At 53.3% G+C, this 70,661-nt stretch overlaps 1 protein-coding gene across 1 annotated transcript; it reads left to right on the forward strand.

The window, feature by feature from the left end:
* Positions 1–12,148: 12,148 nt before the first annotated feature.
* MAFB (MAF bZIP transcription factor B) lies at positions 12,149–15,463 on the forward strand. The gene has a single exon (XM_042930967.1). It carries the CDS (start codon positions 12,513–12,515, stop codon positions 13,482–13,484), a length of 972 nt encoding a protein of 323 aa, XP_042786901.1. The 5' UTR covers positions 12,149–12,512; the 3' UTR covers positions 13,485–15,463.
* Positions 15,464–70,661: the final 55,198 nt, after the last annotated feature.

Below are 70,661 nucleotides of genomic sequence, written 5' to 3' on the forward strand. Positions count from 1 at the left end.
TGGGGGAAGTGAGGCCCAGAGAGGGGTGGTCTCGCGGTGAACTCACACAGCCTTGCCTGCAGTTGGGCTGCAGCCTGGGCTGGCTGTTCTTCCTACAGCCCTGGAGGTGCACAGAGTGGTCCCTGTTGGCAGATATCCAGACCCGGAGGGTGTCCGGTGAACTCAGGGTACTGGGGCTGGTGGCTGGGGGGCTTTCTGAGCCCAGTGAGCCAGCCTACAGTCTGTAGGTGCAGTTTGTCTGCTTACGAAGGACAAGACAATAATTAAAGATGGCTTTGGGTTCCCTGGGCAGGATCTGGCACCAACGCCTGGTGGCTCCGTTGGCGTCCTGAGCCCTGGGCACTCGCTAATGGACTGTGGCTGATCCCGGGTCTGATTGGCCGCCAGCCTCAAGGTCCTCAGGGGAAACCTGGAAACTGTGGCCTCCAGCCTGGAGACACTTTCCTTTCTGGGAGACACAGGGGGGCTTCTGGTTGCCCCCAGGCAGGAGTGCCTCTGAGCTCACCGGGTGAGGGGAAATAAACAGTGTGCCCCCCAACAACAGGGCGGAAAACTAAATGAGCCTCCCAGACCATAAAATACAGAAAATTGTCAAAATCCTGGCTCCTCATTTCTCCTCCCTGCTGCTCCTCTGCCCTACAATCGTGGGCTGGCTAGCTGTTATTCTCCACCACTGCCCCCGTGATAGTGGACCCAGGAACAGTGCTCAAAGATGTCCTCAGATACCACATCGGGGCGCAGTGTGGTCCCAGGACAAGCCAGGTTTCCTTTACTCCTAAGACAGAGGGGAGAGAACTTAACCCTTTGGGCCACGCCCGAGACCAACCTGGCTTTCCAGGCCCAGGGCACAGCACAGACAGAGGCACCGAGGCACAAACACACAGGGAGCAACCCAGGGGAAAGGGAAGATGGGGCATTAGGGAGGTGAAGCTAGAGGAGCAATGCAAAAATCTCAGACTTTACCCGGTTGGCAATAGGGATCCATTGAAGGTTTCAAAGGGAGGGCAGAAGACAGGAAACTGGAGTCAGCCCAGAGTCATGGCTCTTCCGTAAGCACAGTAGGCAGGGGAATCAGCGATACAGAACGGAAGCATCTGACCTTTTTCTAGGACACCCAATACTTAGGCACTTCGCTCATCGCCCAAATGTTATTCATTTACCCAAAGAGTGCGGAAAAGGCGCTTTAGGAAACTGCTGTAAACCCAGCGCAAGTCACCATGGTAACCTGATTAGCGGCTAAATTAAGTTCACGATTAAGAAGAAATAAATAAAAATAACTCTCCTCCTCGGCTGGGGCTACCCACTGGGCCACTGGCGGCTGAGCAGATGCCCAGGTCTTGGACGGCCTGGGCCTGGGCCCCCCGCAGAGATGCTGGGGTGGGGTGGGAGGCATGGATTTATTGCCAAGAAGCAAGGACCAGTGTTAACACTGCCTGGGGGTTGACGAGGCCCCTGGGCGGCCGGGCTGGGGAATGCAGACTCCTCTTCTGAAGGCCAGGGTCTCGTTGTCACAAGGGGTCCATGCCCTCCAAGGCTGTCTTCTTGGTGGCCTGGACTAGTCTTCACTTGCCAGAGTTTCCCTTCCATGCATTGACACCTGTCTAGCCCTGGGGCCCTACGTGCTGAGTACTAGGTACGCCAACATGACTCGCACCTGATTTGGGTCCTGGAGGGGCCCGATTTGGTAGTGGAAACAGATTGAACAGCCATTCTGGGCACAGTGTGATAGATGCACTGATGGAGTTCAGCATAAGGTGCCGTGGAAACACGAGCCCGTCAGGGAAGGCTTTCTGGAGGAGGCGATGCGTGAGAAAAAGGCAGATAGCTATATGGCTGCTGGAGAGTGCCTACCTCAGGTGAGCATTCTGGGCCTTTTGTTTGGAGCTGGCTGGCAGATGGTTGGTATCCTAAGGCCAGCTTGGAATGGGTTGGCATTGACCCCAGATGAGACCTGAGGGGTCTTCTTGGAGGCTGTCTTGTTAACACATCACAGGAATCAGCAGCAGGTGAGACAGATACACAGAGAGGAATGAGCCTCCCATTTACCCTTTCTAAGCCTCCTCCTGGCCAAAACAGTCTAGAGCCTGCTTCCTCTCTGCCATTTGTGAGGTGTGGCCTCTAGGAAGTGATTTCGTTTAGTTGAGCCTCAGCCTTCTTGTCTGTAAAATGGGGGATGATAATGACAATAGCTCCTATCTTATAAGGTCATATTGGAGGCTGAAGTGAGATGATGCTAGCCCTCGATAGCACAGGCCCTCAGGTGTAGAAAATGCTCCCTAAGATGCTTGCTGCTATGATTTCACTACCTGGAAAGTCTGCAAAGACTGGGTGGACAAGAGAGCATATGATGGTCAGGGAAATACCCTGTGTAGGTCTCTTTCAAGGGAAACTGCTGTGGGGAGCACTGCTGATGGACACTCCCCCACTGTGCACTTCCTCCCAGGTGCTCCCAGCCAGTGACTGAGCACGTGGTGGGAGGGCGGTGCTCGTGCTGGCCCGTTCCCACAAGATGTGGGGTTCTCAGGAGGTGACTTTGGCCCAGGACTGTCCCATGAGCCTGGCTGACACTTTCTGAGACAAGCCTGAAGCCTGACGGGCTTCCCTCCCAAGCCGCCTTCTTCCCCCGCCCCTCCCACAGATGTCAGGCCTGGTCTTGGTCCGAAGGCTCTCCCTGCCTCCCCCTGCGCCCAGCACTTTATCCTTCACAGGTGTTTCCCCAGTAAACCTCTTGCATGTCAGATCTCATTTTGGCATTTGCTTCTCAGTAGACCCCAAATGACACAGAGGGTCAGAGGCAGAGTCTGAGAGGTGAGTGGCAGCGGAGGTAGAAACGAGAAGGGTGCTTGGGTAGCTCGGTTGGTTGAGTGCCTGACTCTTGATTTCAGCTCAGGTTATATGATCTCATGGTACATGAGTTCGAGCCCTGCATTGGGCTCTGCACTTATGGTGCAGAGCCTGCTTGGGATTCTCTCTCTCCTGCTCTCTCTGCCCCTCCCCTGCTCTTACACCCACACACACTCTCTCAAAACAAATAAATAGACATAAAAAAAAGAAGTGAGACCCAATACCAGGCCACACAGGTGCCTCTCTGTAGGTGGGGGCGGGTGGGTCAAGGCCTTCAAAGACTCCAGTCTCTCCCCAGGTCTTGTCCTGAAGTGTGTGTGTGCTCACACACGTGTGTGTGCATGCATGTGTGTGTGTGTGTGTGTGGACAGCCCCCGCTTCGCCCCGTGCACGCTTCCATCCCTGCATTGACTACGGTGCAGTGAAAAAATCTGTTTCCACCAGAAGAAGATGAGCTCCTCAGTCTGTTCCCAGACCATGGTCCTGCAGAAGGCCTCACGCATGGAAGATGTTCAGTCACAATACCTGAGTGCCTGGGACCTGTGTCTATCTTAAATTTTCCTTTGAACAAATTTCGTCTTCATTTTCTGGTATTTTGAATTGCATCGTTGGCTTATTTAAGCTTTTTAGTCCTTTGTGTGTGTGACAGAGACATACATATAAACGTATGTATACGTCTTCACGCCCACCCAGAGGAGAAACAGCAGCCTGGCTTCACGGAGGCTGCCCCGGCCAGCAGACCTTACAGTCTGCCTCTCTGTCTCTGCTGAGCCCTCTGCCATCCCCTCTCTAGAAAGGAGCTTAGCGTCTCTCTCAGCTCTGCTCTACTGGATGAATCTTTTCTGGGCCCTCTCCCCTCCCCTCTCCCCTCCGGCTCCCAGCTTCTCCCCCATCTCTCCCTCCCTGCTCAGCAAGATCAGGGAAGCTGCAAACCCAACCCTTACATCAAAAAGGAACTTGAAAAATACTTGGAGCAAAAAGTGCTAACTGTGCATCCTTGCTCTGTGCTGGCTCTGATATTAAATCAGGAAATGGCACTGAACAGCCGCTCCAAACACAGAAACAGGGCTTGTCAACACAGAAACCAAAAGCAATCTCTAACAGGCAGAGGTGAAAGGGACCTGGCACCAGGCCGGGATGGGGGGCTCAGGCCCAGGAATGGATTCCCGAGCCCAGCTTGTCTATGCCATACCTCTGGCATGCAGAACTCGGCCAGACTCACAGTCCCTGGCACTAAGCACAGCATGTCTCCGAGGGAAATGAAAGCCAGTTAACATGTTGCTTAAATGCCTTTGGGATGCTCCTTCTCATTTCTACAAATATTTATTGAGCACCTAGTATGTGACAGATAGTAAACCAGAAAGGATGCCTGCCCATGTGGAAAGGATCTTCCAGCCCTTCAGACGGGGGTCTGACTTGGGGCACCCAGGCGGCTCAGTCCGTTAAGTGTCCGACTTCGGCTCAGGTCATGATCTCGCGGTTTGAGAGTTCAAGCCCCACGTCAGGCTTGGAGCCTGGAGCCTGCTTCAGATTTTCTCTCTCTCTGTCTCTCTCTCTCTCTCTCTCTGTTCCTCCCCTACTTGCTCTCTGTCTCTGTCTCTCAAAAATAAATAAACATTAAAAATTAAAAAAAAAAAGATAGGGGTCTTACTCTTTCACATGACATTCAAGGTCCTTTAAACACTGGTTCCTGCGGAAGCATGAAGGTCTATCTGTAGCCTCTCAGAAATAGCTCCCTAAGTGCCTGAGACGTTGCCTCTGCTCTATGCCTTTGGGTTGAGCCTACCACCGGGCCTTCTTGCATTTCTCTGACAAATTTCTGCTTGGCCTTCAAAGCCTTAGTTAAGTGTTACCTCTGCTTTGCAACCCAGATCAGCCAACTCCTTTCCCCGCCCCCCACTGAACCAAGGGCTCATTTGCTGGGGATCCACCAGCATTATGGATGCCTCTCCATTACACCACCACTCCAGCTACAGCGGGAAGGTTTGCAATTCCCTGGAAGGGAAGAACGAAGCCATGCCCATTCCTGTGCTCTCATCTCCCAGTCTGGTCATTGAAGGGACGTAAACAGAATTGGCACAAAAGTGAAAAATCTTGACAAAATCCATTGTTGGTGTGGCTGTGGGGAAACAGTTTACTTTCACATATTTTGGATGGGAAATTAAGTAGATACAGCCTTCTGAGAGGATAATTTGACAGCATGAACATTACAAATTGTGTTCATCTTTCAATCTGGAAATTTTATTTCTTGCTATCTCTTCTAGAGAAATACTTGCCCACATGCAAAAAGGAGCATGTACAAAGCTATTCGTTGCAGGATTGTTTGCAGTAGTGAAATATCAGAAATAGCTTAAATGTCCATAAATACAAGACTGGCTAAAAAAAAAAAACAAACCAACAAATACAGAGCATCCACTGGACGAATTGCCATGCATTAGTTAAAAAGAAAGAAGATCTCTGTGTATTGACGCAGAAGTTGCTGAGTAAAAATAAAAAGCAAGCTGTAGCTCTAGACAGAGATGTTAAAACTACATTGTTGCATTTTTTACAATGAGAAAGGAGGCTTGTACGTCTTGTATAATTCATTTTCAAAAGACGAAAGGTAAGAAAGAGATTGAATGACCACAGCAGCTCTGGGCTGAAATGAGCCTGGGCTCAGGCACAGCCAAACAGCGTTATTCTTTCCATCAGCCCCAGGCGGCAGGTCCCAGTGGTGGGACAGTGTCACCCACGCCCCTGTTCCCAAAGGCTTGCTCCCCAAGCTGTGATGAGCATTCGGTGGGAAGCTAGACCCCTGAGGCCCCGAAAAACTTTCAGATAGAGGGGGAGAAAAGAGGGAAGGCCAGCAGGGCAGGACTCATCATACAGATGTCCTCTGAGTTGTTCCTCAGTCTGAGGAGGAAGGAGGCAGGACTGGTTCAGGAATGACTGTTAACTAGGGGAGAGGAGAGGACTGGAGGGCATGCAGAAAAGACCTGAGGGTTCTGAGACGGTCATACTGCAAGGAAGCATTGGTGTTTGCCTTCATTCATTCATTCATTCATTCATTCTTCCACAACTGTAACTGAGTTCCTCCTGGGATGGGCATTGCAATGGCCACTGGGGACACATAGACAACTCCATCACTGTGTCTCCCTCCAGGAGCTCATGGTCAAGTTCCATCTAGTTTCTCAAAGTGTATTTCTTGGACCCCAACCATCAGAGTTACCTCGGGAACTTATTAAAATGCAAGTTCCTGGGCTCTCCTTTGACCGATAGAGTCAGACTGTGGCTCAGGAATCTGTGTCTTAAACACATTTTCTCGAGTGGAAAGCATTAGGACTAACTGGCCGAAGCCTCTCCTTGACCCGTGTTATCTTCTAAGTCCTCTCCCAAAGCTAAGGTCTGCTTGATGTAGCTTGGAGAGGGAAGGGATAGAGGTAAGAGCTCTGCCTAAGACCTCAATATGTGAGATTTCCCTAGAGTGACTGGAACCTTGCTCTGGCTCCTGGACTCTTCTCCCCACCTCTGTTCCCAGCGAGGTCCCTCTGAGGTCTGGCAAGAGCCACAGACCACCTCTTCTAAGTCTTTCCGGACAAAGAGACTGCCTCATTCTAGGCAGGGAGGATGGCATGTGCAAAGGCCCTGTGGAAGAATATTGCTTGGGCTATGGAAGAACGTACAGAAAGCAGTGTGCTTGGCACACTGTGAGGGGAAATTCAGGGAGAGATGAGGTGGGATACGTGAGCAGGAGCAGGTCATTCAAGGCCTGAAGGCCATGCTAAAGCGTTTGGGTTTTTGTCTAAGTACTGAAGGAATTTGTAGGTAAGCCAGGGGGCAGGGGGTGAAGGTGATCAGATTGATATAACATGAAAACTGCCTCCATGACACTGTGGAGAAGAAGGAAGTCTGAGCCAAGGGCTCTGTAGTCATTGAAGCAAAAGCTGAGGGTAAAGGCAAGAGATGGAGAAACAGATCTTGAGGTAGAGGGATGGGCAGATAGGTGATGGTTGGGCTACGGGAGGTGAAAGCCTTGGCCCTGAAGAACAATGATGAGGTTTCAGGATCTCCAATGCTGGTCCTGGGGTCCTGGGCAGGTAGTGGTGGGAAGGCCATCCTCACCAGCTCTGAGTGGTAGCGAACTTCATCAGCATTGGGCCATCTCTCTCTCTCTCTTCTGACACTTAAGAGATGAATGAATGGAAGCTGAAGGTCAAACAGGCTGAAGGTCAAACTCAGACCAGAGAGAGGTAGGACCAAGGATCAAGGCCAAGATTGAAGGTCATGCTGAGGCCAAGGGTAAAGGACAGGGTAAGAGGACTCTGCAAGATTTCTCTCCTTTGGCTTGCATGCAGCCTTGGTTTCTCTCCCATCCTGACCCTCCAGCCCTGCACAGCCAGGGAAGAGGACATAGAAGGCGAAGAAGCCCAAGGATGCTTGACTGCCTTTGACAAGAAGGCAAGTTCATCCCTGCCCTTCTAGCTCAGCCCTCAGCAAAGACTTGGCACTGAGCAGAGGCTCTGCTGTGACCTGAATGGAACCACCGTGGAGTCTGGAGAGCTGGGAATCCTGACCCAGAGAGCAGCTGGGGAAATGTGCTGACACCTGGGTCCCCAGGATGCCACCGGGTCCAGACATGGACCACGTACTACATAGTATTCAGAATACTGGCCTTGGGGCCAGAAGCTCTGGCTAATATTGCTGCTGTGCAACTAAAGAAATCACTTAACCTCTCTGAGCTTCCTTTGTGTAGGTGGGGATAATCCTCCCCACCTGAAAGTGCGGTGGTGAGGACAGAATGAGTTGATACTCTTAGGACACTGCTATGTATCTGTATTTACCTACCTACCTGTCTACACATTTCTGTAAAATAAGGATAACAATAGTTGCTACCTTATAGAGTTGTGAGAATTAAAGGAAAAAGTGAATGATACAGGCTTTGCAAGTCCCCATAGAGATAGGAGTGAATATTATGATCAAACACTTCATCTCTATTGAGGCAATACTGCCCGGGGGTGTCTAACACATTGCTGTCCAATAGGAATAGAATGTAAGGCACAAATATAATTAAAAAAAAAAAAAACTTCTAGTATTTATGTTAAAACAAAGTAAAAAGAAGCAGGTGAAATAATTTTAATAAAAAATTTCCACTCCCAAGTGTGTGTGTGTGTGGGGGGGGGGGGGGTGTCTCTGGTTTCCAAGGGAGGGAGTGGGAAAAGGGCTCTGCAGAGGAGGGGGGCATCTCTGGCCCCCTACTGAGACTCACTGAGTCCTTTGGGTTCTCAAGGCTACCAGGATCCAGAAGCCCAAGAATACCTTTTTGGAAGCACTGGGTTGGAATCTGATGGGCATTGTGTGGGGCAGGGGGCAGTGGAAATGACAGGTGCCTTTGGGAAAAAGGAAGAGGAGGGAGAAAACGTTCCTTCCTTTTCTCGGAAGCCCTGGGCCTTGGGAATCCTGGAGTGAGGGCAACAGAATTCCCTTCCACCAGGCCTGGAAGAAGGGGGTAGAGGCCTCAGGGCTCCTTGGAGGAGACTAGTGTTCGGCCTCCTGGGTGATGCCCGAAGCAGGGAGCTAGCATCTTGAGGCGTTTGGGAACATGGGCCTCTTTGGAGACCCCGGATAGTACAATTAGTGCTTAGGTCAGGGGCTTCCGGGCTCTTCCGTTCGAAGCATGCCTTATTTCCCCACTCAACACACACACGCGCGCACACACACACACACACACACACCTCCTGCACACCTCCCACCTCACCCTTGCACGCACAGAGACGCCCACTCACGCACCAAAACCCTGCCGCTCTCAGGGAACGACGGGTGTACAGTGCATCTTGGGGCTGAACCGGGTTGCCGGCGGCCGGCCGGGAGCGCCGCGCTGGGCTGGATGCGCACAGCGGAACGCGCCGCGGGGCCACTCTCCGGTTAGCGGGATGGTTGAACAGGAAGGGTGGGAACAGCGCAGCGAACCTCGAACCCGGCGGCTGGCGGTGGACCCCGTGCTCCCTTGAGGAATAACTTCTTCGCACACCCCCACCCCGAGCACCCCAAGGTCGCGCAGTGGCACGGGCCGCGCAGAGCCTCCTCGCTCATTAACTGTAGCTGAAGAATTCCCAGGTGGTGCGCCCAGGACGCATCCCCTCTGGCCCAACTTGGGGTGGGTAGCGGGAGGAGATCGCGTCAGGGTGAAAACTTCAGGTTGGAGTTTTGGGGGCAAAAGACAACAAACTGTTCGGTAGAGGGCTCTGGGCGCCGCCGATAGTCCTCGGCTCCAATTCAAAAGAGGCTTGGGGCTCCGCGCGCTACTCCTGTGTCTTTGGCCTCCTTCCCTTTGCCGCTCCTCCTCCACTCTCCACTTCTCCCACCATCCCTTTTCTTTTCTTTCCATCCCCCCCCCACCCCCGCCCCTCTCCCAGCTAGTCTTTTAGGCAAGGAGTGCACCCTCCAGGAACTGCCCGTAGACCGATTGACCGGAAGCCCCGCACGCCCCAGGCGCAGGGAGGTGGCGGCGGGCAGCGGCTGCCGGGAGCGGGAGGCCATAGGGTTTGGGGCGCCGAGATTCCGCGGCAGAGCGTAGCAGGTGCCGGCCTGGGGTCTCACTGAGAAGTGGGGTCGGCTGTCCTGCAGCGGCCTTCACTCCGGAGCAATCTTCTTGCCTCATTTACTCCCTCAGTTCCAACATTTTTTGGAGATGGTTGGGGGTGGGGTGAGAGAGGAAGGACTGGTTTGGCTGGGACAGCAGCACAAAACCGCGTTTGGCGGGACGGTGGACCTAGGGCTGGACGGAGATATCGCAGTCCGAGCCCAGGGGAGGGGACTGACCGCAACGGAGACGGAGGCACAGGACAAAGAGGACAGCATCTGCCCAGACAAAGCCCGAGTTTTAGAGACCCTGAGACGGCGGCGGGACGCCCCAGGAGACGGGGAACTTTGGAACCGCGGAGCCTGGGCCGAAGGAACCCTTAGGGCCTAGTTGGCCACACTGCTGAGATTCCGGTTTCTGTCCTCGACAGCCAAGGTCAGGCAGACCGGGGGGTGACCCTGGTCGGCCGCCGCGGTGCGCACGCAGAAGTCCACAGCGTCAGGCGTTTCCTCTGCGCCACCGGGTTTCTTTAGTGCCCAGAAGGAGGTCGCCGACGGCTGGGGGTCAGTCGGCACCGAGAGAGCCTAGTGCGTTTGTCACGCCCTGTCCGCCTCAAGCCGGAGCCCTAGTCTGTGCAGACCCCAGACGGCCTGGAAACGTTCCCCCGCTGAGCCACGGTGCGAGTGTCCTCTCACCGCGTCCAAACACTACCGGGCCAGGGAGGGTGCGCGTCCCTGGAGCCCAGCTTCGGGCAGGGGCGCAGCAGCCGCAGGGCCCAAACTCTCCCCGGAGATCGCCGAATCGTTTCTGCGGAGAGCACGCTTCTCGCAAAGGGTTGAAGACGGGCTCTTCCAGAATAACAGTTGCTGATCCAAACCTTTCAGTCCAAGTTTTGGTTCAAATATATTCATTTTACTAAAAATTGGGCGGCTCAAGACCACACCCCACCCCAGCCTGACCGAGGGCGCAAAAGAAGAGAGTTTTCAGATTAGCTGGAGGCAAACTATTTTACCTTCTAACACTGAAAAAAAAAACCTGGCTGTCTCCGCACTGGTGTGGCTCACCTGGCCCCTACACGCGCCGTCAGTCGTGCTGGCTCTGCACAGGCAGCGGCTGGGACACACTCACCCATTGCACGCTTCTCCTGCCTTTCGCTGCGCGCGCCCAAAGCTGAAGAGCAGAAGGCGACGCGGGAGGCGGGTCGGGTCTCCGGGTACAGCGAATCTGCGATTTATCCGGTTTCTGCGCCCGGGCCGAGTCTCGGGGAAGAGGCTCTTATTTCGGGCCAGACTGAGTCCGAGTTGGGAGGGTGCACGGCGCCCGAGCCCTGCCTGGATCCCCAGTGCGGTGCGCTGTGGGCTCCCCGTCTGCGCTCTGAGGTTTCTCATGGACAGCCCTGGGCCCCCTCGCTGTGGCGTTTCCGCTTTCAGCCACAGACTTAACTCGGCCCAGGACCGTCCCGCGCAGGGGGCTGCCGAGGGGGATCCCAGCACCCCCAGCCCCTCTCCCCCGCGCCCTGAGCTGGGGCTTGGAGTTTCAAGCGCCGTGATCCGCGCCGAACTCGCGGCTGAGTCCCAGGACGGGACCCGGGGACCGTGAGTGGCTCTAGGGGAACCTGTCCTGGGCCCCGGTGCACATACAGCCTCCGTTCTGGGCTGGCCCGGGTTGGACTGGTTAGGAAGACCCAGCTGGGTCCGAAGCGTCGTCCAAGCCTTCCAGTCGCGGGCCGGGCTGTTCCGCGCGCCTTTGCGCACAGTGGCCACTTGGGGTCGCACTTTATGCCTGTTTGAGCCTCTCGCGGCCCGCTGACGCCGAGATCTGCTAAATCGTTACAAAACGTTCAAACAAAAACAGGGTCGGTTCCCCAGCAGCCGAGAGCCACCCGGAGCACCGTCCTGAGCTAGCCTCAGCCCCAACCCTCCGGAGCTCAGGGCTCCGTGCGTCGGGCTGGGGAAAGGAAACCAGAGCCTTACGGCCGATTCTTTCCCCGCTTCCTTCATCCTGTGCTTTTGTGCGTGGGGCGAGCGCGGGGAGCGGCTGGGCAAGGGAGTCCCATCTCGGGTCTCGGCCCCTGCAGCCGCCAGGAGGGGAACTGCCCCTGCTTAGCCCGAGGGTCCCCTGAGGCTAAGAGTTGGATTTGAACACAACTCTTGGAGCCGCAAACCCACCCCCAGCACACAAATTACGCGCAGACCTGCGGAAACACAGGCAGCCACGCACCGCACACACTCGTACGGCCCCGCAGCCGCGCGGCGCACGGAACGTCCCCCACTGGGCGGGGGACGCTGGGGAACAAAGGGCCCGAGAGGTGTCGTCCCGGCGTTCCTTTTGAGCCTCCTTGGGGGTGACAGGGGCTGGGGGTGGGGAGCGAGGGGTAAAGAGCGAGGGGAGCACGCGAAGGGGGTGGAAGCGGCGGCCAGGCCCACGGAGGGGGGGGCGCGCCCCAAAGGCAAGCGGGCGGGGACCGGGACCTGGAGGGTGTTGGGGGCTGGGCCGGGGCCCGCCGTCCCACTGGGCTCCAGCCCTCGGCCAGGCCTCCACGGCTCTCCGGCGGCTCGGGCCGCCAGTCAGCTGACGCGGGGGGCGGAGGAGCTGTCAGGCGCGCCCCGCCCTGCGCCGCCGGGCCGCGGGGGCCGTGCAGCCATTGGCCAGAGCTCTGGGCCGCCCTGGCCCCCGCGCCCCGGTGACATCAGGAAGGCGATAAAAGGCGGCGGCGGCGCCGGAGCCAGCACAGCTGCGCCGCCGGGCTGCGAGCGGCTGCGACCGAGAGAGCCCAAGAGCAGGAGAGCTAGAGAGCGAGCGGCGGGCGCTTGCCCGGCGCCTCCCCTCCGCCCAGCCGCGCGCCCCGCTTGCTTCTCCGCCCCTCCCGACTCGGCCCGGCCCCGGCGCGGCCACAGCCCCGAGCTCTGGGGCGGCGCAGGCAGCCTCGGGACTCTCCGGCGCGCCGCCGCGTCCCCAGACAAAGGCTTGGCCGGCGGCCCCGGCCCGCTGCGCCCTCGGCTCCCCGCCTCCCGGGCTCGCGGCTCTTCGCCCCCGCTCTCGGCTCGGCGCGCCCCGGCCGGCCGCAAAGTTTCCCGGGCGGCAGCGGCGGCTGCGCCTCGCGTCAGCGATGGCCGCGGAGCTGAGCATGGGGCCCGAGCTGCCCACCAGCCCGCTGGCCATGGAGTACGTCAACGACTTCGACCTGCTCAAGTTCGACGTAAAGAAGGAGCCGCTGGGGCGCGCGGAGCGCCCGGGCCGGCCCTGCACGCGCCTGCAGCCAGCCGGCTCGGTGTCATCCACACCACTCAGCACGCCGTGTAGCTCGGTGCCCTCGTCGCCCAGCTTCAGCCCGACCGAACAGAAGACTCACCTCGAGGACCTGTACTGGATGGCGAGCAACTACCAGCAGATGAACCCCGAGGCGCTCAACCTGACGCCTGAGGATGCGGTGGAGGCGCTCATCGGCTCGCACCCGGTGCCACAGCCGTTGCAGAGCTTCGACGGCTTCCGCGGCGCGCACCACCATCACCACCACCACCACCCACACCCGCACCACGCATACCCGGGCGCCGGCGTGCCCCACGACGAGCTGGGCCCGCACGCGCACCCGCACCATCACCACCATCACCAAGCGTCGCCGCCGCCGTCCAGCGCAGCCAGCCCAGCGCAGCAGCTGCCCACCAGCCACCCCGGGCCCGGGCCGCACGCGGCCGCCGCGGCGACGGCGGCTGGTGGTAGCGGCAGCGTGGAGGACCGCTTCTCCGACGACCAGCTTGTGTCCATGTCCGTGCGCGAGCTGAACCGCCACCTGCGGGGCTTCACCAAGGACGAGGTGATCCGCCTGAAGCAGAAGCGGCGGACCCTGAAGAACCGGGGCTACGCCCAGTCGTGCAGGTATAAACGCGTCCAGCAGAAACACCACCTGGAGAACGAGAAGACGCAGCTCATTCAGCAGGTGGAGCAGCTTAAGCAGGAGGTGTCCCGGCTGGCCCGCGAAAGAGACGCCTACAAGGTCAAGTGCGAGAAACTCGCCAACTCCGGCTTCAGGGAGGCGGGCTCCACCAGCGACAGCCCCTCCTCTCCCGAGTTCTTTCTGTGAGTCGTGGCCGGTCCCGGCCCCCGCCCTATGCCCCGGGCCCGGACTCCCCGTCCCGTGTCCCCCGCCCCGGACTCCCCCCGGACCCTGTCCCTGCCACGGCCCCAGCCTTGACCTGTTTGACTTGAGGGAGAGGGAGGAAGGGCGCGCGGGACGCGGGCGACGGGAGGGCGCGCGGGCAGGCAGGGGACCTTGGCCAAGAGGAGAGCGGCGCGCGCCAGCGCCGCCTCCTAGACTCGAGCAGAGCCAGAGCCAGACGAGGGGGTGGGAAGTCCCGGAGCAACTTTCCTCCAGGCTGGAGGGCGGCGAGGCATAGTCCCGAGGAGTCGCCAAGGCCGTCTGGAGACTCCTGGCTTTCTGAACTTTGCGCGTTAAGCCGGGGCCGCTGCGTCGCGGCCCGGAGCGCAGTCCAACCCAGGAAGAGAGCAGCGAGGAGAGGAGAGGAGAGGGACCCTGGCGTCCGGCAGGCGCGAGGCGAGGCTGAGCGAAGGAAGGAAGGAAGGACAGACGGACCTGTCTGTCCAGGGTCCGGAGAACACTGGCTCTCAGCCCCGAGACGCGGGCCTCAGTTAGGACGTTCTGCGCGCAATTCTCATCAGTTTTATTGCCTGCTCCATTATATAGAAAAAATACGAAAATCTGCATTAAAAATATTAATCCTGCATGCTGGACATGTATGGTAATAATTTCTATTTTGTACCATTTTCTTGTTTAACTTTTAGCATGTTGTTGATCATGGATCATAACCCCCTTGTTTCTTTGAGTGAGAAGGGATGGCAGTTCAGAAACTCCGGCGGCTGCTTGCCGGGGTTCAGTCCCGGCTGTCGGCTTGTAAATACCGCCCCGCCAAACAGCTTAGAGAACGTGGCAGCAAGCTGAGTGTCTTCGTTTGGGTTTATTATTATGGCATTATTTTTTTTGTAAGTAAAAAAAAAAAAAAAAAGTTCTGGGCATTTTGCACCAGAAAACAACTTTGTCTTGGGGCACCCTTGGAAGTTGCATGTTTTCTCCCCTCTCCCCGTCTCCATTCGGTCCTCTTGTCCCTTCCGCTTCAGTTTTCAGTTTTGTGGGTGTCGACAGAAAGAGGACCCGGGTCCCAGTTCCTGAATATCAGGACAGGGTAGCTGCCCAGTTCTGCACCCGGGAGGAGCATGGCCCAGGAATGTCTTCACTCCTACCTTGCTAATTTGGGTGTCCCAAACTGACACCCTTAACAAGAACGGAAAGGAAAACAGATCTTATGTGCTTTTTAATGCAGTCGGAATCACCCCAGGGTCCCTTCACAGCCCTCCAGGTCCATCCACACTAATTGCTGTGGCTGCGGTGCTCTTAGGGTGAGTGGCTTCACCAGCCCGGACACTGTCCAATGGTGACCCAAACGTGTGCTGAACCTACCGAAACTCAACCATTGGCAAGTAATTTTGCAACTTTCAAGCGCGTCCTTTAGACCAACACGTTCTGTGTGTTTCTTTCCCTGCTTTTGAGCTAGCAGGTGAGTTCCCCCCCCCACCCCCTTCAGTTGTATAGTAGTTATAGGGAAAATCTGGGTGTTTTTCTTTATTACCTTTTTTTTTCCTGCAGGTCAGTAAAAGGATTTAAGTTGCACTGACAAAAATACCAAAACGAAAGCGTATTTTTTAGTTCCCATTTGAGATTGCTGGCGCTGCTGGCCGGATGCATTTTTGAGTTTGTATTAGTTGATAAATTAACAGTAATAACAAGATTGTATGAACCGCATGGTGCTTGCAGTTTTAAATATTGTGGATATTCGTCCTGCATCAGAAACGAGCTTCGGTTTTTACGGATTCAACTGTGTTGAAATCAAATTTGCTGCAACAGAAATTTGTTTTTATTTCATGTAAAATAAGGGATCAATTTCAAACCCTGCTTATGATATGAAAATATTAAAACCTAGTCTATTGTAGTTTTATTCAGACTGGTTTCTGTTTTTTGGTTATTAAAATGGTTTCCTATTTTGCTTATTAAACCCATGGAAATGGTGTTTATTTAGAGGATTCTGCGTGCGCCTGACTTTGACTTTCTTCTCTTGCCTTTTTAAGAGTCGAATCACTTTGGGGACACTCACCCTCCCTGGCCAATGGAGAAACAGACCAGGTCTGGGCAACTCTCTCCCTTGCTTGTGAGTGTGTATGTACATGAGCCCCAAATATGTTCCTGCTTCTCACTCTAGGTAGAGACCTCATTTGGGAGCGGGTTTGTGAGCTGAGAGGGGACACATTTTGGGGAGGCTTTCAGGCTTGAGGATCAGGACTGGCCTGCTAGCCTGCGGGCTCTGAGGTACAGATCGGCCCGATCCCAAGAAGCCCAGAAGCCGGAGCTTCCAGATGGGGAAACAGGGGTCTTTTTGGCAATCAGGCTCAGTTGGCCCTGCCACTCTGGCCTTCCTCCCTGGGCTGCAAGGCTCTCAACTTTCTCCTGCCCAGCGTATCTTGCTGCCCAGAGTGAGAACGCCTGCCTGCCCTGAGTGGAGGCCTGTGCCTCCTTCCCCAGGACTTGGAGAAGCAGGTGGAACCCAGCACCAGGGCTTTCAGGGTAAGGCTCTTCAGACAGGAAGCCCTTCCTGCGGACCTATTTTCTGGGGGGTGGCATGCCGTGGGCACACATGCCACTCAGGCCTAGAGCCCTCAGACCCACAGAAGGGCACTGCATGTCCTGACCAGGATTTCAGTAACTTGCCAAACTGGGAGGTAGAGGGGGCTTGGGGCACCATTCTGGTGTAGCCACCCTGCAAACTGGACATCCTTGACTGGGAGGTGGGCCCAGACCTTCCCTTTTCCAGACGCTCAGAAGAGTCAAGATCTCCCGTCTAGGTTACCCAAAACCCCTCTCAGCCTTCTTGCAGTCCTGTCTATAATTCAGAGTTGGCCTCAGATATTTCTGAGAGTTGGAGTGGGATTACCCACCCCTGCCCCCAAATCCAGAAAGCTTCTCTGCTCCTTTGGCAGTGGCTGGGTCCAACGGGCTTCTGGTATCTTCAGACCCAATATCTATAGTCCAAGAGACTCAGCCTTCCAGCCCTGGGGTTCCGTGGCCCAGAGTTCCTAACATGGAACTTCAGGACCTGAATGGGGAGAGGTCAGAAACCCCAGCAGCAGATCTTGGAACTAGAGCTGGGAAGAGCCAGGCAGAAGGAAGGGAAGGCTGAAACTAGCAGGGAATAGATTTTGGCCTGGGATTCCCGGAATCCTGGGCGTGGTGGTCCCGGTCTGGTAAGGACAGACCAGGGGAAAAAAATCTGGAAAGTAAGGATGCAAATACTACCAGCAGTGATTTGCATTTAATAGCGTTTTGGTGTTGTTTAGTAGAATTCAAGCTTGAATTAAGTTCCAAGGCCCAGGTCATTTCACCAACCCAAAGATACGGCTGGCACAGAAGGCTTTGGCTGTGGCCGGGGAGAGGGATGGTGGCCGCGTCTGCCTGTGAAGTCGCTCTACCTGAGTGCACATGGATGAAGGAGCAAGGGGGTGTGATTAGTTGGGTAATTGTGTGTTCAAGGGCACGTTCACAAATCTGATAAGAGCACGGCCAAATGTACAAGTGTATCCCCTGTGGGGCGAAAGCGGTTTTGGCCAGGCTGAGTGCTTGAAGAAACCCTGCTGTACGAACCTGGAGACCAAGGGGGTCACCTGGGTTCCATTTGGCGGAGGTTTGACTCCCTTTGGAATAATCCCAAACGGACTGGCTTCTTCCACTTCTAGAGCCACCTGGACTCTGCTTGAAAAAGCCTCTGGGCTGGGGAGGGTCACAGACTCCAAGGCGTTGGTTTCCCTTCCCCAGAGCACGGAAACACAGACACCAACCCAGTGACGACCAGCATCTAGAATGACATGGTGGGTCAGGCAGTTTCAGAGTGACCAATTGCATCTCTGAGAAGCCTACAACCACACCTCGCACTCCTACACACACACACACACACACACACACACACAGCACCCACACCGACGCCCTCGCGGGCGGGCGCTGTCAGTCCCAGCACCCACCCGCTGTTTGGGAACCAATCGGCCCCGGGACGCACGCGGGCGAGAGCCGGGCAGAGCGGGCGGCGCACCGGAGGGGGCCGGGACCTCGAGAGACTCCGGGGCGGGCAGGCCCTGGCCGTGTCTCAGCCCGCAGCCCGCCGTCCCGACCCGCCACCACGCCGCGGAGCCGGCGCCCGCGAGCTCAGGAAGAGCGAACTGGGTCCCGAGGCCCTCCGGCCCGGTCCGGCCCCGCGGCTCCTCTTCGGTTCCCGCCGCTGCGCCCTGCTCGCGGGGTCCTCGCGCTCCTCCAGGACCCCGGGGGCCACATCTCCCTGCGCCGGGACTCGTCCCTGCCCGCACTGGTCCCACGTAGACAGGCTGGCGCCTGCAGCCGGGGACGCACGCCGAGCGAGACGCACACGGCCCCGGGACGGTGGCTCGCTCCGGGCCGAATCCCTGGCTGGGGCGGCCCCCGTCGGGTCGCGGGAGCGAAGCCCCCACGCCCCCCCCCCCCCCGGGGGCACAAAAGTGAGGGAGGCCGTGCGGGCGGGATCGGCCGCCGCCACCTTCCGCGAGGGGTCGGGTTGGCGTTCGGCGCGGCGAACCTGCAGCCTGGGGTCCCGGCCCGCGCGCAGGGGTGGCGGCTGCAGCCCCGCTCGGTGGGGTCTCCCGCGGCTCTATCTACTCTTTGCCATTTCCCTTTCCTTCAGCCCTTCCTTGGCGAACTCTTCACTGCAGAAAACTTTCTCCCTGCGTTTTGGCCCCACGTCCTTTCTGCCTTCAGACTCCGCCAGGCGAGGAAGGGCTAAGGCAGCCGGGGCCGCGGTGTCCGGTAAGTGCGGGCAGCGGCGGCGAGGGGGTGGAGTCGGGCTCCGGGGTCCCCGAGCCTCCGTGGGGCACCGGGCCAAGCCAGTGGCTCTGGGCTCTCCCGCCTGGACGGCTTCAACTCCCCAGCCTTCCCTCGCGTCGTCCGCCCGCAGCCCGGCTGGTGGGGATCGACCACTTGCAGGATCCCCGCCGGCCAAGCCGGGCCCTCCGTGGCAGAAGCCGGCGCAGCTGGGGCTGGGCCCCAGACCCACATCCCTCTATTGGTCCCAGCCCGCCTTCCTTAGATCCAGGGTCTCTGGGCACTGTTGTGGCAGGGCCAATCCCAGTCCTGGGCAGAGGTGCCCACCTCCATGCCACCCACTCTCCTGGCGCGCCTGTCCTCTTAGGCCTAGCGTGGGCGTGCCAGGAACCACACCAGTGTGGTCATTTATTGGGCTTTTTCTGTGACTAGAGTCACAGCTTTTGCCCTGCCAGGCAAACCCTGCACTCCCTCTGCCACCCACCCCTACTCAAGTTAGGTCTCGGTAGGGCCCTGGAAACAGCTGGCTTGGGAGATTCCAGCGGGGCCCTTGCAGGCTTGCAGATGCAAACCCTGCTTCCTTGCCCCTCTGTTTTCAGAAAGGAAAACCCAGAAGTGGCTTCTTGCGTAACCCTTCCCTGTACAGCCTGCTGTCTGCTGGCCTGGCCTTCCATCCCAGAGATAGCAGTGTTTGGATTTGTTATGTAAGGAAGGGAGGATTAGAGGTTTACTCTGCTCCTCCTCCCCCCACCAAAATAAAAGTCCTCAAAAGGCGCCTTTTGCAGACACCGTCTTTTCTTTTTTTTTTTTTTTTTTTTTAAAATTTTTTTTTCAACGTTTTTTATTTATTTTTGGGACAGAGAGAGACAGAGCATGAACGGGGGAGGGGCAGAGAGAGGGAGACACAGAATCGGAAACAGGCTCCAGGCTCCGAGCCATCGGCCCAGAGCCTGACGCGGGGCTCGAACTCACGGACCGCGAGATCGTGACCTGGCTGAAGTCGGAGGCTTAACCGACTGCGCCACCCAGGCGCCCCCAGACACCGTCTTTTCTAACAGCAGCCCTCCTAGAAGAAGTCAGTCTGGTTCCTAGAGCTGCTCCCAAGCTTGGGCCCAGCGCAATCCTCTGAGGAGACTTGCCAGCTTGCAGCGAAGGGAGAGTCCCTGATCCAGGGTGGACCGGCTTGTCGGAGGAAGTCACCGTAAGGCTTCCCAGGCTGGTGCTTACCTGGCTCAGAGGACTAGCTTTCTGTTGGAGAAGGCTGCTGCTAGAATTTTGTCCCTTCTTCTGTGTCTGCCCCTAGGAGCAGGCATCCAGACCACGGAGAGCATTCCTCTCAGCTGGGGAGCACGCATTCTCTGTGCTTTGCACGCCTTCGCCTTCACCGTGTTCCCCGTGCATTTTCCACACCTTATGTCTCTCCAGTATCTAAAGTCCCCTTTTCCATCGTGCGACACAAATTACCTTAAAAGATGAATTTAGATAAGAAGATCAGAGCTGATTGTTCTCACCTGCAAGAAATTAAATGTATGAGATAAGTTGCCGCTCCAATTTGGAAAACCACTTAAATTATTAATAAGGGTTTGTTCCGAGGCAAAATTCAGAATGCCTTTCTGCATTCTTTGCCTGTGAAGTTATTTTCCTGTAAAGTAGCAGCCGCTTGTTACACATTCCTTTTTATTTGTATCAAAAAAGGGGATCCTGTCCTCAGGCTGGAGGGGCAGCCGCAGAAGCAATGGGAAGAGGCCTGATACTTTCTGGAAGAAGCCAGTTTTGGTGTGAGAAAGGGGCAGAAGTCCACAAATTCAAAACTTCTATCGCCGTGCCTTCCCTGTGGGGCTCTGTGCATTTTACAGGGGCTTACACTTCTTTCAGTAAACAGGCAGGGGGGTGGGAAGCTTAGGGGTGCTCATTTCAGAGCTGGAGAGAGCAAGGCAGGCATTGAGCCTGGCCTGTGACTCCATCGGGAATCAGGAGCTCACTCTCAAGTCCCCTTGTTTCTTCTCATGTCACTTTCACTGCCTTGACCCTGCCAGGGTTACATGCACCTGTTTCCTACTCAGGCGAGGCCCTGGGCTTGGATTGGTCTTGGGGACTCAGCTCTGCTTTCCCTGAGTGGGCCGCAAAGGGCTGCATCTCCCAATGCAAGGCTCGGCATCGACCCTCCTCGGTGTCCTGGGAGCTGGAGCCCGGTACACATGTCCCTTTGCACGGACAAGGGGCAGCGAGTTCACGAGGTCATGGGGCACAAGAGGTGTGGCCAGATCATGAGGTTAGTCCTGTTAAAATGGTTCACTTAATTCTCTGAAGTGTGGGGGCGCCTGGGTGGCGCAGTCGGTTAAGCGTCCGACTTTAGCCAGGTCACGATCTCGCGGTCTGTGAGTTCGAGCCCCGCGTCAGGCTCTGGGCTGATGGCTCGGAGCCTGGAGCCTGTTTCCGATTCTGTGTCTCCCTCTCTCTCTGCCCCTCCCCCGTTCATGCTCTGTCTCTCTCTGTCCCAAAAATAAAAAATAAAAAAACGTTGAAAAAAAAAAAAATTAAAAAAAAAAAAAAATTAAAAAAAAAAAAAATTCTCTGAAGTGTGGGCTACTATTGTCCATGAAGACGGAGAAGTAGGCCCAGACCAGGCACCTCTTGCCCAGCAGAAGATGTAAACCTTGAGTCCCCCCCCGATACCAAAATTTGTATTTTTGGCATCAAATTCCACAAGTTCACATCCCTTATCTGAAACACCTGAGGGGGGTGGTGGTGGTGAAGAGCGTGGGGGAAAATATGGAGGGGTGGCAGATAGCCCTTGTGGAGGAGAGTTTCCTTTCTAATTCTAATTCTAATTCTAATTTGCACAGGGTAGTCTCTTTCCTGGGGATATAATTACCATTTTCCACCCACAAGTCTCCCTGCCCAGACACACAGATGGACGATGGGCTCCTGGAGATACAGCAGGACAAACATAAGGGGATCAGAGGGAAACTACAGCATCAGTCTCTCACGGAGAAGCCAGCAGCTTATGGTGGTCCTGGGGTGTGTGTGTGTGTGTGTGTGTGTGTGTGTGTGTGCGTGTGTGTGTGTGTGGGGGCCCACTTGGGCATTGCTAGCTTGGGACATTGATGCTTTTCATAATCAACAGACCCCTCACCTTTCGTCTGTTCTCAGTTGAACTTTCCAGCAAATGGATCATAATTAGCAGAGCAAGTGTCTATAAAAGCAGCAGCCTCTAGGTGAGGCAGTTTTGATGGAATCATCCTTAGTTTAACCAAAGCTGTTTCTGGTGCAGTATGGAAACTTCGAACCTGCACACAGATGTGCTTACACTCTTAAGGCAGGCACACGCATAAACACGTATGCAGCTCGCACTTAAATTCACAGAGGCAGGCAGGCATGTATGTCCACACGCTTAAATCCCCATGCGTTTATCTGCTGTATCTGCACTCTCACACCGTGTGCACGAAAGGCACACGATTGTGCATATACCTGTATGGATTTATGCTTGCATTGAAAGCCAAGGATTACATACGTGTAAACACCCTGACAAAATGCATTTGGGTCCATGATCGTCTTTACATGTTCTCATCCACAGACATACGTGCTTTGTGTATCGGGCACTGGCCTTCACATGGCCCCCCGCACCCCCCCCCCCCCAAGCACCGTGTAACAAGTGAAATGTGGCAGTGGTGGGGTTAATGGAGGCCCAGACTCCCATAAATATTTATATGAAGCACTGGAGATCTGGAAGCAAGAGAGGAAAGCTCTGGAAGCAAGAGAGGAAAGCTCGCCCCACAAGCCCCTGTCAATCATTTACCGCTGCATGTTACCTGTCACAGCCAAGCCATACGATATGATTGTACAGTATGACCACCGTGAGGGTCACTTTTATGCTGGTGCACAGGGCCCACTCCGTGCCTGGCCAGGCAGCCCAGCAGATGTGCCCAGGTTGGTCGCCACTCCTAGGATTCTCCTGAATGCTTCAAAAGGAAGCCTTTCAACATCGCTGCTGCAGGTGCAGAGTTGAAGGGGGAGCAAAAGCTTCTTGAATATCTGAGACTTGGCTTCTCCAGTGAAGACAAGCTATCCTGGCAAGACGGCCTGTGGGGGGCGGCTTGTGAACAGGTGGGTGCGAGAGAGAGGTGGGGCTCCTGGGCTGATCCAGGTTTGCTATGGCAGGGGCTCCAGCTTCTGGAGCTGCTCTGGCCCACCAAAACTTTGGGTCCCAAAGGAGCCTACTGTCCCAGTTCTCCACAACTGCTACAATCCTGCGTTCAGCGAATAATCTGCTTCCGGGCCTGCCACCTAAGACTATCCATCCAATCGCTGAACAAACATCTGTTGTGTGTCTTCCATATGCCAGGCATTGTGCTAGGTGTTGGCAATACAACAATGAACAAAACCAGAAATAATCCCAGCAAACAATCCTCGTGGAGTTTACAGTCTAGCAGGAAAGAGAGAGCGTGCGAGCAGTTAGATGTAACAGGAATCGGTGTAGAGTTTCAAAAGGAGAAAGCAACCCGGATCTCTGAGAGCATCTGTACTGAAGTGAAGCTGACCTAGCCTGGGGAGAGTGATCAGGGAGGGCTTCCTGGAGGGGGTGATATTTGAGCTAGGATATGAAGCCTGGATAAGCATTATCCAAGTCCGATGGGTAAGGGAAGAACATTTTAGGTCTAAATTTCTTTCTGGAATGGGAAATTTCTTTCTCCTTGCTCAGGACATGTGCTTGGTACTCCCTCTGCCTGCACCATCTTATTTCAGAGAGAGCTGTGGCCAGCTCCCTCACCCCCTTCACTTCCTTGCTCAGATCTGTCTCCCCTTCCTGATGAGGTTTATCCTGACCACCCTACCTGATCTGGCAACCTGCTCCCTCCCGCCTCCCTGGGCGCTCCAGACCTGCCTTATTCTGCTCTACTGTCCCTTTTCTTCTCACCCCTCCCCACCTAATGCTAATCACCTTGGAACACTGGATTATTTATTCATCTATGGCTTATTTTCTGCTTTTTCCTGCCAGCACATAAGCTCTGTGAGGTCAATGTCTGATGACTTTTGTTCACCCATGTCCCTAAGCACTATGAGTGGTGTCTGGCACTCAGTAAGACCCCAATAACCCAGTAATTGGTTGAATGAATATGTGTTGAATAAAATGTACTTAAAAAGGAAAGGGGTAATGTCTGTGAAAGCATGGCTTTGAGGTCCTAGCTATCTATCATCTATCTATCTATCTATCTATCTATCTATCATCTATCAGTATCTAGTTTTTTGATACTCCTTAAAATACATATTGCTAATTAAAAAAAAACAACAACATTGTGTATCATCCACTAAAATCTTGCATCCCTCAGTGGTACCCTTTGGGACACATTCTGGTATCTGTGTGTGAAGAGAGAGGCTGACATCTGATATGAGAGGCAGGTCAGGGAGCACTGGGCGGTGGGGGGGGGGGCGGGACAGGAGGGAGGGAAGGCTGGGAGGGGGTGCAGAACAGAACTCAGTCTGGTTGTTCCCTCTAGATTCTTGGTGGGTCTTTGAAGAGAAAAAGGCAGGGGTGGGTGGATCAGAGATGAATCTTGTTGGGATTCAGAGGGCAGGGAATTAACCAGCCTCACTCCTGTTTCTGATCCCCCTCCCTTCTCCAATTTATCCACCCCTCCTCCCCCCCCCCTTTTAATCTCATGCAGAAAAAAAGGCTCCTTTCCCTGTTGCTTTCTGAGCTGAGAAGAAAACCTCCTAAATACTTTGTACCCTTGACAAGTTATTTTTAAAAAGAAATAATGTCTCTAAATCTAACATTTGTGATGATTTTTTTTTTTAAAGAAAACACTGCGCAAATCAACAGCTTTCTTGTTTTAAGCAATTGCTAGGGTTTGGAGAGCGGGCTGCTTGGTAAACACTTTGTAAACATCCAGAAAAGATTGTATTCAGTGTCCTCAAGTCAAAATCAACCTCCCCCAAGCTCTTGCTTTGTGTTTCATTGATGCAGGAAGAGGCTTTCTAAAAGTGGAAGGCAGGGGGGCCTGGGTGCTCCAGTTTGGTTAGGTGTCAGACTCTTGATTTCGGCTCAGGTCATGATCTCTTGGTCATGAGATCGAGGCCTGGATTGGGCTCTGTGCTGAGCATGGAGGCTGCTTAAGATTCTCTCTATCCCTCTCCCTCTGCTCCTTCCCGGCTCATGCTCACTCTCTCTCAAAGTAAATGAACCTTAAAAAAAACAAAAAAACAGATAAAAGCGGAATATAGAGGAAGAGAGGTTGACATGATTCCAGAGGACATTTCTTTTGGATAATTGGGGCTGGGAAATTGATACACATGTGTGAGCAGCCCCGGGCCCCACCCCACCCTCTTGCATTCTTTAGGACTTTTGGCTCTTTACCTCATCCTGGAAAGGATCAGGCATCAGAGCCATTTCATAGCTAGGTAAATAGAGTCAGGGGACTCCTTTTCCGAGCAGAGCTGGGAGAGAGTGTGTCTCCAGGTGACGGCTAAGACCACTGGCAAGTGAGCCTTTCCAAGTTCGTGCTGTCCTAGTTCTTGAGAAATAAGCCAGTTTCTTGGGGGCAGACCTGCTTTCATATCCCCTCTGTGATGCACGCTTCTGGCTTTTTCCACCACCGCACCTCAGTTTGGAATGTCCCCACTTTGTTCTGGGTCAGTTCCCAGAGTCTCATAAACTCGCTTTCCAGGCCCCACCCTGGACTGGCCCCTCGCAGACTGCCAGGGTCCTCTTCCAAAAACTTACCTCTGGTCTCGTCACTGTCTTGTTTGCAAAAGCAACAGCCCCACTAGTTTGTCCTTGTCCCGGAAGAGAGCAATGCTTCAAATTTCAGTTTCACCTACACCGTGGCTCTGGCAGTCCAAGACGCTGAGCCAGATTCTGGGGCGAATTGGGGAAGGTCAAAGGGCAGGAGCAAAGCACAGAGGCCCCTGGGAAGAGTCTGTCCTGACCCTCAGATGAAAACCTCAAAGGGAACCCATATTTGCCTGCCTATCCAGCTTCTGTCTCTTTCAGAGTCAGCAGGGAGTGACCGCTCCCTGGGTTGTATACTTTTGTATAGTAGGGAAGTCACGTATCAGTTGGAAATCAGGCTTCATATATCTAAAACACCTTTCTTTTGCTCGAGATGGCCAAAAAGGTTGATTCCGTTGGGTTTTCCTGGATGGCCTGCCTTCCTTGCTCCATTTGCCTGTGGGAGGAGAATGCACCAGACTAAGAGGGCTCCAGAAATCCTGCTCTCAAAAAGTGGAAGCATTAGGTTGAATCCGATGAAATTGTTGCCATGTACTGGATTCATTCTACAGATTGCAGACCTGTGAGCCTGGCTTTGGTTCCTGGGATTCTGCCAGGACTTGTTAAAGCGATCGTATGTGGGTAGCAAAGCACTCGGTGGTGACCAGGACCCGGGTCAGGCTCCATGTCAGGCTCATCCTGTCTCCACCTCTGAGGGGCAGACCAGGGGCTGTGGCCCCAAAGGTCCCTATCTTCCAAACGCTTTCCGTAAGCCTGGCAGTGAAGTGCTTTTGCAGCTATTAGCTCACGTAACCCTTATACTAACTCTAGGAGGCAGGGAGATAGTCGCCCTTTGCTGGATGAGGTTAAACAACTTGCCCAAGGATGCACCCTAGTAAGTGGCAGTGCTGGGATTCAAATGCAGGCTCTTATCCAGAGTCTGTGCTTTTAACTATTATGCTCTTAAGCCTGGGGGTTGGATGATAGGTGAGGTAGAGTTTGTAACTGGGTGAAAAATGCTTCTGGGGTTTTATTCAGTGAAAACTTGACTCTGAGAAGAGAGCACCTCCCATCCCTCCAGACCACCCTCCAGCATCCTTTTGAGCCACCTGTGCTCCACTAGGGACATTGCTTTTTTTACAAAATTCTTTTTATTGAGGTATAATTAACACGTAACTTTATATTAGTTTCAGGTGTGCAACATAATGATTCAATATTTGTATATATTGCAAAACGATCACCATAGTAAGTCTAGTTAACATCTGTCGTGGTACGTAGGTATAGTTTTCTTTTCTTGGGATGAGGAGAGACATTGCTTTCACATTAATTTTTCTGAGATACTGGCAACTAGTCCTGCTCAGAAACCATCTATGGCTCTCCATCACATCCAGGACCTATTCCAGATCCTATGGCCTGGCCTTCAGGGCCCTGCATTGTGAGCCTTTGCCCCTCTCTTCTTCACTCGACATCCTGAACTCTGGCCACACTGACCCCAGCACCTGCCTTGGCTTCTCCAGCCTCTCTGCCCCTTGACCTGAGCTGTTTCTCCATGAAGTTCTCTGCCACCCCTAATCCACCCCTCTCTAGGTCATCTCCTCAATCACTTCTGGGTCACAGATGCCAAAAAGAAGACCTTGTCTGGTTTCTGAAACCCTCACTGGAGCTGAAGCGGGTGGGGGGGGGGGGTGGCGGCTAGAAGAAATTCGGGTTGTGGAGCCAGACAGACCTGGGTGTAAACCCAGCACCTCCTCTCCCTGGCTCTGGGGACCTGGGGAATTCAGTTCACCTCTCTGAGCCTCCGTTGCCTCTTGGTAAAGTGGAGAATATGTTGCCCTCTTCTTCCGGCTGCAGGAGGGATGTGCGGAGATGTCTGGTGGCTGGTGGGTGCTGTGGTTACCGCAGGCAGGGCTGGTCTGGTCAGGGGTCACCCCAGGAAGATGCGAGCTCGGGAGAGGGCTGGGAAGGAGGTGGGACTTCAGGAAATGCTCCCAGAAGCAATCTGGAAGGATAGACTTAGCCGCAAGCCCAGACTCCTGCATTGCAACACGGAGACTGTCAGGCAGGTCTAACCGGTTCTGCTGGCCGGGATCTCTGGCTGAATTCACACCGAAATTGATTGGCAGGGAAGGCCCCTGGAAGGCGGTGTGCAAACCCCAGCAGGAGCTCCTGGGAAGTAGGATTTACAGCTGTGAACGTACTGTGGGAAAGAAGCTGGAGTTTCAGCCCCGAGTGCGAATATTCTCACCCCCACCGGCTTTTTCCAGATGCTCAGAGCCCAGGGAGCCTTGACTGACAGGGCTTGCCAGCATTTTCTGGCATGGTCGCTATGCAAACTTGCCTCCCACTTAGGGAGCCACTTTTTGGAGAGAACATCTTGAGTCTTCAGGCCAAGGGCTGGGGTCCCTCACGTGGTGACAGCACCGTTGCGTTTTGGAAGCTGTGTTTCCATCAGTCTGCGTGGGGCAAGCGTGGCCCGGTACACATGTGTGCATGTGCACGTGGACTTATGCAAGAGCGTGTGTGCACACGTATACACAGCTGCAGAACCACAGCGTGTCTGTGGTTAAGATGGGGGGCCCAGAGTCAGGCTGGCTGGGTATGACGGCCACGTCTGAACTTACTGGCCCCGTGGAAAGGCTGCTTTCACCTGGAGGTTTCAGATTTTCTATCAGCTGAACGGGAACTCTGATCCTGTCAGAGTTGAATCTCTTTTGTGCCTGCAGAGAGTGCTTAGCACGGTTCCCGGCCATAGTAGGGGCTTGATAAATAGCGATAGCTATTTTCACTGTAGTGTAAATCTAGTTAGTCATATTACAGGTAGGGGTGCAGACTCTGTAACCAGAGTGCCCGTTCCAACATGCTCTGGCTGTGTGATTCTGGACCAGTTACTTCACTGCTCCCCGTCTTAGTGTCTTCGTCTGTAAAATGGGGTGGTAATATTTGCCCCCGCCTCACAGGGTTGTGTCAGAAGGCACTTACAACCGTGGATACGTAGTGCTCTGTGTGTTAGCTCATGGCCGCCATCATCGTCTCCGTCTTCACTCTCGTGATCCTTACCTTGTCCGCCATTTTCGGTACCCACTTACTTTTCCAGAGGAAAATTGGCTGGTTAGGAGATTTCTAAGGCACTCCAAGCTCAGACCTTCGAGAAACGTCCGGTGAAGTCTCCAGGCATCACCCAAGGTAACATGGCTCCGAATTCAAGTCCTGCCCCAACGACCCCTGCCTTGGCCCCTCTGTTCACAAAGCACTGTCAGCTTTGGCCTGTCCCTCTCAAGGCACTCGGGGTAGTGGGTGAGCAACGGGCCCTGCGCCCCAGAGTCTGCCTCCCGGTGATGACACTTGGCTCCTTCCCAGCCAGCAGGGGTGTGCCCAAGTCCTCCTGCGAAGTGGCTGAGTCAGGATTTGAACTGAGGTCCGTCTGTCCCCAAGGGACGTGGCTTTGCCTCCTGCTTTGGCGTCCCTGCCGTCTGGCAGTCCAGCATCCTGAGAAGGCTGTCAGAGCCTTGTGGGAACTCGTGGTGCAGGGTGGAAATAGACACAGCACAGGGGGGACAGTTGGCACCGAATGGGAGCAGGGGGAGGACCAGAACTGCTGGACCGGACCAAGCAGGCTTAGGAAAGGGAGGAGGCAGCATTTGGGTTGGTGATCCACCGGGACAGACAGACGGAGCTGGAGGAAGGGGCTGCCCTGGGAGAGGAGTCAGCCTGGGTGAAATCCCACAGGCGGCAGCGGAGGAAGTTTCCGGAACAGCAATTGGATTATCCAGGTGCCCTATTTGGCTGGAGAGGGAGGTGCAGGAAGATGGCTGGGATTGGAAAGAGGAGGCTGCACGCAGGTCCTAAGGGGTTGACTATGATGACGAGTTAGGGTGTTAGCTGCCATGTTGCTTCTGGGACACGCAGCCCCCCACACGTGTCCCTTTGCATGGTCTGGCACGCGGACGCGGCTGCTTGAACTGCGAGTGGACACCTGACCCAAGCTGGGCCAAGAAGCGTGTGCTTCCCCGGAAATTAGAATTTGGGGGCTGGGTTGCCGGTCAGGGTGTGGTGGGAGCTCGAACGGGGAGAAAGGGTGAGGATAGGGAGTCAGGCGACATCACCTGGGCCTCGTGCGGGAGGAGTCAGAGAAGGCTCTCTGCAGACAGGCGGGGAGGAAGCAGTCACGTAGAGAATGCTGAAAAGGTTGAAGGCGGCTTAATGTGGCTGGGGGTAGCGGGGGGAGCCAAACCATATCACAAATTAGTAAAAAATAGAAAATTAAAAGCAGCGTAGAAGAGTGAGGTTGAACAGGAGTGACGTTACGGTTCCCATCCGATATAAAGTTGTGTTGTGATGGGCCCCCATGTGGACTCTGGGCTTCCTGGCGGCCAATGGGAAGAGGGAAAAAAGATCGACTTTGAGACCCTACAGTGCTCCTTAAAGAAACACAAAGAAACCCACTGCTCAGGAGAAATGTAGGCATTGCTGGTTCTGGGGCTGGAGGGAAATCTCCCTGGAGGACTGCCATGTACCTGGAGAGATTCTGGTCAGGGAGGAGGTGAGTGGAGGCAGCATCTTGCTCTGGGAGTCAGAGACTGGATGCTGCTGCCAATTTCACTGTGACCTTAGGTGGTTGCTTAGCCTGTCCGAGACTTCGTTTCTTCTACTGTAACATGGGGCACCTGCTTAGAGGGCTCTGAAGGTGGCTTGACATTTGTGACAGAAGTCCCAGACATACTGTTGTTGGTCAGAAGGCCTAGCCTCTCTCTCGCCCTCCTTCTGAAAGCTGTCTCCCTTTAATTACACTTTTTATTGCTCTCCTGCCCTCTCCCGGCCAGGGGCTAGCTCCTCCCCAGGTCCACCCACTGCCCCTGGGACCAGGGAACGGCCAGGTGGTTGCTGGCATGGTGCCTCCTGGAGTCAGCAGGGCCCAGCCGATGTCCGCAGTGGAACAGAATTCAGAGACAGGACCCCCCAAGCCCACGTTCTCCCAGGGTCTCCCCTGTGCCTGCCCCGGGTGGGGCAGGAAGTGTCCCCCAACACAGCTCAGTCCCCATCATGTGCTCCTTAGTATCCTGTACATCTTCCTCATGCAAACCCCAGGAAGAGATACATAATTCTGCGCAATAAGTTGTGTTAACGGCCATTTCCCTGCTAGGACACATGTGTCATAAGGTCTGGTCTGTTTTGTCCTGTACTGTTCTGCTGGCCTGCTCAGTACTTGCTGCAGAGTGAGTGCTTGAAATATATCGGCCGAATGCATGAATGAATGAATGAGTGGAATGAATGAATGAATTGAACGAAACCTCGTAATGGTCTGTACTGTAAGGTCCTGTAAGACCAGGACTCTTTTTTGGAGTTAAGAAAACTATAATTCATCTTATCTTTCTATGTCTTTACCAGGTCAGTTTTGACTCATTTGTCAGGCTCAGCCAGAAAGATGCTCTCTTAGGAAAGTCACAGCGCAGCTCAAGCATCCCCCACCCATTACCATCCCCCCCTCCCCCCAACCTCTCCAAGGTTTGCTCAGGTTCCTTTCCCTGTACATTTTATCTCCTGGGGACTGGTTATTCAGTTTCGTGACCTCTTGACTCCATCACTTACATGATTTTCAGGGCCCCGTGCAAAATGAGGATCGGGGGGTGGGGGGGCTCTTGTTTCACAATTATGAAGAAGTTTAAGATGGCGACAGAGTGAGCATTGCCCCTTCTAGCTGCAAGGCCCCCTGTGACGGCACAGGTCCCATGCCCATGAAGCTGGTCCTGATCCTGTGATGGCAAGGACATTGTAGGTGCGGTTTACTGCTTCTTCCTCCTGCCCTGGGCCTAACACAGTGCCTGGTCCTTATTAGTATCTCATTTAAACACCAAATGAACGAATGAATGAAGACAGATGTATGAGTAGACGTTACAGAGCCTCTCTGAGCTCCCATCTACAAAATGGGGATATCTTGCTTTCCTCCAGGCAGGCAGGGAAGACCCTCAGCCTTAGGGCCACGGGATCATGTGGTACATGTCCCAGAACTATTCAGATGTAGGTAGTCAGAGGGCAGAGGCCAGCTCTCTGTGGGGCCGGATCAGGCTGGCCTGATAAGACCAGCGGACTCTGCTCTCTCTGGGCAGCCCGCCTACTTCTGATGACGAACTCCTACCTGGCTGGAGGCCAGGGCCCGGGGAGAGGCTAGGACCTTGCTTCTTTAGAAACCCTGTTGACTGGGCAGCTACTGCGCTGGGCATTTTTCATGCATCATCTTTTATCCTCATTTGGCAGATGGAGAAATCAAAGGTCAGAGAGTGAAAATGGCACGTCTCAGTAGGCAAAGGGCAGAGTCAGCCACGGACGCCTGATCTGTCGTCTCTTAGACCGGTGCCCGCCGAGGACGGAACGTTCGCATCACACAGGGTGTTTGTTTGCGGAGCGGCGCATGGGTGTGTGAGCGTGAGCTCACTGGAGTGCGCAGGCCCCGGGACACTCGCGTCTCAGCTCCAGACCCTGCTGACCTTCCCCGAGGCCCGGACGGTGACTGCCTGGGCAGGGTCCAGCCGCCCCTGAGGCTGGAGGAGGCAGCCCAGATTCCTGCCCAGCCTGGGTCGGTGTCCCCGTCAGGTGCCCTCGCCGCGTCGGCATCATCGGGTTTCCTGGCGTGCACCAGCTTTGCACAAATATTTGAGTGTGTATTTACCTCTGTGTCTTCATTTTTTATGGTTAGAGAAATATTGGTTTTTAAGCTTAAAACCGTACTGAGACTTTTGTGATACCTGTGTAAGCTTGTTTCAAAAGATTAAGGAAAGGCAAAGTGTAAACAGAAAAGGAAAGGGCTAGAGGCTCTGAAACCCGACATTCCCACTGTAAAACCGTCATTTCTATACCCCTCCCACACACACACACACACACACACACATACACACAGACACACACAGACACACACACACACACACCCTTCTACAGACTCCAGAGGCCAAAAGCTGACTGTCCACCTTGAGAGCTGGCATTTGAATGTTTGATGTGGAGGCCCCCTGCCCCCCACGACTTGGTCTGACTCCCCCCGCTGGAGTCTTCTATCCGCCCACTTTCTGCCTCGTACCTTGAAAGCATTTGCGTTTCTGACACTTGGCAAGAGGGGCACTTCTTTTTTAAAACCCGAATGGGTCCAACCTATACCCAGGGTTATGAAACTCCCTTTTTCCTTTTGCTTCATATGGTTTCGACATCTCGCCTGTACAAAGTCTGGCTTACCTTTTTAACAGTTGTATAGTGTTCCAAAGAGCTGCCGCTTGAAACGTTGTTCTTTATCACAGAGCAGCAGTGGATGATATGTGGAGCAGAATGTGTGCGACAGGAAACTTCAAAGAAGTGTCCTGCCCGGGGCATCTCACGGTGGTCAGGCTCCCAGAAGGATGGGGTCTGTGGGTACGCCTGCTTGGGCCTTCCGACTTGGCGGGAGGCCTTGGCCCAGAGGAGAGAGCACAGGGCTAAGTTTTCCGTGCAGGGGAGCATTCTTTTACACACCTTCACGCTCACACGTTCACACGCTTTCCTCCACACACACACACACACAGACACACAAAACCCTGTCTCACACTCCAACGGCTGTCGTAAATGTGAGCCCGACCTTCACGTCCCAGGGGTGTGGAACGGGTGTAATGAAACACCAATTGAGTTTTTGCTCTATGCCCAACACTGTCCCAGGAATGTCATGTGTCATTGTGCACGGTCCTCAGAATGCTTTCCAGAGGAGGAAATTGGAGGCTCAGACAGGGAGCATTGTCCCGACAGACACACAGGGCAGTGTGAGGGCAGAGCCCCATCCGTACCTCGCCGCACTTTCAGAGTTGCCCCAACCTGGCCAGATGACCCGAGAACTGTAGGGGATGGTGGCCTGGCCATTGCCAGTCTGCCTACCTCCAGCCTCTGGCAGTGCCCAGAGCTCCAGAAGACAGACAGATGTACAGTGTGATTCAACACATTTAGACACATTTAGAGCGGCAGGCAGCGGGGGGGGAGGGGGGTGCTTTTCTTGTGGGCGGGGGGCAGAATAATGGCCTCCCTACCATGTCCGCATCCAAATCCCCAAAACCTGTAAACATGTTACCTTACCATGGAAGACAGGACTTTGCAGATGTGATGAGAGGTAATGACCTTGAGATTGGGGAGATTATCTTTCATTCCCTGGGTGGGGCAAATGTCATCACAACGGTTCTTAAAGGTGGAGGACCTTTGTGGCCGGGAGCAGAGAGAAGAGGTATGAGTAGGGAAGCAGGCTCGGGAAGGGAAGGAAGAGTGCAGGCGGCCTCCACCAGCTGGAAAAGGTAAGGAGATAGATTCTCTCCTAGAGCCTCCTGCCTGCAGCTTGATTTTAGCGTCAAACTTGCAATCTATAGAGTGGTAATTAAAGCTGTCATATCCGCTCTCCATTTGTCCATGAAGATCCATTTATTCATCTGCGGGGTCCTTCCTTGGTCATATCACACACACACACACACACACACACACACGCCCGGTTGATGATACCAATGGGAGTAGTGACAGGAAGCACTGAAATGAGGCCCACCATGGGTCCTCTGCCAAGTGCATTTATGAATTCCTTCAGTTCCCATGACAACTCCAGGAGACAGGTAACACTTCGTTTGCCCATTTTACAGATGGGGAAGCCGAGACACAGAGAGGTCATTAACTTGCCCAGGGTCACACAGCTAAGAAGAGGTGCAGGTGGGATTTGAACCCAGGCTACGTGGCTTACGTTTATATGCTCACACACACGTCCGTCGCATTCCCACTCAAAATACACACTGACTTACCACTGCTCTGACCTTTCTCCTTTCCTCCTCTCCTATCACTGGCCAAGGGGCACGAGGTGGAGACAATCGAGTCTGGGAACCCTGGCTATCAAAGGGATTTTCATGGGTTGTTTTCATGTCCAAGCTTCAAACAAGGTATTTGTAAGAAAAAAAGTTGCTAATCCCCATATCCCCCCCCCCCCCCCCCAATTTCACACCTCCTTTCTGAGACTTCACTCATTTCAACCAGATGATTGGTTCCATGTGTAATTAAATGTGAGTCAATGCGTCTGGCCGGACAGAACTCCGCAGACTGTCGGGTCTCAGAAGAGAGCTCTCTGAAACTGCATCCGTGGTTGGCGGGTTCGGGGACCGCGGGGTCTGGAAGCACAGAGCCTGCGTCCAGGGTGTCCTCCTCTCTACCCCGCCCCCACCCACCCCAGGCCACGGAGCTGGGCTGGCAGAGCAGGCCAGCGGACTGCAGAGATAATTGGTGTTTTCAGGCAGCCGGCAGCTTGGGGGGGTGGGGGGATCACCGCTCTACCTCCTTACCTGCCTCTGGGGCTGGGCTGGGTCCCCCAGAACCTGTCTGGCTGGTTTGGAGGCTGTTATTACCAGGGCTCCCTGGGAAGGGATGGAGAGCTGGAGGGGAGAGGGGGAGGGCTGGACAGGGATGGGGGATGGGGAGCAGTAGGGGAGATGGGGGATTGGGGCTGGGGATGCAGAGGAGGAGGGTGGGGAGGAGGAGGGGGAGGAGGGCCAGGGCTCTGCCTGGGCTCACTTGTGACCTGGCCTGCAGGTTTCCCCATTTCCCACCCCTCCCCCACTTCTAGTCCCAGGAGAAGGATTAAATCTTGTTCCCTGGTTCAACACGGGGTCTGGTCTGTCACGAGGGGGAAGGCCACTTCGAGAATCCCCCACATCCCAGGGAGCCCACCAGGCAGGGGTTGGAGCCCAGCTCTGCTTCCTGAGGCCACCCCTCGGTCCAGTGAGGGGTGTTGGGAGCTCCAAGTCTGAGGCGCCTTGGGTGAAGGGGGCGCGGGTCCACTCAGTGGGGATCCTGAGCAGCAGTGGGGCCGGTGGCTATTGGGTAATCAGGTTAAGTGCACTTGCCTTCTTCCTGCCCCCAGACACTTTGGGCCTAATTAGCAAAATAATTAAGGCTCAAGTCATGTTTCTACTATTAATCTCCATGTCCGGACCTATTACCAACCCCAAACTGCCCTCTTCTGATGCATTTCATTCTTTGTCCTCCCTTCCCCCTCCTTCTCCCTCCCTCCTTCCCTCCTTCCCTCCTCTCTTATCCTCCTTCCTTCCTTCTTCTTCTTCCTTCCTCCTTCCTCCCTCCCTCCCTCATTCCTCCCTTCCTTCCCTCCTTCCTCCCTCTTTCCTTCCATGCTTCCTTCCTTCCTTACTTCTTCCTTCCCTCCTCCCTCCCTCTCTCTTTCCATGCTTCCTTCCTTCCCTCCTCCCTTCCTCCTTCCTTCTTCCTTCCTTCCTTCCTTCCTTCCTTCCTTCCTTCTTCCTTCTTTCATCCCTCCTCCCTCCCTTCCTCCCTCCCTCCTCCTTCTTCCTTCCTTCCCTCCCTCCTCCCTTACTCCTTCCTTCCTTCCTTCCTTCCTTCCTTCCTTCCTTCCTTCTTCCTTCCCCCTCCATCCCCTCCTTTCTCTCCTTTCTCCCTCCCTCCTCCCTGTCTCTTCTTTCCTTATTCCATCCCTTTTTCCTCCCTTCCTTCTTTCCCTCCCTCCCTCCTTTCTCTGTCTCCTCATTCCAACAATTCCCTCCTTCCAACAAACATCACAACACACACAGCCAGCCCCACATTTTGGGCTGGGGTCCAAAGGAGACTCATCCTCCCAGAGCTCACGGCCCAAAGAGCAATCCACTGCCACTGTCTGCGGGACTCCCCAAAGGCATCTCAGAGGAGGTGATGTGCGAGCTGAGGTCTAAAGGGTAGGAGGTAGTCACGGTGATGGGGGCAGGTGGTGGTGAGGGGTGGTTGCCTAGAGAATGTCCCTGGAATCCTCCCTCTGTGCCTATACCTCTACCTATCCTTTCTCAGTGAATTCTCACGCAAATAGTACGAGGCGGCCTTGTGGCTCCGATTTTACAGTTAAAGGAAATCAGTGTTTAGAGAGGGAAGGTGAGTCCCCCAAAGTCACACATGTTGGACCCAGGGGCAGAGGTGGGATTCAGACTTAGGCCAGACTGTCAAAACGCCACGTTCAATCCACTGGAGAACTTCCTCTGTCTGGAAGGGTGTCCCAGGCTGGGGGAACAGTGGGCCCAAAGGCACAGGAGGATGAATTGACACGGGAGTTTGAAGAATCATCGGTGGCTCTGAATGTTGGGAGCGTGCCTGATGGTGGGGGCTGGGGCTGTGGTGGGGCGCCTTTATAGGGCTTGACAAAGGCCAGGTAAGGACAGGCATGAGAGTCAGGCTAGGGAATTGGCACCAAGGAGACACTGAAGAAGCACCCAGGACTCTGGAGCCAGCCATGGGGGTCTGAACCCTGACCAGGCCACTTATTGCTGTGTGACCCTGAGCAAGTCCCCTAACCCATAGGACTCCCTTGTGCGGCAATGATAACTGCCTATTTTGTGGAGTTGTTCGGGGCATTGAGGAAGTATAGTGTTCAGCACAGAGCCCGGCATAGATTAAATTGAAAATCATTCACATTTTCTTTCAGAAAGCTAAGGACTGGGGCTGGTAGGGAGGTGGGGAGTTGTCAGGAAGCCCCAGGAAGGGTGGCTTTGATTTCTAGAAGAGAAGTACAGAGGCTGAGGAGACTGAGGGGGACGTTGAGAGGGGGTTGGGCAGGCTCTGGGATCCCCCTCCCCACGGTGCCCCCTGTTCTTGCCCAGGAGCTCTAAGGAATAGGGGTGGGGCTAGGGACCGAAGACAGAGGTCAGAGATGCCGAAGGTCACCCACGGGCCTGTAGCTCCTCCCAGGGAAGCAGTTCCAGGAAGTCAGGCAAGGGTGGAGGCAGAGGGCAGCCCAAGCATCTCCCCACCTGCAGTGCTGGGGGAAGGGCAGGGCCGGGACTTGGGGCAGCCTAGATTTTCCCTCTGTTTCTCTGTGTGCACAAAATTGGCCGTGGTCTGAGCCCCCCCACCCCCACCCCCGCCCCCACCATTGACTGAGCTTTTCCCTCTCAACGGTCCAGCTGAAGATGTGAACATGTCTCAAGGTCTGGGAAGACCCCTGCAGGGCTCCGGCATGTGCCAGGGGAGGATTCTTCTGACCTTCTGGGTAGCTTCCAAGGCCTACACCCCAAAGAGTGGCTTTGGTTAGTTTGAAAGGGGACGGACCAGTTTCTTGGGCCCAGAGATCACATCCCTGAGACATCCTTGTACAGAACTTGCTCCCTGCCCTGCAGGGACGGCAGATAATGTTTTTTTTTTAAGTTTATTTATTTATTGAGAGAGAGAAAGAGAGAGAGGGAGAGGGAGAGGGAGAGGGAGAGAGAGAGAGAGAGAGAGAGAGAGAGAGAATGAACTGGCAAGATGCAGAGAGGGGGACAGAGGATCTGAAGTGGGCTCTGTGCTGATGCAGGGCTTGAACTCATGAACCGTGAGATCATGACCTAAGCCAAAATCGGAGGCTTAACCCACTGAGCCACCCAGGTGCCCCTGGGAGCCCCATGGATGTGTTTTAATTTCTTTAAACTCAGATGAAAAATATGAATATAATTCAGCCTGGATTACATTTTCCTTTATGCCAACACAGTCATAAATTATAATTTTTAGTATATTTTTATGAAAGTAGGAGCCTATTGAAGCAAAGGTTCCTAGGTCACACGAAAGTCATGCTGTAGCCTTGTCTTTTCACTTTCTTCTCCTGCAGGACAAAGTCCCAGGAGACAAAGAACTTGGGTTCTCTGGACTCACACAGAACTGGTTTAAGTCCTGATTCTCGCACCTGCCAGCTTTGGGGCCCTGGCTAAGCCACTTAGTGTCACTGAGCCTCAGTTTCCTCACCTGTAAAATGAGATAATGAATGAATGAATGAACGAATGAAGGCCTTTAGCTAGGTTACCTCTGAGCACATAAAAAGCCACCTTATCAAAGCTTAAAAAATAAATAAAGCCATCAGCCTGGTATTCAAGATCACTCATTTAATAGATTTTTGCTGAACACTTGCTATGGATCAGGCTCTGTGCTTGTCCCTGATTATTTGGCCCCTGCCTGCTCCTTGGCCTCTGAATACCCTGGTCCCTACCCCACCCATGTCTGTAACCCCCTCACCACACTCCTCATTCCTGGATTACAGAGACCCTGATGGTTCCTGCCTACTTTTCCTTCCATTTCCTCTACTTCCCTGTTTGCCACTGGATCCTTGGAATTGTTTTCGTGATCTGACCGCGCAGCTCGACCAACCTGAACTCAGTGGAGGTGGATTATCTGCTCCTGGGTTTCTGCTTACCTGCCAAGGAGTTGTCCCAAGTTTTGTCCCCCCACCCCAGTGAGCCCGTGGGTCCCACCTGCACCCGAGACCCCCTGCCCGCCCTCCTCCATAGAGCCGCATTCAAATTCAGCCCCCGAGTTGTCTATGTTCACTCTTCCCCAACAATCTGCAGAAACGGAGGTCAGGCAACCTCCCATTTGAAATGTTGACAAGCTCAGCTTCCTAATAAAATAAAAGCCTGTTTTTTATCTTATTGCTGCCAAAGACATCACGAATGATTGATTGATTGATTTAAAGAAATTAAAACATGTCACATATTTTATAAGCAACGTAACTGCCCGTGCTGGAGTCTGGGTACCTGACATACAGATTCCAGCTTTAAATGTGGAAGTAAATATTTTTCAATACAGAAATCAATATAAACTATGAAAAGATGAATAATGGGCAAAAAATAATTTCTTTTTTCTTAAATGGCACTAAAAACTTCTGGAACCCTAGAGTTTCCATGGTGGTATCCGTGGCTTGAATTAGGGGAAAAACACATGAACTAAGAATACAAAGGTAACCAATGACACAGTCAAAGACACCAGGCCATGGAGTTGAAAAAAACCCTTCCCTCATTGCCGTCTGCTCTCAGGCACCCAGAATGCTCTGACCCCTGGGCCCACGGCTCCAGTCATGTCTTCTCAAGTCTCGGTTCTACCCACCTTGCCCAGTGAACCCCATGTTCTACATCCCCAAGATATGCCTTCCCACTTCTACCTGTGTGGTTCCTTCTGCCTCCGGTTTCCTCTCTCTCTGATCCTCTTAACCTTCGTTGATGGAAATGCCAGGCACAGAATAGGTGCTCATTAAATATTTGAGGAATGAATGAATGGTCAGCCTGGGCAATGCCTATCTACACTTCAAAACCTCAGTCAAATGCTCTCATTCTCTGCGCCACCCCTATCCCCCTGGGAGCCACGCTTCCATACTCCTTTGCACGGACTTCTCTTAGAGCATTTGACACATTGGCAAGTCAGAGAGCTCCTGGGTCTTTGCAGGAGGCAAACCTGGGCACCTGGGTTCTCATCTTGAGTTGACTCTTCCCTCACCCACTCAACAAAGATTCACTGGGCATCTGCATTTGATGTGCCGACCGCCAGGAATTAAATGGTGAGCAAAGGCAGACCGGCGGCTGCTTCCTGGAGGATTTCCTATAGACACGTCGGTTAGCCTTCCTGAGCCTCAGTTTCCCTAGCTGGGACATGGGAAATACCCCCTCCCTCAGGGCGTTGTTGGGCAGATTCTTCTAGAAGTCTCATCTTGGCGCTCGGTGCACGGCCGGTGCTTATAGCTGTTGCCCAGGCCCCAGCTCCCTCACTGGACTGTCAATTTCTTCTCGGCGTAGAGGAGGTTCCCATTTACTCTCTCTTCCCTTGGGCACAGGAAAGGTGACAATAAACTGAGGGTGACAGAGCGGCTCTTTGTGCTTGTCCCCGTGGCCCTCTCTGACACACACACCTGGTCAGAGCTGGCCCGACCTGACCACACAGGCTCTTCCAAGGCCCAGTGCCATTCTCCATCTCTGAGCAGGCTGGTGCTAGGGACGAGCACGAGTGCCAGAAATCCAGGACTCCCCGGTCTGGGAGGGCGCAGGGCTGCCCTGGGGCGGGGTGGGCCCAGTCTCTGCCCCGTGGTGGCTGCGGCCTAAGATGTGGTACACTTTCACCCAATTTCTCAGAATCTCTGGGGGCAGCTCCTCCCACCCCCACCCCTGCGCCTCTGCCTGGCCATTCACACTTGGATGCCCGACATGTGGCCAGATGGCCACCGGCCCGCCCCCTTGAGCAAACAGCCGCGCATGTGAGCAGCGTTTGGCCTCAGGTATGGACACGGCCAGCTGGCCACTCAGGACTCCTACCCCCATTCTGCGTGGGTGGAGGGACAGACAGAGCGCCTGGATGCATGGGTTCTCACCCCAGCCCTAACCTTAAGGCCAGACCTGGTGCACATCCCTTCTTGCCTCTAGGCCTCAGTTTCTCTGGCTGTACCAGGGTCTGGCTGGCTGCCGGGAGGAGCAAACCTTAGAGTCTTTTTAGCCCCTTAATTCTTTAATCAAATTCTTGTGTTTGGGGTGGAGATGAACACACGGGCGTTTCTTTCAGATTTCATCTCTGCCCACCTTTCTTGGGGTCACCCCCAAACTCATTTGAGTTCCAACCCTCCCAGCCCGCTGTCTTCCTCAGGCCCCTCCAGAGCTTCTCGTGCACCTGGGGGATCTCCCGGGATGCGTGCCCCTCACCTCGAAGAAGTGGGGTCAGAAGCTTGGGCCGGGAGTGAGAACTTCTGCTCCAAAACAGAGCAGTGAGTCTCATCCCTGAGAGACGGGGTGTCACCCTCTTGGGAGCTGTCACTGGAGGGGCAAGGTGGAATTCAGAAGGTGCATATTATAGAATTTTATTCGAAAGTGTGAAACAACTTCGTATTTGGAAGATTACTTGAGACTGCAAACCCCAGTGAGTAACGAGTGTGGAGTCTCGATTTGCCGATTGCACCTTGTGCAAAGTATCTTGAGAGAGACATCGGCTCATATTAGGCTGAATTATTGAAGTTGCTGGGGTTTCTTTCAGGTGAAACATGCTCGTGTATTGTGACTTCAGAAGTATTGTGACTTCATATAGTTTCTCTTAAAATTTGGGGGTTACCCTTGAATGCCCCCTCACTCCCTTGCTCCCAACCCCGGTCTCCCCACAGGCTGTTTTTTCCACCTGCAGCTCTCTTTCCCCTCCTCTTCTCCTTGAGACGGGCTCTGCCTTGGACCCCAGATGGTCACCTTTGTAGGTGTTCCCTGCTCCCTTTGCCAAACAAGGTTAGATGCTATGTGTCTCCGTTTCTAACCTACAATTACTTGTCTGAGGTCCGTCTCCTGCCCTGGACTGTGAGCTCCTGAAAGCAGGACCTGTGTTCGTTCTGTTTGTCACTGTATCCCCATCCCTAGCACAGGGCCGGACACAATGCAGCGATGCAATAGCCACCGAGGATGAATGGAGGAGCCCCCCAAATCCTCAGGACGCCGGAGTCCAGGTCTCCGGCAGGCCGGACCCAAACGCCTGGGTCAGACATGTCTTTGTGCGTGGTCCGTGTGGAGCTTGTGACTTTGAAAATGACCGTGCATTTCCACCGACAAGCTCAGAGCACGGAGAAATGAGGAACCATTGCCAGAAGGTGTTCTGATTATCTATTGCTGCAGAATAAACCCTCACAAAACCTGCCGGTGGGCTCACAGGTTCTGTGGGCCAGGAATTCTGGAAGGGCACAGGGTGAACAGCTCTCTTCTGCTCCATGACGTCTGGGGCCTCAGCCCGGATGACTCGCATGGTATCCACTTCCAACATGGCTTCTTCACTCCGTGTCTGGTGCTGGGGCTGGGCTGGCCGGAAACTGGGCTCAGCTGGGACCATCACCTGCCTGTGGCCTCTAGCAGTGTGGTCTCAGGATAGCAGGCTAGTCTGATTTCTTAACGGTGTCGCAGGACTCCTAGAGCAATTGAATAAAGTGTTATGACACAGCCTAGGAGGTCAGATAGTGTCACTTCTGCCATATTCTGTTGGTCAAAAGTGGTCACAAGTCCCTGTTCCAAGGGGAGGGAGCCCAGGCCCCACATCTCAGTGGGAGTCGTGTCAGAGAATTTATGGCTGTGTTTTAAAACCACAACACCTTGGGGCACCTGGGTGGCTCAGTCGGCTAAGCATCTGACACTTGATTCGGTTCAGGTCATGATGTCACGGTTCATGGGATCGAGCCCCACATTGGGCTCCATGCTGATGGAACCTGCTTGGGATTCTCTCTCTCCCTTTCTCTCTGCCTCTCCCCCCGCCTCAAAATAAATAAATAAACATTAAAAAAAATAAAACCAGAGTGTAATTGCAGATCTGGGGGACTTGGCTGGCGAGCAGACGGCGATGTCTCCCTCGAAACTTCGCATCTGAGAAGCACTTTGAACTCTGCCGGGCAGAGGAGGGGAGAGGCTTGTACCTACATAGGCCGGAGTTCAAATCCTGGTATTGTCACTTAACTTGGCTGAGTCTCAGTTTTCCTACCTGAAAAACAGAGGTGAGTGTCATCACTTCCTCAGGCTGGTGCTGCAGCAGGGATTTAGTGAGCTAATAGAGGAGGGTCTAATGCATGGTCAGTGGTCAACAACGGCTACCTTTTGGTATCATGGATGCTTTTGTATGTAAATGACAGTAAGAATAATACCTTACAAGCTTCCTGCCATCCACGCGTAGGGGTGAATTCAACTTCTGTTCTCGGACCGCTCCACAAGGATCTGGAGATACAGAGATGACTGCAACAGAGCTTGGGACGTCCACACCCAGGGCCTAGGGGAGATGGGGGGCGGGGTGGTGCAGAGCATTCCCATAGCGCGGTGCCCCGTGGATCCTGGGTCACGGCAGAGGTCTCCTTTGGTCCTGTCTCAGTCCACGTATTGATCACCCATTTCATCAGAGTCCCACAGCTTGCTGACGTCATTGGGAATGACCAAAGATGGGAGAAAGCCAGTTCAAGAAGATCCCCTGTGAATAAGGCACAGCCGTGTCTCTTAGCTGGCTTCCCATGCTACCTACTGCTTCTCCAGTACTGTGCTAGGTTGTTCATGCAGCACTTAACCGATAGCTTTATGAGGTAGGGCCCTGTATTGTGCCACTTCTATAGATAGACCCTGAGACTTACAGAAGCCACACAGTGGTTCGTCCAGGGCCACATGGCATGGAGCTGCCGAAATGCTAATGCAGCCTCTGACTGCATGAACGGAAGCGAAGTGTCCTGAGCATGGCAGAGACTCATTGTGTTCCGTGGCTATTAGATCCCTCGGAGGCGTGGTTCTCACTGAGTTTTGCCGGAGTCCATCCAAGGGAGGGAAGGGGAAAGACCTTGAAGACATAGGACCTCAAAGCATGGGGGTGGGCACTCTATGGGAGACAGAGGCCAATGAGGCAGATTACTCCCTCAATCTCCGAGGGGAACTTGGGGGCCAAAGAGAGCTCCATGCTCACCGAGAGGCAGAACTTGACCTGATATTAGCCAGTTGGAGCCGTCTGGAAGCTGATCTGGTTCCCCTGTGAAGTAGTGAGCTTCTTGACACTGGGGGTATTCAAACTGCACAGGGCTAGAAGTGCTGCTGAGAGCAGGTCTGTAGCAGATGAGTGGTCTGGTGTGCATAGCACCTCCAGCGCTGTGCTTGGCATTGAGCAGGTGCTCACACTGGGGGGCTGTTCAGGATCAGAGCTCTCTTGGTTGCTCAGTAAGAATCATTGCTTAGGGGTGCCTGGGTGGCTCAGTGGTTTGAGTGTCTGCTTCTTGATTTTGGCTCGGGTCATGATCCCAGGGACATGGGATCAAGCCCTGCATCTGGCTCCGTGCTGAGTGTGGAGCCTGCTTGGGGTTCTCTCTCTCTTTCCCTCTGCCCCTTCTTGCCCCCCACTCATGTGCATGCTGTTTCTCTCTCTCTCTCTCAAATTAAAAAAAAAAAAGAATTGTTGTTTGGATCCAGGTAGCCCCTCAATTGCCAAGGAGGTAGGAATTATTTTCATGATGACCAAGCATCTCACATACATCAATCATTTCATTTGAACCCGGTCTCAGTGCTAATCCTTGTGCATACCTCATGGGATTATTACAGTTGAGAGAACTGAAGCACAGAGAGGTTAAGCAACCAGCCCAAGGCCACACAGTCGTTGGTAGAGCTGGGATTTGAACCCAGGCCTCTGGCTCTGCTCACTATTGTCCTTGCCTCAGGACCTGACAGGGGCAGGAATGACCCTTGCAGTCTCCGGCCAATGCTGATAATAACGAAAGTTGTTCAATTGCTAGGACCCCTGAGCCACTGCTGGGCTGGGGGACTCTCCTTAAGCAGGACACAACTTTGACTTGCCCAGTACTGTGGCAAGTACTGTGGCTTGGGAATTCAGCCACAAACCAGACAGGACAGCAGGGAAGAGGCGATGGCTGGGCAGGTGGAAGGGCCGGAAAGGGGGAGAGGCCCAAACAACAACAGGCCTGGTGGGTGGACACCGGGCTCCTTCCCCCAGGGGAGGCAGATGGTCCAGGACGCTGCCGACTGAACCCTCAGCGCCGGCAGGGGTAATGTCCTGGGTGCACACCCTTTCCCGGCTGCCTTCATCCCCGGTCTCACTCCCTACTTCCATAACTAAGTGATGGCATAAAGTGATGGGGGACTCTGCCAGCCCAGGAGAGGAGCACTTTGCCTAGCTGGGACAGAGGTCCAGAAAGGATCCCCGAAGGAAGAGAGATGTACATTGAGAACTCAAGGGCGAGTAAGGAGTAAGCAACTAAGGAGGGAGGCAGGAGAGGAGGAGTGTTCCAGGCAGAGGCACTGGCATTGGGGAGGTTTGGGGCAGGCACGTGGTGTGCCAGGAATGGCCGAGGCGGGCAGGGGAGCAGGGAGAGGTGAGGCAGACCCCAGACCACACAGAGACTTGGATGTTGTCCCTGGGGACCAGCCCATACGCCTGTTGTGGGGGGGGGGGGGGCGTGTGTGCTGATGGGGCCAGTTAGAGGGCCTGGGAGCTGGGAGAGGGTCTGCGAGGGCCTGGCGTCACCGGCCGCCAGCTCTGCTTTTCTAGAGCCCCCAACAGCGGGGTTGGGACAGGAGCCCCGTTGAAAAGATTCCTGGGTCCCTTTCAAGGAACTTCCTCCTGCCGTCTGGTCCCCCATCTCCGGGAGCCCATAAAGCCAGTCCTGCGGGTAATTATAGGCTGCAAGAGGCCCAGGGCAGGGAGGCTGGGGACGTGAGGGGGGCGGGTGGGGTGCCGGCCAGCAGGAGCTCTCACGCCGGCCTGGCTGCCGAGGAGAGAGGGTGCAGACACCAGGGCCCCCATAAAGTTACTCCAGAGCAGGCCGCTCTTACGGGCATTCTGGGTGGGGGCCTGCCATCACTGGGCGCCAGCTGGGGCTCCCCCTGCCCTTTTGTCTCCTCTAGGGCCTCTCTCTGCGGTTGTCAACGTACGTTTTTGGGAACGTGGTTGCCTTCCTTCGGAACGCTTGGACCCAGTGGGTTTTGCAGCCACTGGCTGTGCTGGTCCTCTTTCAAGTGAACCAGCCAACCCTGTTTCCTCCTTCCAAGTCCTCCCTGGCAGACTGAATGGGCCGCCTTGAGTTCCCTTCAGGCTGCAACTTCCGGCTTCTTTTAAAGAATCAGCTTCTTTTAAAATGTATCCACTTGAGAAAAGTCACCCACATGGGTTGGGAAACAAGACAATAACAAAGCAGAGATTGTGGAACAAAGGGACGTGGATGTGAGTCCCTGCTCCACTCCTCACCGCCAGTGTTGTTCTTGGTTAGGTCTCCAGGGCATCCGAGCCTCGGTTATCCCATCTGTAAAATGGGGATAATACCATCCACTTAGCGGGGTGGTTGTGGATCAGTATTAAGTGTTTGACAATCCTTCCCCAGTATTTTCCTCATAGCACTTGATTCAAAGATTTAAAAAGCCTTCCCAGGTCTGGCTACTGCCCACATGACATTTATGGGGCAGATGATCTTAAGGAAGACGGAAATGGGGCCCAGACAGGCAGAGGGTCTTGTGAAAGCCGTGTGCTGTCTAATTAAGCTCTGTTTCTGTTCTTTTGTGAAGCACGATCATTTGTTAGCTCCAGTTAAAAGGAACTATAAAACCAATATACGACCCAACTGAAAATTTAGAAAGCGAGGGGGAAAAAACCCCATCCTTCCCATTAGGTCACCAGCCTAGTATCCCAAGTGCAGTGACTTCTATGTTAACCCACAGTGGGTATGTGCGGGTCTTGATAAGAAACGGGAAACGTGAACACCGCTTTCTCACCTCCCATCTCAAAGCACCTTTGCCTGCCTTCCCGGCCTTACAGATGATCATATCAGTGGACACCTATTATTTCATGAAATTGATGTTGAATTTTGCTTTCAATTTTTCTCTATGCTAAATAATGCTTTAATGAACAGGTTTCTTTTTCCACAGAGTGTTTCTCTTTATTGGTCTCATTTCCTTAGGATACATTCCCCTAAGTGGAATCAGTAAGTCTCAGGGTAGGGACATTTTTGTGGTTTGTGATACGTATTTTCCAATTTACTTTCCATAAAGCCTGTTCTAATTTACTTTGCCTGTTTAGCAGTTTCACGGCAACGTCACCAGCATTAGGTGTTATGGTTGACGATTTTGTTTGTTAGGAGATATATTGTGACTCCTTTATGTTTTATTTTAATTCATGTTTCCTTGTGGATGAAAAATGTGCACCTATATGTTATATGTTTTCATGGGTTTACATTCTCTTTTCAATATTATCTGATATTTTTGGTGTATTGAGTAAGACGAATCTCTTGCTACAAAATGCAAGAATGCCATTCCTGGGTGCCCGTATTGTCTTCCACGCCGGACGGTAATAATTGTAATAAACTGGGGCTGCCGAACTTGAAATAAACAAATGATTACAGCAGACAATAGAAACGCAAACCTGACCTTGATTAATGAAATTGCTAATGTGGCTTCCTGGGGTGGATGTCAGCCAAGGGCTTCCCCTGTGACTTGCATTGGGTCCTAGTGACACCGTAAGTGGTTTGGGGACTTGGGGAGGTGACAGGATGCTTGTGGGGCTAGGGAGGGGGGTGCAGTTTGGAGTGGGTGGGTGGAGTCTGGTTTCTACAGACAGCAGAAAAGGACCGATCTGGAAGAACTTCACAGCGAGAGGAGTCTGCATGAGATGCATGAACACGGGTCCATCGGGAGGATTTGCGGCAGGGTCACTGGTGCTCAGGTTGGCCATCCCAGGCCGAGTCCCATAGCCCAGCCCAGAACTGAGCATCCCTCCTGGGTCCGACAAACAGATATGAACAGCCAGACCCAGGTTCATGGTGGACTGAGGGACGTCAAGGAACCCAGGCAACATGTCCTGCCCCCTCTGCTTCCCAGCTGGGCCTTTCCCTCCCAGGCTGGTGTCCTCACTGTCCTTACCTGCACCGCTCTCTTTACTCACACTCACAAGGCTTCCCTTGGACAGTTTTCTTCCTCTTGGTTCAAACGAAAGCTTCTCAGATTGCTGTCCTCAGAGCTCCCGTGCACTCGATGGGTCACAAGCAAAACCCGTGTGCGTCACCCCTCTTGTGTCACCCAAGGCATGCTGACTCTCTAACTAGAGGATGAGCACCTCACTCAGACTCAATGCGCGTTCACCCCTGCGGTGCCCATGCTAGGTCCCCCTCCCCCAGGAAGCCCGCTGGCCCTCTCCAGTTAGCTAATGACCCCTCCTTTGCCCGCCTTTGTGGAGACGTTGATGGCTGTTCTTGTCACACCGGGCCCGTGATCGCCTGTTCACAAGTTGGCCCTCCTACCCAGAAGCTGCCAGGACCTGCGGCCACATCTGTGCCTTCTCACCCATGCCTGGCACCTGCCAGGACACATCATAGACGCTCAAGGGACATCTGCCGCAGGAGTGAGTGATAAGCACTCTCCCATTTACAAGACATTCTCCCCACATGTTACCTGTTTGATATGAACACTGTAAAGGCAGCTAGCCTGAGAGTTGTTACATGCATTTCACGGAAGGCAGTAACACGTGACACAAGCTGACAAATGGAGCATCTCAGCGTGCCCAGACAGTGCTCAGCATTTTACGGGCGGTTTCCTATCGAATGGTTCTGGCAACAAGAGGAGGTGGGTGTGCCCGTGACCCCCACTCCACTGGGTGAAGGCTGGGCCTTGCTGAGGACAGTAACTTGCTCAGGTCACATTGCCACGACAGGACAGAGCCGGAATCTGAAACCAGTTCTGTGTTTTGCCGAAGTTTCCACTCCGCTAGGGCCATACCTCCAAATGGCATCGTCACGTTCCCAGTCTCCATGTCTGGATGTCAAGTTCTAAAACGTCTTACCTTCCCCTGCATCTCCAGTGTCTAGCACAGGGCTGGGTGCGGGTAGGCATCAATAAATGCTGACCGACTGGATGGATAGACGGACGGACGGATGGCTGGATGTCCTCCCCAGCTCTGTTGCAAGCAGGGAGTTTCCACTTTTGTGCAGTGCAGTTGGGCGATGGGAGCTGGGCTTAACTTGGAGCTGATCCTGTACTTGAGTTGTTCTGGTCATAAAACACGAGGGTGTGTCCTCATCGGGGACACAGTGAGCAATGTGCCCGCCAGTACATCAGATCCGTCCTGCCAGACACCGAAGGCGAAAAATGACACATCCTGGGAGAGCAAGCAGCCACCTCCCTCCCGCACGAGGCGAGCAGGATCATTTTGCTGCATATACATATGCGTTCCTCTCCCTGTGACGCCTTGGGAGATAACATGTCCTGCGTATGTCCCAGAGCGTAAGGGAGCAGCTAGTGAGTGTGATGGGTGCTGCAAGGGCCCACGTGTCTGGGGGAGGGGTGGGCTCGGCCTCTTTTCCAGGCAGTAGACAGTGGAGGGAAGTAGGAGCCCCCATCCCGGGTCTGCAAGATCAGACAGGGCCTGCTGGGGTCAGCATTTTGTCTCTCCGCCCAGCGCTGGCCAGAGTGCCTGGCCGGCGGATCTGGCCCACCAAGGCTGGGGCTGGAATGAAATGGGTTGTTTGCTGTAAAGTCTCATGGACCCCACCAGCTGGGCATTCAGCCCAGCTCCCGATCTGTACCTGACGTCCAAGTACAAAACGCAGGGCCCCCGTTTCCACGTATATCCTGTCAGGGCGCCCGGCTTTGCCAATGTGACCTTCTCTGGGTTCTGAGGTGCCCAATGAGAGATATGACCAAAATCTGTTGATGTTGGTTCCATGTTCAATGTGAATCTCACTCAGGCTGTTGGTATTTCATTTTTTTTTTTAATTTTTTTTTTTTTTTCAACGTTTTTTTTTATTTATTTTTGGGACAGAGAGAGACAGAGCATGAACGGGGGGAGGGTCAGAGAGAGAGGGAGACACAGAATCGGAAACAGGCTCCAGGCTCCGAGCCATCAGCCCAGAGCCTGACGCGGGGCTCGAACTCACGGGCCGCGAGATCGTGACCTGGCTGAAGTCAGACGCTTAACCGACTGCGCCACCCAGGCGCCCCAGGCTGTTGGTATTTCAAAGTGGTTCACAGCATGGATACGGGAGCTGGCAACACCTGGGTTCAGATTCTGACCCTTCTGCTAATAATCGGGTGACTATGGGCAGGGCATGTCGCCTGTCTGAGCTTCATCCCCTCACCTGAGTAGCCACAGGCTTTGAACCTCACAGGTGGCTGGGGTTAACGGAGAGCCTGTATAGGCTTTTGCACCATATGTCCAGCACACTGTTGGAGAGAGAGACAGGGAGAGACAGAGAGAGAGGGAGGGAGACGGAAGGTTGGGGGGGAGGTGAGTGAGGAGGCATGAAGGGTGGAGGGGAAGGGGATTAGCCTGTCAGGCCCTGGCTCTATGCTTCTGGGGGTCCATTCTTAGGCTCTGCTCAGGACTGCAGGGTAAGGGCAAGACTCTTTCCTGGGAGGACAGTGGCCAAACTCAGCTGCTCTCTATCTTGCATGGCTTATTCCAGAGCTAAGTGCCACGATTCTCTGAGCAAGAGGGAGGGCCGGAGGCAGTCAGAGGAGGAGGAGGGCTGGGGCTGGGCTGGGGCAGGCAGAAAAGAAAGGAGATCTACCCCACCCCCACTCCCCTTCTCACCACCCTCCTCCCTCCTCTCGCCCCCACAGCAGCCTGGCTTCCTAGGGCTCTAGACGGGGTTGGGGAGGGCGGCGCAGGCCTGCCTGCACACTATGGTCTGAATTCAGCTCTCCTGCCCACTCACAGCCAGGCTCTCTCCAGTCCCCCTTGCGGCTTCCCCCAAACCGGGTTAGGAGCCACAAAGCGGTGACAATGACTCTCTTCCCCAACTGTATTCTGAAGGCCATGGGTTCCTCTCATCCTCTCATCGGATGTCCTGGGGAATTTTCTTTCTAAGAAAAAAGTTTGTTGTATGAATTAATGAAGTGTGACAATGCTTATGGCTTCCCCAGGGAAGTATCGTCTGAATCAGGCTTATCCCACAGCACGTGGGGCAGGGCATGCATCACACTGGGTAGAGCGTGTGTGTGTGTGTGTGTGTGTGTGTGTGTTTACACGTGGGTGTGAAAGGTGGAGGGAAACAGGCGGCCACTCCCCTCGAGCCACTCGCTGCCCCCAGAGCCTGAGGTTTCCCGGGGAAGGATCTGTGTCCACACACCCGCCCCGGCTCCTGGGGGGCACGGTGGGGGGGCACCAGCCTCCTCCCCCCCTCACGGGGGGGGGGGGGGATTTGTACCAGCAGCTAAGCAGATAATTGCTTGTCAGATTGATTGAAGGCTTTTCAAAATGTCTTTTCCTTGAAATGTCCTCCCATCCCCCCAATGAGCAGATTATTTGAGTTGGAACGTTTCCCCCTCAGCTTTTTCCCTCCTTTCTCAAAGTAGTAATTACTGCCCAAGTAGCCCTCCGTGGCGTTTCCTGTCATTTGGAGGCTGCAGCCAGCGGCTGTTTCCTCTGCTGGGGGAACGAGCCAATTAGGGAAACACCCTACCCCCAGCCTCAGCTCCATCGGCTCCTGGCAGCCTCGGTGGGGCCACGGGGCCACGTGGGCCTGGATGTCCCCTGTGGGGGACGGTGGGTGGGAAGGAACTGGCCAAGTGACCAACTGAGGTGGCCCCAGAGCTCTCCTGATGCTTCCTGTCCTTGTTCTTTCTGTGTGCACGCTCGCACTTACACGTGGACACACTGGTGCATCTGTGCACACCTGTGTGTATACAGGTGAACTGTGCAGGGCTCTTGGATGCAGTAAAAACCCCAAATCACTGCAGTGATTTTCCCAAGGGAGCTCAGCCTTGTCTGCAAGGTGTGGCCCCGTTTTAAGCGGATCAGCGGCCGGGAGGCTGGACAGATACGCCGTAAAGCCAGCCGAGTGAAATGCTGATCGCCAGCCTTACGTGGTGGCTTTACGAGTGTTCGTGGCACAGTTCTTTCCACTTTTCTATATTTCTGAGTATTTCCAAACTACTCACCATAAAATAGATGTAACAAGCGTGCAAGGCTGCTCTACCCACCTCGTTCGTCCACACTCAAGGATTTGTGACGGCCAAGAGGCTTGCATTTAGGCAAACTGAGCAGGACGGAGCCCAAGATGAGATTAACGGCTGAGGCTCGTGAGTCCAGAGAATTTGGGTCTGTTTCAAGCCCTGCCCAGCTGTGACCTTGGGCGAATGACCTTGCCGCCGTGTGCCTCACTTTAGCCACCAGTAAAATGAAGGTAATAATAGAAGTTTCGTGAGGTTGCAGGGAGCATTGGACAAGAGGAAGCATGTACAATGTTTAGCACTAAGCCCTGACCATAATCTGCGCTTCGCAAATGTCTGATAAACAAATAATAAAACCAGATCTCGAAAGGAGGCACATACCGCTGGAGGCTCGCAGGAGGGAACGTGCGACAGAGATGAATGTGGCAGGGAATCGGGTGTTTGGGGGATGGATTCAGTGTGGCTGTGCCAACACGTGGCTGCGTGGAGTGTGGAGGGGTAGGGGTGGAGGGAGGCTGGGGGTGGCGGTCAGGACCACTTTGCTTTGCTAAGACCGTGGGCCCTGGGATCAGATAGCTTAGTTCAGATCGCAGCCCCTGCCGCTTGCGAACTTTGAACAAGTGACCTGCATCTCCGTGCCTTACTTTGTCTGTGAAAAATGGGACCACAGCCCTTCCTACCTTAGGGCTGAGTTAATAAATGCAGAGAATGTAGAACAGTGCCCGGTCTCCTGGCCCATGGAAATGTGTGATCAAAGCGTTTGCCATTATCATCCTTTGTAGACACACGGACACAGACCGCACGCAGTTGCACAGCCCTGTGTGTCGGGGGCCCACGTGTACAGGTGCATCTTCAGCCACGTGACCCGCGTGGGTTCACTCTTAGGGGTGTGGTGGGTAGAGGGCACAGGGAGTCCGTGGGGTAGTGAACCCCTGGGAGATGGCCCATCCACCCTGGGCAGAGGCCCTCCTGTGAGAGGCAGAGTCCTGGGGGTCCCCAGAAACGGTAAAAAGTATGATTTATCGAGAAGAGTCGCTGTCACTTTGCTACGTGAACGCCTCCCGTGGCCATTCACGCATTCGTTCAGCCGACAGACCTTTCTGGAGCACCCATTATACACCAGGCCCTCTGCACTTGCTGGTGGCTTTGTCTAACTTGCTCTTCCACACACATTCTCTTTGGCTTTTTAGACTCAAGTCCAATGTCACCCCCCTGTGAAATCTTCTTGACTGCAGCAGGCCATGTTAGTGGGTTCCCTTGGTACCAGGTTTCGATCCCTTCAATGAAACCAGTGACGCTCGCCTATTCTCCATGAAGCCCAGCACCAGGCACAGCCTCAACACATGTGCTTTGAATGAATGAATGAACGAATGAGCGAATTGTTCAGCATGAAAACACCACCGGGGCCCAAATCCTGCTGACCGGTTCAACAGAGGGGTTGGGAGTCAGTTCAGCAACTTCTTAAACACTGCCTTCCGTGCCACCAGCTCCCAGCCAGGCAGGTGGCAGAGGCTGGAAGAGGGTTGCTCAGGAGGCAGCAGGCGTTGGCTGCATGGGCGTGTGGCATGGTGGGGGGGGTGGTGGCGAGTTCCTCAAGGCTGCTGGATGTGTTGGGAAAAGCAGGGCAGGAAGGTTGTCAGTGTCCTTCAGATAACGGGAACGTTCTGACCTCGGGCTGAGCCCAAGGTCCTTCCCTGGAGGCCCTGTCGGCCCTGGCGCTCGAGGCCCTGACACCCAGGGGAGGCCAAGGAAGCTGCTTTGGTGGCAGGAGCATGGACACCGAGCCGCGCTTCATCTTGCTCCAGGCCCGCTAGCGGCGGTGGGCGCAGAGCGCTGTGGGGGCTTGCAGGAAGCTGGAGGAGTTTCCGTCCCTCCGGGGGTCAGAGGTGGCTGGGATCTGGCAGCCAGGGAAATGGGGAACTTCCCGCGGCCCTCAGAGCTGAGGCTGGCAGCAGGAACCTAAACAGAGCTGGCAGCCCGGAGATGCCAAAGCGATGATTTTCATGGCCAGTTCCCCCTGCAAGGCACATGGTGGGGCTGGATTTCATGGTATATGCGGATGTAGTGTGTGTGTGTGTGTGTGTGTGTGTGTGTGCAATGCTCTAGTGCATTCATATGTGTGCACAAGCGTGTGTATAGTTCACGTGTATGTGTACATGTGTGTAGTTGCACACACGTGTTAGTGGGTCACGTACACACACATATATGTGGGGGGGAGGGTGTGAGGCAAGAATTCAGGGTCTGTGTGTCTCTACCCGTGCCTGTGTTTGTGCTCAAGTTTGGGTGTGAGTGCTCTTGGCATACTTGTGAAGCAGGAATTCGTGTGTGTCCATGTGTGTGCTTATAAATACACCTCTCTTGGCGGATAAATGTGATACTTTACACTCAAATATATGAACACTCGTACTCTCTATTAAATAAGATTCCTAGGGGCGCCTGGGTGGCTCCGTGGGTTAAGCGTCCGACTCTCGATTTCAGCCCAGGTCACGATCTCACGTTTCGTGATATCAAGCCCCACGTTGGCACGTCTGTGCTGACAGGGTGGAGCCTGCTTGGGATTGTGTCTCTGCAGCTCCCCTGCTCCTTTTCTCTCTGTCTCACAATAAAAAAATAAACTTAAAAAAAAAATAAGATTCCTGGTCCCACCCAGCCTCGGTTATTAATCAGAGGTGGGCAGTTGGAAGGTGTGACAATAGGATGGTCTTTAAGGGTGAGGCGCGAGTCGAGCTTCCCCTCTGCTAGGGAGGGACCTGGGCCTGGCAGTGAGGCGGCCCGCAGCCCAGCCCCACCTGCAGCCCAGCCCCATCGGCTGCCAGCGAGCGCTGATCTCAGGCAGGATTAGGTACAGCATCAACCGTGGGTCCAAGACCTCTGGGCTGAAAATGTAGGTCCCTGCCTTGAACGACCACAGATATGTGCTCTAAACCCAGAGCTGGGGGAGCAGAACAGAAGGGCCATTGACATAAGGCCTCATGGAGAGGAGGAGCTCCAGTAGAATCTTTGCCTTTACAACATTGAAGACAGTTTGCTAGTCACAGTTACTAGGGATCTGTTGTGGCACTTGGGTGGCTCAGTCGGTCGAGCATCTGACTTCTGCTCAGGTCATGATCTCACCGTTCATGAGTTCGAGCCCCGCGTCGGGCTCTGTGCTGACAGCTCGGAGCCTGGAGCCTGCGTTGGGTTCTGTGTCTCCCTCTCTCTCTGCTCCTCCCCCACTTGCTCTCTGTCTCTCTCTCTCTCTCTCAAAAATAAATAAACATAAAAAAATCACAAAGTTATTAGGGATCTATGTGATATATATTTGTGTGATATCTGTTTCTAACACTAGACCCAGAGCTGGTAAACTATGGCCTGTGGGCCAAATGCGGCCCACATTTATTTTGTAAATAAAGTTTTATTGGAACACAGCCACACCCACTTGTTTATATATTTTCTGTGGCTGCTTCTGTGCTACAACAGCAGAGCTGAATAGCTGTGACACAGACCCGATGGCCTGTAAAGTGTAAAATATTTACTATTTAACGTTTTTAGAAAATGTTTGCTGACCTCTGTACTATACTGTTAATTTCATGAGGGTGGGGCTTATAAGGCTGATGCAGAGCCAGTGCTTAATAAATATTAGTTACATAAATGAATGACCTGATCAATTTTGAAAGGTATTTTTGGAACTCCAGGCAGAGAGAACAGCATGTCCCGAGACATGGGGCCAAGAAATAGCAAAGGGTGTGCTGGTGATGGGGGTGTTTGGAGTGGTTGGAGTTCAGAGAATATTCCGTCTCTCCCTACCACACACACACACACACACACACACACACACACAGTGGGGACTGTGGGAGGGCCCAGAGATGGATATAACAGAGGGGGTTTTGGGTGAGGGAAGGCTTCCTTGAGATGGTGATATAGAGCAGAGTCTTGCAGACGTGTAGAGATTTTCCAGAAGGTAGAGGAAGGGCATGTCAGGTTGAGGAAGCGACAGAGGTAAAGGCCAGAGACCCAAGAGGCACAAAGTTGGTTGCTGAGTGCAAGACCCTGCTAATTATTCTGAGTTTAGATGACCGTGCCATGGGGACCCCTGCGGCCAGCATGAAGCTGGAGAGGTTTTGAGGGCAACATTTGCAGGACCTGGAAGGTTTCCATCAGGAGCTTTGCACTTTGTTTTCTGGGTACTGGGGAATCTCTAGGGGGGGCTCCAGGGAATAGTAGTGCCTGCCTCCCAGGGCTAGGCTAAGGGTTACATGACATTGGCGATATGAACACATCCACCCCGTGCCTGGCACGCAGTGACGATAAACAGGGTTGCTGCTGGATACAATACAGGATGCCCAGTTGAATGTGAATTTCAGATAAATGAGAAATCTTGTGTTCGTATAAGTATGTCCCAATATTGTGTGGGACATACTCTAACTCAGTGTCTTGCATTTTTATTTGTGAAATCTGGCTCCCCAACTACTGTGGGATGTAGGCTGAGCCTGGCTCTTTGTTGGTGACTTCAAGGCTGGGAAAACTTGCCAGTGAAGCTAGAAATGAGATAACAAGCCATGGGACTGGACACTGGGTCTGGGAGCCCAACCTCTTGGCTTATGGGGAAAAAAAATAGAGCCTCAGAGAAGGGAAGAGGCCAACTCAAGGCCACCCAGCTAGAGGTGGTCCTGGTATTCTGCTTTTCTCAGCGATTGGTCAGGGAAAGCTGTGGCTCTTGGGGGAGCTCCCCAAGATAGTCCAAAGGCAGGAGGAAGGATCCAATCAGAGAGCATGGGGAACTCAGGGTGGCTTCTGGAATCTTCAGAGCCATCCCAGTCTTGGCAGTAGATGCAGTATGTGATCTCGGTCACATCCCTTACCCTATCTGTGCCTCAATTCATCCAGCTATAAAATGGGGCTAATTATACCTACCTCACAGGTGAGTTGTGAGGATTAATTAATGTTTGTAAAGGCTTTGTGATCCTTGGATGAAAGACGCTCTTTACATATAAAGGGTCATTATATTTATTATTATTATACAACTGCCAAGTATTATTACCTTAATTAGCTTTTCTAGATATCAAAAGCAATTAGACTGATCACTTGCTGAACTCCACTTTGGAAACTCAAGTCAAAGAAACTCACACACTGACCTGTCAGCTGGCATCTTGGCGAGGAGCTGCCACATGCCAAAAGCGTGTGTGTGTGTGTGGCGGGGGGGGGGAGATTTACAAAAGAAATTTGTTTCTGGCTCTGGCTACGGTTCATCCCAAAGAAAAATTTTCCAGACATTTAAAATTCCCTGAAAACAGAGGTTTTTCAGTGGAAATGATGATACAGGAAGCTCTAGGAGGAAGGTTTAGCTTTGTGGTCAAAACAGGCTTGGCTGGGGGTGGAAATGTGTCCTGTTTTCCCTTCTGTGCCTGGAAGCTCAGGCCTCAGCTCCCAGGGCCAGTGCAAGTCGGGGGGGGGGGGGAGGCAACCCTATCTTTGATGGGTGCCTACTATGTGTCAGGCGCTCCCCGATGTGTGCATACCTTTAATCACAATCCCATGCAGTAGGTAGGGACTTTCTGACCCTCATTCTACAGATGAGGAGGCTGTGGCTCAGAGAGGTTAAGTGATATGGGAGTATCACACAGCTGGGAAGTGCAACCAGGATACGAATGCACGTCTTGCCGATTCCTTAGCCTGCATCTAGGTTTGATGTAGCTGACTCCCTCTGTGTTACCTGCAGTCTATCTGTGTTGGGTCTAACCCAGTCCATAAGTCATCAAAAGACTGGCTCATATTCAAGAGGGTGGATGGTACCATATAGGTCTAAGTGGCTCACTGCGTTGCTGGGGCCACCTATAACCCTAGGCCTTGGTCCAACATGGCTTTTCCTATTCAGAGTCTTTGGCCCCAGTTCAGAGCCCCAAGCTCCGGCAGAGGAGGGGCCTGTGGCCCGAATGTGTCCCATCAGGGCAGGCAGGACAGGCCAGGGCAGAAATCAGTGGGGTGAGGCTTCCTCTGTACTGTCCAGTTAGCTGGGAGGGTGTGACGATGGCTGTAATTAACTTTACCAGCATCACGAAGAGCGGTGAGAGGGTCTTTCTCCCACTCCCCTTTCTACTCCATCCAGCTTCTTTAGTGGCCTTGAGGACTCTCCCAAGGCTGTGACCAGGCAGGGGGAACCCTGGACTGAGCCACATTGCCAGCGTGTGCCAAAGCAAGATCATATCCCAGGGGTGCAGCTCCACAGAACTATTTTCTTTTCACTGAGCCGCCCTGAGGGCTGGGTTGGGGCCTTTGGGAAGTTAGTGGGTGCACTGAGAGGTAGCTGAAGTGTTACGGGCTTGGTGGGTGAAGGAGTAAGCATCGTAGGAAGAGTGGCATATTAATAGAAGGGCTGATGGCTTCCTGGCTGGCTGGGATGGTGGATGAGGGTAGGTGTTGGACAAGGAATTGTACACGTAGATGAAGGGAGGGACAGTGCCTGAATGGATGTGTGGGTGTAGGTATAGATAAGAGTGGGTAGTAAGCATACAAAGAGGTTGGAGATTTGCGGGGAGAGAGAGAAGATTTGGAAAGGGGTAGAGGGGCTAGTAGTTGGGAAGGTGGAGGGAGGGGGAGGGTTGGCAAATGTATGGAGAAGCTGGCAGATGGGTGGAGGGGTGGTGGGTGGGTAGATGTAGATGGAGGAGTCCGGAAGGTAAATGGAGAGTGGTACGTAGGTGGAGGGAATATCAGATGGGGAGTGGGTTGGGAGACACAAGGACTGAGTCAAAGATGAAGGGGTTGGCAGATGGGTAGAAGAAATGGCGACTGGAGGTTTTGCGAGGCTAAACTGATGGGTGGAGTGGTGGAGAAGGTGGTCGATGAGGGAGGGTGGGGGTGTGGAGGAAGGGTCGTCAGTTGGGTAGAGCAGTTGGCGGATGGGTGAGGATGGGCTGAATCATGGGGCTTTGGATGGATCGATGGTTTGGCAGATGGGTGGAGGTAGGTAAATGGAGGATGGTGACTCAGTGGAGGAGACGACAGATAGGAAGTCTCCTACTGGCAGATGGGAGGAAGGATCGGCAAAGAGGTGGAAATATGGCAGATGGGCGAGGGATTCAGTGGAAAGACGGAGGGGTCGGTAGGAGGAGGGCTTGGTGGAAGGCTCAGACCATTGTCTGAATGATGGGGGCGTTGGCTTTGTGGCCCAGGCTTCGGTCTGGACAGGCCTCCCTTTATCTCTTGGGGCCTCAGACCCTTTTTGTCTGTGGGTGCTTGAAAGCCTGTTCCAGAAACTTTCAGTGCCCAGCTCGGCGGGTGGCTGTGAGCATGGTCCCCCTCGTGCCTGCCCAGCCGTCTAGCAGCCGGGCTCTCTCTGGGCTCATAAATCCCCAGTCGGGCAGGCTTTCTGTAATTATCCCTGGAACATTAGCCCCAGAGGTGGGGCAGGTGGGGCTATGAAGAAAGAAGCTGACTCAGTGGTGCTGTCTTTGGGAGGCGTGCCCAGTGCAGCCAGTGTCCAGAGCACCCGGCCTGGAGCCCCGCAGCCCCTCCCTCCCCTCCCAGTGGCTTGGAGACCCCCCAGCCTCCCCCCAGGAACTTGGAACCAAGAGGAAGTGTTATTAGGCAGGATCCTGACAGGCACGTCTCCCTCTGTCCCTCTGTCTCTCTCCCTCTTTATCTCTCTGTCTCTGTCTCCTCTCCTGTCTTCTCACTTCCTTCCTTCCTCCAGCTCTATCACTTCCTCTGGGCCTAGTGCTCCCCTTCTATTCTGTTTTCTGTTTCTACTGTCTCTGACTCCTTCTCTGTTTTCTCTTGCGCCTTATCCCTCTCTCTCCCTCCCCGTCTCTTCGTTTCTTGTCTTTGCTGTTTTTGTTCCTTTCCTGTCTGTCATGCTGTCTGCCTGATCCGTTGCCTTCCCGCCTCGCCTTCTGCCCACCTTCTGGCTCTTCTCTCAGGGGCAGGCCTCTGCACCTGTTCCCCGCGGGGGCCCCATCCCTCATCGGTATGGGTCTCACACATGACAGCAGAACAGCTTTGGCGGAGGTGCTCTCCTGGGCGTTGAGTTATGTTTAGGATCTTCCAAAAAAGCCTTTTTCTATCTCCTATTGATTTACGATCAAATGGTGTCATCGACCCACCCAGAACTCTGGCCAGAGCTGGAGGGGCAAGAGGGAAGGGAAGACAGTGGCCATTGGCTCTCTGCAGGTAGCAGACCCTGGTCCAGAAGACTCCTTCCCCAGCGCCATGGGGGTGGGATCCTGGCCTAGACGTAGGTTAGGACTCAGTGTTGACCATCTCGTGGGGCCCCAAAATAGCACAGTGGTGAAGAGCACTTTGGAGTTTGAGAGGCGTAGGCTCAAGTCCCATCCCCCTCCCCCCTCCCTGGCTGTGGGACCTTGGACGAATGGCTTAGCCTCTCTCATCCTCCTTTTGCTCATCTCTAAAATGGGAACAAGACCTTCCTTATGGGTTGTCGTGGAAATTAAATGAGAACGTGGAAAGAAAAGCACCTGGCAAGTTTCAAGCAGAGAAGCAGAACCGTTGAGGGGGATGCGAAGCAAGGAATTGAGTGTGAAGATTTGGTCCCACCCGGTGGCGGGGGAGGGGGAAACAGCCTCCAGGAGATTGTTGCCTCTGTGTTTGGGCTTGAAGTCAATAGGGCAAGCGGTCAAGAGGGAAAGACAGACGTGAGCGGAGAGCAAGGGCAAATGGAACCCAGGCTGGAACACACAAGGACTTGCGGGTCCCCAACTTCAGTGATGCAGGTGACCTCGTGCAGAAGCTGAGGCCCCGTGTCCCAGAGCTCAACATCTCCACCAGCTCTGAGCCTACGGATTGGGGGAGCTGGGGGGTGCCTGGGTGGCTCGGTTGGTTGAGCATCTGACGTCGTCGGCTCAGGTCAATATCTCACGGCTCATGGGTTCGAGCCCCGCGTCGGGCTCTGTGCGGACAGCTCGGAGCCTGGAGCCTGCTTGGGATTCTGTGTCTCCCTCTCTCTCTGCTCCCTCCCCTGCTCTCTCTCTCTCTCTCAAAAATAAATAAACATTAACAAAAAAAGAATTGGGGAAGCTGGGGGAGGAGAGCTGGTTGGGGGCTGGAGGAGGTATGGTCTGGGGGTTACCTCACATCTCCCAGGTGAGCCTGCAGACCAGCAACGACATTGAAGCCCTACAGCCCCGCGGGTCCCTTGCAGACCTTCTGAGCGTAAATGGGATCTGCCTGTCACTGTGTCACTTACCTCATGCAAGATGTCTCCTGGGGCCTGAACTGACTCCAAACTATGCAGGGAGGAGTTAAATGTAGTCCCAGCTTAGCTAAATTTCACTCGGTGGAAATCTGCCACAGCACCGCCACCAGCCACGAAATCACTGGCTTCCAATATCTGTTCTTGTTTGAATCACCTAGCGGAGTTTTGGGCCCAGAGATGGCTTCCTTTGTTGCCAAGTGATTTAGAACTTCAGGATAAATGTAATATTACATTTTTTTTAAATGTGCATTTTATTTAGAGAGAGAGAGAGTGAGAGAGGGCAAGTTAGCTGGGGAAGGGTGGAGAGACAAGGAGAGAGAGAATCCCAAGCGGGCTCTGCACTGGCAGCGCGGATCCTGACTTGGGGGCTCCGTCCCACAAACTGTCAGATCGTGACCTGAGCCGAAATCGAGAGCTGGACGCTTAACCACTGGGCCACACAGGTGCCCCGAAATGCAATATTTTAAAATCAACTTTTGCTTTACGTGTTTTTAAAGCTCTCCAAGTGTTTGTGATGTGCAGCTGAGCGTGGGAGCCAGGCGTCCACATGCGAAGTGACTGGGAGTGGCGAAGTTTACATGGGGCCGGGGTGCTGGGCGCTCGGTGAATGCCAGGACTGGAGAGACCCAAGGTCGTACAGTGGTCAGTGATGGTTCTTCCTTCTGGCCACAAGCCCGTGGTCCTGCTGTATCACTCTGCACCCTGAGAGGACAGGGCAGGGGGTGGAGACATCGGTGAGCTCATGCCCCTGTCACTGGGAAGCGACCCGTAGAGGGGCAGGGCCGGTAGCCACCTCTCTGTAGACTCTGCTCCTCTGTCCCTCTGCTGCCACAGTAGCCCTGCTGGCCGGAGGCTTTCGGCTCTGGGGCTGTGGCTGGGTTCACCCACTTGCCAGTGGCCAGGCCAGGGCTGGAGATGGGAGAGAACTTGCTACTGTGCAACAGGGGCCGTTGGCTCGTTCTGTCCTTGCACAGCCAGGGAAGGAGTGGATTGTTAAGGAAAAGCAACTGCCCGTCCAAGGACTGTATTTCCCGGGTCCTTTTGCATAAGGCGGGGGTGACCACAAGTCCTTGCCAAGCGCGTCTGAGAGGAAATGATGATGACCCAGAACCTCCAGCGTGTGACTGAGTGGAGAAGCCACCCCCCACCCCCCTCCCGCCTCACCAACCAAGAACACCTGGATCGGACAGTTCCCCGGTGGGTATGAACTTTCACGGCGACAAGCCGTGGACGTTTTGGAGTTTGTTTATTACAACATCTGGCATCACTGTAACGCAATGGTTCTCGAAGTGTGGCCCCTGGGCCAGCAACACCAGCATCTCCAGGGAACATGTTAGCGATGCAAACTCTCAGATGCTACCCTGGGTTTCCTTAATCTGAAAACTCTTGGGTGGTGCCCAGCCATCTGTGTTTTAATAAGCCCCCAGGGGATTCTGACGCATGTAAAAGTTTGAAACCCCCGGCCCCAACCTATACACCTTCCTTTCTCATAACTCCTGAATGGAGAGCCAGACTCAGGATCCCCCAGGTGGCTTCATGCACACCGCACCCCCACCCCCCCATCGTCACCTCCACCCCAACCTTGCCTCCCAGGGACCCGTTACAGAACACAGCAGTGGCACAGGCTCTTGAGATGAAGGCAGCCATAGGAAAGTGGTATTCTCAGGAGATAACTCATTCATTCCTCTCATTTCTTCATTCTCTCGACTGTCCCAGAGATGGGTTGGACACCAAGCCGACAGACAAACTTCCCTTGGGGGGCCACAAAGTACAGTTTGGACCAACAGCCCTGCAGGTAGGTTTTATCATCCCCCAGTTTTGGAGAAGCAAAAGCTGAGGTTCAGAGGTACCGATAAGTGGTGGGACTTTGGGCCCTGTTATTTTTTCCATGTCTGCACGTTCCAGATGGTTGCTCTCTTGCAGACAGAACTCAGCAACTGCCATCTCTGCACCTGAGGAAGAATTCCGTCGGGCATCCAGGCCATTCAGGGAAAATTTGCTTGTCTGTTTTTCTCAATATGTTAGATGGGGGCATATGTTTGCTTTAAGTCTGTAACTGTGAGTTCAACGCATCTTGGAAAAGTGAATGAGTTAACCCATTAATGGGCAGTTGGGCAGCTTGCTAGCGTACCTCATCTAACTTTACATGTCTAGAAACTTCTTGGATCCTTACACCCAGAGAACACCCTTTCCGGATTGCCACAATTGTTTGTAGGGGACAAATGGACGTGGTCCTTGCAGGCTGTGAATGACACGGTGTACGTTAGAGCAGTGGGTCTCCGACCGGAACACGCGTCAGAATTACCTGCTTGTTAGAACACGGATTGCTGGGACACCTCCTCCCTGCCTCCCACTCCTGGAGTTCCTGACATGGTAGGTCTGAAACTGAGCCCAAATTTTGCACTTCTAAACACTTCTTAAATGCTCCTGATGCTGCTGGTTGGTCTGGTAACCATACTTGGAAAGCCATACTTAGGTTTGAGTAACACTACCTGCTTTAGCTTACAAATGTCAGTGACTTAACGCTGTGGACGTGTATTTCCCACTCATTAATAGGGTAATGGTTGAATCTGTTGTGATATTGCGTATGAATACAGCTATTGGAAGGGATCACGTGTGAGTGCAACGTATGATCCGTTGGCTGAGAAAAGCAATTTGTAATTTACATAATAGGATCCCATGTTTTGTAAAACCAAAGCAGAAAACAAAACAAACCATTTCCCTAAACCTCCAGCCCTGTACATGTTTTATAAATATAGTAAAAAGAACATACGACTCTAGCAGCTTATTAACACAAAGGGACTCTGAAAGTTAAGGGAGATTATTAGCTTTTTAATAGTATTCCTGTGTGACTTCAGAGGATGTGATTTTTAGAATAATATTAAGAGGCACCAAAATGATGAAAATGATTCAGCTCATAAAAGGATGGATTTGAGTCTGCAGTGCTTTTTTTCTTTTTTTTTTACAACAGAATACAGGACACGTTTCTTCTGTTACAGGTCAGGTGCTGTTGGGACTCATGACAATTTTTTTTAAAACTCATGGCAGTTTTGATGAATGAACGAGCACGTCAGTCACCATATGCATAAGCTGCTCTTGGGACCTGGACGTCCCCCCCTCCATGGGAGTAAACCAACAGCTCCGGACGGGCTGTTTTGAGGGGGCAGCTACTCCGGGGTGTCCTTTAGGTCGCCCTGGCGGTAGAGGAGTGAGTATGTTCCCGCATTCTCCCTTCTTGGGTCCGAGCCTCTGCTGGTTCCCAGAGGGTCATTCCTGGAGCTGACGGTGGATGACAGGGGCTTCAGCACAGATGGGCAGGGAAGTATTTCTCCCAGAGGAGAGAAGTGGAGCTCAGACATCATCACACACGAAGGGGGACGAAGTACCTCTGGGAAAATCTCTGGGGAAAGGATCCGGTCGGCGAGGTTGGGATGTGAAGTCCCTTATTGGAATCTAGCTCAGGAACAGCATGATTCCAGCTACGTGGTACAGGGAAGTGAGCACTGATAGGACATCTGGATCCCATTTCTGCCACTTTTTAGTCCTCTGACCACGTGCCAGTCTTTCTGCTTGTTTGAAATATTGTAGATATTGGCTGGTTTCCTCTTCACAAAAGTTCCATACGCTCGGGGTCAACACCCTTCTCCGTCCGCATTTGCTACTGGGAAAATAGCTCAGGTGTCAGATGCAGCACCTGTTGGAGTTAGACCTGGCTCCAAGCTCTGAGCTGGTATTGCCTTTACTGATATGTCCATGCCTTCTTCAACTTCTCTGAGCTTCGCTTCAGGGTTCATCTGTAAAATGGGTTGGTATTAGTCAATTTCCAGCCAACAAATGGGAATGGCTTTTGGTCCTCCCCAACCGAGGGAATTTAATACAGGGAATTAGTCACATAGGTGACTGAAGACACAGGAAGGCACCCCACACGTAAGTGGAGAGCAGGAAGCTGCTGCTGCCCTTAGGGCCTGAGGAACAAAGGAGGAGGCATTGTTATTAGATCCTGGGAGTTAGCACCATCAGCAGAAGCTAAAACCAAGGTGGTTTCTGCCCAGAAGGAGGGGGCTCCACGGAGGAGATGCAGTCACTGTCAGAGATGCCTCAGGGAGCAGAAAGAAGGGAGGGACATACCCTGGTTTCTCCCCACCCCCACCCCCCCACCCCATCCCCCCTTTAGTGCTTCCCATTGGTCCAAACTACCAGGAAGCCAGGGGACCTGGGACCCTGGGGAAGGCTGTTCCCAGAGAGGAGGGCAGGAAGGGATCTGAGATCAGATGGGCGATCAACCAGCTCAGAGTTAAGGGTTGTTGGGAGCACTGATGAAAGGCCGTGTGCAGCAAAGTGGGACACAGGGTGGGGCACGTTGTGTCTGACCAGCCTGGCTGATTACTGGCCACCACTGTCATTCCACTGTCAGGGAATAATGGTTGAAGTTAGCATGTTTGGTCCATGGCTGTTGAACCTCCTTGAGGCATGCAACAGCTATTTAAAAGAGACACAGAAGAAAGGGCGCCTGGGTGGCTCAGTTGGTTAAGGGGCCGACTCTTGATTTTGGCTCAGGTCACCATCCCGGAGTCGTGGGATGGAGCCCTGATTGAGATTCTCTCTCTTCTCCTCTCTTGGCTCCTCCCTCACCCTGTCTCTAAGAAAACAAAAAGAGAGAGACAAACACACACACACAAAAGGAAGGTGGTCATCTCCACGGCCAGCAGGGAACTTGCTCATATCCCTGACATGCTGCCGGCTTCCCAAACTCGGTTCCAGTCTTTCAGGCTGTTCCTTTACTCTGTATGCTACTGCAGTTCTAGAGTGCCCGGGGCGGGGGCAGGGCGGAGGCGTGCTTTGCTTAAACCAATCAGGGTCACTCCATGACCTCTGTCTCTCCATCTTTCCCTACATCCTCCCCTCCTTTTCTCTCTTCCTCCTTCCCTTTCTCTTTGTCTCCCAATCATCTTCAATCGTTTATTATACACCAGGTCTCCTGCTCTGTAAGTAGGGGGAATACCATGGTGAGTAAGGTAGCTTAAAAGTACACGTATTTTTGAGCTTAAAAAACCCATTTCTAAATAACGCGTGACTCAAATGAGAAATCATAAAGTATGGAATATAGTTACGATTTCTAACTGAATAGCAATGGCAATTCTGTGTATCAAAACTTGTAGAATGTATCTGGTCAGTACTCGGGGTGGTGTTTGTAGCTTCTTACAGGAAAAAATAATAGATTAAACTCCCAAAAGGTCTCGTAACCGAGGCAGAAGTATCATAAGAGCAAAAATTAATAATAAACACAGACAACATTGGGAAGGATCTGTACATCAAAAGCTGACTACCAAAGCAAGAAAGGAAAAAGAGAGCCTGACTTCATCTACAGGAGATAGACATTGCAAAAGAATATGTGAATCCATTTATACTAAAACACTGGAAAATCTTTTTGAAGGGGACACTTCTAAGAAAAATATAATTTACCAAACCTGTCTTAAGAAAAAAAAAAAGTCCAAGAGATCTGTAGTCATCGTCTTATTGTTCCAGATAAAATGTGCAATTTCTGTTCTGTGTATAAGGAAACAGAAGGCCGGAGAGGTGAGATCCTACAGGTGGGAAGCTGTCGAGGCAGACCTGGGTGTGGGTGCAAGGCCTTTCCCCTGGGAGGGAGAGCTGATCCCCTGGGGCCTCTGCTGGGAAACCCCCATGGTTGCCCGCTGTCGGGGTTGCTCAATTACTGCACACTTTTAACGCACCTCTAGGAGAGGCATTTGGTGCCTGAATCCTCCCTGAACGTTTCGCCACCTCCCAATTAGTGGGCACAGCAGCCGGGCACGGCCTCCGGGTCTCTCGGTACCACCCGGCTGAGAGCAGCAGGCCTGAGCAGCCTGGGCCGAGGCCTGAGGCCCTTTGAGTCAGCAACCTCCCTGGCCCACGGAGGCTCAGTGCCCGACTCGGTGCCCACAGCCGCAGCCCAGGCCTCAGAGCCAGGTTGCCTCTGCTGGAAAACAGGTGGCAGCTTGCCGGAGAGTCCGGGCGGGTGACAGACTCTCAGGGTCAGAAGCCTGCAAGGAGCCCGCATCCTGTGATGGGAAATGAGCTCTCGTGAACTGGCCTCTGTCATCTCTGTTTTTGCATTCTTTCATCCCTTCTGTTGAGAATATCACCCAGCCTTCCGTCCTTGGAGGTCTGGTGGCGTCGCCGGGGACAGGATCTGGCCGTCTGTGGCCACGTGACTCAAGCCAACCAGCCCTTCCCTCACTTTTGATACACGGGCACTCCCTCTTTCCTCTCGGTTTGCTACGTGGCAATGCTGTAAGCCCGGGGGCTTGGGGGTGCATTCCCATCTGCCCCTGCCTCACGACAGCTAGACAAGAAAATAAGGGAGCACGCAGAGGCAGGAACGCTGGGAGAAAAGTGGGGCCACTTGACAACAGTCTGCGAGCTCCTGGATACAGATGTGCCTGCAGCACAGCTTTCCCGATTCTCTCAGGTCGTGGGAGCCAATATTGTCTCTTTGTTCTTAAATTTGTGGGAATTGGGCTTTCGTCTTTTGAAACCCAAAGGATCCTGACTAACACAGTTTGTCTTGGCTTCTCGTTCTCCCTCCGTCCCTTCTGAGAGGTGACTCACCTCCCCGGCACCTTCCACTCCCCCCCACCCCCCCAGCTCCTCTGCTCAGGAAACGGGCCACAGCGCGTCCAACTCGCTGCATCACGTGGAATGCTTGGCCTGGTTCTGAATGCTCTAGTGACCGATGTGGCGATGAGGAACCATGAAGAGAGACCCCGCAGGGGTGGGGAGCCCATGAGACGCAGCTGCTTGGAGAAGGGACCGGTCAAAACGTAGTGACTACGGTTAACAGTGGTTGAGTCAGAAACCGTGCCGTGTGCTTGCTACGCATTAACTCACTTCATTCTTGCAGCGACCTTACGCCCAGGTTCAACGATTTCTCTTATTTGACAGACGAGGCAGCTGAGGGTCACGGGGCCCATGCAGTTCGCCTAAGGTCACACACAGAGTTTGGGAGTGGTGAAGCCAAGTTTTGAAGGGAGGAATTTTGCTACACAGTCTGTGTCCTTAAGCACTCTCTTGACTTCATTAGGTGCGTGCGGTAGAATGAGGTGGGGTCTTTTTTTCAAAATGATGTTCTTTTTTTTTTTTTTTAACGTTTATTTATTTTTGAGAGAGAGAAAGAGACCATGAGTGGGGAGGGGCAGAGATTGAGAGAGAGAGAGAGAGAGAGGGGACAGAAGACCTGAAGCGGGCTCTGCACTGTGAGTACAGACCCCCATGTGGGGCTAACTGAGGCGGGGCTCGAACTCACGAACCGTGAGATCGTGACCTGAGTCAAAGTCGGACGCTCGACCAACTGAGCCAATCAGGCTCCCCTCAAACTGATTTTCAATGTCTTTTACATGGTTTTCCCAATGTAAGTGTACTTGAATAAACAAGTCTAGTTTGTTTGTGGAGGCGGGGAGGGGAGCCCATAAGAAACGTCGTAAGTTAAAGGAAGAAACTAAAGCAAACCGGAAACCCCCCTACAACTTTCTATCACTGCCAACGTTACCCCCTAGAGCCCGGTCGTGCTGTTCTTTTTATAAAAGCAAGAGTCTTTGTAGCTCTCCGCTGCATGGAAGTTAAAGACGAAATTCCATCATCTGACGTTCAAAGCCCTCCTCAGTCTGGTCTTAGCCACCCCAAATTACCTCGACTTGGCCCCCTTCCCGGAGGCAGCTTCACTGTGCACCTACTGAAGTTCCCGCTCAGGGCCCTTGCTAGGGGCCCTAGCCATGTGTTCCCAGGCTTGTAGGTCTCTGCTAAATCTGCAAAAGTAAGATATTTAAAAAAAAATTTTTTTTTAACGTTTATTTATTTTTGAGACGGAGAGAGACAGAGCATGAACGGGGGAGGGTCAGAGAGAGGGAGACACAGAATCTGAAACAGGCTCCAGGCTCTGAGCTGTCAGCACAGAGCCCGACACGGGGCTCGAACTCACGGACCACGAGATCATGCCCTGAGCCGAAGTCGGACGCTTAACCGACTGAGCCACCCAGGCGCCCCAAAAGTAAGATATTTTTTAACAGAGGTAGTTTAAAGCCGCCGACTGTGTTCATTGGCTGAACTATCCCGCCATCTCTTCTTACTCTCAGGGTGGCTCCAGGGACTCCGCTGAGAGCAGTGGAGCTGGGGATACACTGAGTTTGGGTTTATGGTTATGTGATTTGCAGTTGCTTCCCTGTGTTGTTAAGTAATCCCTAGTCATCCCGGTGTAGAAATCGCCTCCAGGGAAACTTGTACCACCTATGTGCCGACTCCCATGGGACACGTGACGTGTTGTGACAGGAAGGTTCGGGGCCAGCGGCTGCGTCATGGCATGAACGTGTCCTGTGGCACCCAAAGTATGGAGGAGAAACCATGGAGAAATGTACAGAACCAGAAGCTCGTCTGTGGGAAAGTCTCATAAGTCCCGGACCCCAAGTATGAAAAAACGTATGAGAGACTTTGCCAAATGTTCTAACAATCCTAAAAATATGGGAGACATTAATAATGCGTGATGAAGCTGGGGAACATTTTCTAAACGATGAGTAATAAGAAACCAAATTGTATCAACCATCGATACTAAAAAAAAAGAAAATGTGACATTGACAAGGGCAAAGAGAATGAAGCCAAAATATGTTGGGAAAAAAGTATTATAGACGTAGGTCAAGCCGTCGGCTAACGCACAGTATGGCTATTTTTCTGGATGCTGCAATGTTTATGGTATTTGTCAGTTTTTAAAACTTGCAAGCACTTATTTCTTTTCTCATCCTAAATGGATATTTCCTTTGTACCTCAATTTTTATTTATTTTAAAAATCATCTTTAGTGAGGTATAATTCATAGGCAATGAAATAAGTTTGCGAGCTATGGTTTGTGAGCTCTGGCGAATGTATCACCCAGGTAGCCATCAAGACAGAACATTTCCATCACCCCCGCCCGACCTTTCCCTCTTTTCCTTTTCGTCAGCCTCCCTGCATGCTCCTGTTCCAGGCAAGCATTAGTGCACTTTTCATCACTGTAGATTCACATACTTCCAGAACTTCATATAAATGGAGTCACGCAGTAGCCTTTTGCATCTGGCTTGTTTTGGCGAGGTGGCACAGGTCAGCATTGTGCCTCATTTTGTGTTACTAATAGTTTTGCATTTTCCCCTTAATTAAGACCTCCTAATTTGGTTACACTAGGCCTGGCCTTGCTCCCTCCGTGTCTAGATATATCAGGAGGGCCTCTTGGTCAATAAAGGTCCTGTGTATGCATCTGAGTTCATGCCTGGACGCTCTGTTCCCTCTGCTGGAATGCCTTCCCTCCTGATCCACCTGATGGTTGCCGGGGTTAAATGCCTCCCACCTTCGGCATTCTCTCAGTAAGAACCGAAACACTCCTTTCTCTGCCGTGGGAAGCACTGGCTTATGCTTCTTGTTTATGCTCATATTATTGCTTTTTATTAGAATCGGCTTTTTTTTTTTTTTTTTTTTTTTTTTTCCCTCTAGAGTCTGAGGTTTCTGGTGTAGGTGCTGCATGTTGGCCAACACGTGACATCCTAGTCTGGCCGCTGCTCACCTTAAGTTGGCAGGTTACCCGATTCACAGCAACAAGCGTTGGTTGAAAATGAAAACAAAAAGGGGTGCCTGGGTGACTCAGTCAGTTAAGCATCTGACTCTGGCTCAGGTCATGATCTCACCGTTTGGGAGTTCGAGCCTCACGTCGGGCTCTGTGCTGACCGCTCAGAGCCTGGAGCCTGCTTCAGATTCTGTGTCTCCCTCTCTCTCTGTTCCTCCCCTGCTCACACTCTGTCTCTCTCTCTCTCTCTCAAACATAAATAACATTAAAAAAAATGAAAACAAAAAGAAGGGTAACTCTTCATTTGGGGTTATAGAAACAAGAGAACTCTCTCCTCTGCTGAGAGCTATTTCTCCTTGGTTTCTTACCCCACGTTCAGCGGGGACAGGTCACTGGATATTCTTCTAAAGGGACTTGAGTGAATGCATCTTATAGGGAACCTCAAAGGACATTCTGAGTGAGGGCCCTGCTCCGGAACTGCAGTGGGTTGAATAGGGTCTCCCCACAAAGACACGTGCAAGCCCTAACCCCCCGAACCTGTGAATATGACCTTGCTTGGAAATAGGGTCTTTTCAGATGTAATTAAGGCAAGGATTTGCCTGGACAGGCCACGAATCTAGTGACGGACGTCCTCATAAGACAGAAAAGGGAAGACACGCAGAGACACAGGGAGAAGGCCATGCGAAG

This window comes from Panthera leo, chromosome A3 (genome assembly GCF_018350215.1).
Source record: "Panthera leo isolate Ple1 chromosome A3, P.leo_Ple1_pat1.1, whole genome shotgun sequence".
Taxonomy (NCBI): domain Eukaryota; kingdom Metazoa; phylum Chordata; class Mammalia; order Carnivora; family Felidae; genus Panthera; species Panthera leo.

Bases quoted from the DNA above. Each gene is read 5' to 3' on its own strand.
- MAFB (XM_042930967.1), top strand. From the start codon at position 12,513: ATGGCCGCGGAGCTGAGCATGGGGCCCGAGCTGCCCACCAGCCCGCTG.